The following is a 72,089-nucleotide window of genomic DNA, read 5'->3' as shown; positions in this document are numbered from 1 at the left end:
GTAATGAACTGAACCAGCTATGCCCAGAAGAAAGAACTCTGGGTGATGACTAAACCATTACATTGAACTTCCAATCCTATATTTATGCCCACCTGCATTTGATTTCCTTCACAAGCTAATTTACAATTTTCAGAGTCTGATTCTTTTGTACAGCAAAAATAATGGTTTGGTCATGTATACTTATTGTGTATCTAATTTATATTTTAATATATTTAACATCTACTGGTCATCCTGCCATCTGGGGGAGGGGGTGGGAGCTAAGAGGTGAAAAATTGGAGCAAGAGGTTTGGCAATTGTTAATGCTGTAAAGTTACCCATGCATATAACCTGTAAATAAAAGGCTATTAAATAAATTAAAAAAAAAAGAATACATCCTCATACAGTATCGTTGTTGAGGTATATATTGATTTCCTGGTTCTGCTCATTTCGCTCAGCATCAGTTCATGTAAGTCTCGCCAATCCTCTCTGTATTTGTCCTGCTGGTCATTTCTTACATAAGAATAATATTCCATAACATCCATATACCACAATTTACTCAACCATTCTCCAATTGATGGGCATCCATTAATTTTCCAGCTTCTGGCCACTACAAACAGGGCTGCCACAACCATTTTGGCACATACAGGTCCCTTTCCCTTTTTTAGTATCTCCTTGGGTATAAGCCCAGTAGAGAATACTGCTGGATCAAAGGGTATGCACACTTTGATAACTTTGGCATAGTTCCAAATTGCTCTCAGAATGGCTGGAATGTGTTCACAATTCACTAACAATGTATCAGTGTCCCTGTTTTCCTGCATCCCTTCAACATTCTATTATCTTTCCCTTCATTCTGGCCAATCTGACAGGTGTATATGGATCTCAAAGTTGTCTTAATTTGCATTTCTCTGATCAATAGTGATTTGGAACACTCTTTCATATGAGTGGTAATAGTTTTAATTTCATCATCTGAAATTGTCTTTCATATCCTTTGACCATTTATGAATTGGAGAATAACTGATTTCTTATAAATTAGAGTCAATTCTCTTATATTTTGGAAATGTCCCTTTATCAGAACCTTGACTGTAAAAATGTTTTCCCAGTTTTGTTTCCTTCTAATCTTGTCTGCATTAGTTTGTTTGTCAAAAACTTTCAATTTGATATAATCAAAATTTTCAATTTTTGTCAATATGATCTCTAGTTCTTCTTTGGTCATAAATTCCTTCCTCTTCCACAGGTCTGAGAGGTAAACTATATGCTCTTACAATTTATTTATGATCTCATTCTTTATGCCTAGATCATGAACCCATTTTGACCGTATCTTGGTTCGGTGTTAAGTATGGTAATGCCTAGTTTCTGCCATACTATTTCCAATTTTCCCGCAATTTTGTCAAATTGCATTCTTTCTCCAAAATGGGGTCTTTAGGTTTGTCAAACACTAGATAATTAAAGTTATTGGCTGTTTTGTCCTTTGAACCTAACCTATTCCATTGATCAACTAGTCTATTTCTTAGCCAATACCAGATAGTTTTAGTAACCGCTGCCTTATAATGTAATTTTAGATCTGGTACAGCTAGGCCACCTTCATTTGATTTTTTTTTTTTATTAATTCCCTTGAAATTCTTGACTTTTTGTTTTTCTATATGAACTTTGTTGTTATTTTTTCTAGGTCTATCAAATTAGTTTTGGGGAAGTCTGATTGGTATACTACTAAACAAATAGATTAGTTTAGGTAGTATTGTCATCTTTATTATATTTGCTCGCCCAATCCAAGAGCATTTAATATTTTTCCAGTTGGTTAGATCAGACTTAATTTGTGTGGAAAGTGTTTTGTAGTTTTGCTCATAAGTTTCTGATTTTCCCTTGGCAGATAGATTCCTAAATATTTTATACTATCAGTAGTTACTTTAAATGGGATTTCTCTTTGTAACTCTGACTGTTGGATTTTGTTAGTGATATATAAGTATGCTGATGACTTATGTGGGTTTATTTTATAACCAGCAACTTTGCTAAAATTGTGGATTATTTCTAATAACTTTTCAGTAGAATCTCTGGGGTTCTCTAAATATACCATCATATCATCAGCAAAGAGTGATAATTTGGTTTCCTCATTGACTATTCTTATTCCTTTAATCTCTTTCTCAGTTCTTATTGCCAAAGCTAGCATTTCTAATACAATATGAAATAGTAACGGTGATAGTGGGCAACCTTGTTTCACTCCTGATCTTATTGGGAATGGTTGCAGTTTGTCCATTACATATGATGCTTACTGCTGATTTTAAACAGATGCTACTGATTATTTTAAGGAAAAGTCCATTTGTTCCTATACTCTCAAGTGTTTTTAATAGGAATGGATGTTGGATTTTATCCAATGCTTTTTCTGCATCTATTGATATGATCGTATAGTTTTTGTTAAAATGGTTATTAATATGGCCAGTAATGCTGATAGTTTTCCTAATATTGAACCAGCCCTGCATTCCTGGTATAAATCCTACTTGATCATGGTGAATTATCCTGGGGATGATTTTCTGTAGTCTTTTTGCTAATATTTTATTAAAGATTTTAGCATCAATATTCATTAGGGAGATTGGTCTATAATTTTCTTTCTGTTTTCAACCTACCTGGTTTAGGTATCAGTACCATGTCTGTGTCATAAAAGGAATTTGGTAGGACTCCTTCATTCCCTACTTTTTCAAATAGTTTATAAAGCATTGGGACTAATTGTTCTTTGAATATTTGGTAGAATTCACATGTAAATCCATCTGGTCCTGGGGATTTTTTTTTAGGGAGTTGATTAATAGCTTGTTCTATTTCTTTTTCTGAAATGGAGCTATTTAAGCAATTTACTTCCTCCTCTGATAATCTGGGAAGCCTATATTTTTGGAGGTAATCATCCATGTCATTTACGTTATCAAATTTATTGGCGTAAAGTTGGGCAAAGTAACCCCTTTTTATTTCTTTAATTTCCTCTTCATTGGTGGAAAGTTCTCCCTTTTCATTTTTAAGACTACTAATTTGATTTTCCTCTCCTTTTTCTAATCAGATTTACCAAAGGTTTATCAATTTATTGGTTTTCATAAAACCAACTGTTAGTTTATTTATTAGTTCAATAGTTTTTAGTTTCAATATTATTAATTTCTCCTTTTAATTTTGAATTTCCAAGTTTGGAAATGATTGGGGGTTTTAATTTGTCTTTTCTAGCTTTTTTGTTGAAAGCCCAATTCATTGACCTTCTCTTTTCTATATTTTGTTCAATAAGCCTCTAAGGATTAAATTTCCCCTTATTACCACTTTGGCTGCATCCCACAAATTTTGGGATGTTCCACCGTTGTCATTATCCAGTGAAGTTAAATTGGTCTATAATTTGCTTTTAATCATTCTTTAAATAAGTTATTTAGTTTCCAATTACTTTTTGTTTATTTTCTTTTTGTTGAATTAGTTTTATTGCATTGTGATCGAAAAGCATTTACTATTTCTGCCTTCCTGCATTTTAATTTTGGGTCTTTTGCCCTAATATATGGTCAATTTTTAGGTTCCATGGGCTGGAAAGAAAGTATACCCTTTCTATCACCTTAGTTTTCTCCAGAGATCTATCATACCTAGTTTTTTCTAATATTCTATTTACCCTTTAATTTCTTTTCTTTTTGTTTTGTGATTTGATTTATCTAAATCTGAGGGTGCAAGATTGAGGCTCCTGCTATTAAGTTTTGCTTCTATTTCTTCTCATAACTCTCTTAACTTCTCCTTTGGAAGTTAGATGCTATACCATTGTGCTATATTTTAATAATATTGCTTCATTGTTATAGTACCTTTGAAAATATATTTCCTTCCTTATCTCTTTTAATTGATCAATTTTTGCTTTTACTTGATCTGAGATAAGGATGGCTACCTCTCTTTTTTGACTTCACCTGAAGCAAAAGATCCTGCCCAGCCTTTTACCTTTACTGTATGTATCTCCCTGTTTTAAATGTGTTTCCTGTAAACAACATATTGGGGTTCTGACTTTGATCCAGTCTGCATCTGCCTCCTCTCTGGGAGTTCATCCCATTCACAGTTTGGTTAAGATTACTAATTCTGTATTTCCGCCATCCTATTATCCCCAGATTATGCTTTTTTCTTTTTCTTGCCCTCCTTCCCACTTTCTTATTTTAAACTTTTTCCCCGGCCCCCACCCCTTTTTCTCCCTCCTCCCTTTAATCCCCTTCCCTTTTTTCCCTTCCCCTTTTCTTTTCCTTTTCCCCCCCCACTTTTTAGATGAGAAATTTCAAAAAAAGGGTTTTTTCCTCTTTCCCCCTTTTTGGGTTGCACTTTCCCCCCTCTATTCCCCTTATTTTCCTTTCCTCATTTAAATTTTTTTTTTTCCCCCCTTTTCAAAATTTTTCCATTTCTTTTCCCTTTTTTTTGCTATTCGTAAAATCAAATTTAAGTTTTTTTTAAAACAAAATTAATTCTCGTTTTTATTTTTCTCTTGGATCCTTTTTGGGGGTTTTTTTTGTTTAATCGGTTTTTTTGCTGGAATTCCGTTTTTAAAGCCCTTTTAAAAAAAGCCCAAAACTGGGTATTTATTTTGGTATTCCAAGTTCTTTTTCCGGGTTAAATTTTCGTTTAATTTAACAGATCTTGGTTTTTTTGGGAACTTTAATTTTTTTTTTCCCAACTTTAAATTTTCTTTAATTAAAATTCTTTAAAATTTCCTGGATTTTATTTTAGGGTCTTTTTCAAATTTGTGGATTCTTTCCCAAATTTTTCCTTCCGATTCTATTTTCGGGCGTTTTTTAATAATTTTTAAAATTTCACTCTTTTTTTTTTCCAAAATTTTTGTCCAATTCCGGTTTTCTTTTATTATTTTCCGGTTTTTTTTTAAGTTATTTCTTTTTTTTCCAATTTTATTTTTTTTTTTTTTTTTTTTTTTTTCAATTCATCTTTCTTTTATTCATTTTTGCTGATTTTCTTCATTACTTTTTTTCCCTTTTTTTGCCATTGAGTTTTTAAATGAGTCATTTTGCTCTATGGAATTTTTTTCCATTTCACTAATTTTTTTTTTTTTTTAGTGAGTTATTTTCTTTCTCCAATTCACAAATTCTGTTTCCCTGCACTTCTTGGGAGTTTTTTATCTTTTCCAGTTCACATTTCAGGGAGTTGTTTTCTTTTTCCACTTTGTCAAATTTTTCTTTTAGTGAGTTATATGTCTTTTCTGTACTCTCTTGCATAGCTTCTCTTTCCTTTCCCCATTTTTCTTCTAGTTCTCTTTTAAGGTTTTTAATAGTCTCTTCTAGGAGAGCCTTTTGTATTGGGGACCAACAATTGTCTGGAGACTGTCTGCTATTAGTCTCTTCAGGGTTGAAAAGCTGTTCTCTTTCTGAGTAGAAACTATCAATTGTCCTTTTGATTTTCTTACTCATTTTGTTAAAGCCTGTAGGGTCTGCCTTCAGGGCCAGGAGGTTACCAGCTTCCTCTGCAGAGCAGTGAGAGGTGTATGGACGGGTAGCTGTCCTGCTAGCTGGCTGCAAAAAGCAGCAAGGTACTGGAGTGCTCTGGGAAAGAGTTCCCCACCTGGAAGTAACTCAGGCCTGCAGGGCAGAGCTGGGAAAGTGCCCTGCAAAGAACCCCTGCTGTGTGAGATAATGACTGCCCTGGGGCTAGACGCTGAGCAGTGAGAGTTTCACTATCCCAAGCCAAATCCCGCCCTGGGGCTGTGGGTATTAGCAGTTGAGCAGTGAATGGATTTGCAGGGACCGGAAGTGTCTCTGCTCCAGGAAGCACAGTCCTGTTGGGGAAGTTCTATTGCCCCAGTCCAAGCCCCACACTGTGCTGATTAGAGGCTGCCCAGGCTGTGCCCTGCTACCGTGTGGGTTTGTAACTGCCCCCACAAAAGCCCCGAACTGCAGGATGTAGCTGCAGGGCTGTGTTTCAGTCTCCTGAGTCACTTCTGGGTTTGAGTAGCTACTGTTAGGTTCTGGCATTTTTTTAGAGTACCCTCTGTTCCAGGCTTTAATTTCTCTGCCAGTTTACTGCTTTGTAATCAAGGCAGAGCAGTTAACCTACAGCAGAGTGGTCTCTATAACTTTTCTAGCCACAGAGATCACCCCCGCCCCTGGTCTGCTCAGGATGCTAGCCTCTCCCTGGCTGGTCTGTTTCTGTCCCCTCAGGACAAACCTTTCCTGTTGATCTTCCAGACTGACTTCAGCAGGTAAGTTGTATGCTTCTGATCTTCATGAATTTAAGCAGTGAAGAGCTATTTCTGAGGCTGGATAAAATAGTTGGTTATGAGGGGAATAAGAGGAGCTTACAAAGTCGTGTGTGCCTTCTCCGCCATCTTGGCTCCACCTCTCAACAGCTATTGTTATACATTTTGAATCCTCCCTGATATTCTGCTAGGAATATAACAATCTCCCTCATGTTCTGCTAAGAATATAACAATATTCTGTTTTATTGTATTTAATTTTCATTTTCTGCCTTTCTTCTATTCTGCTTATCTTCTTATTTTATATGTAGTACAATAAATAAATTTAAAAAAATAAAAGAGTGAGCAAAAAAGAAAAAAGAACCTTAATTATAGAAAGGGGAGATCAAAATACAAACTCTGAAGAGGACAACAATGGAAGAATGCCTTCAGGTAAAGTCTCAAAGAGGGATATGAATAGGTCTCAACCACAAAAGGACTTCTTTGAAGAGCTTTGAAAATATTTTAAACATTAAGAGAGGTAGAAGAAAAATTAGGAAAAAAATGAAAGTTATGCAGGAGAATTATGAAAAAAGATTCATCAGTTGCAAAAGGAAGCACACAAATTGATTTAAGAAAATAATTCCTTAAAAATAGAGTTGGCCATATTGAGAAAAAAATCCATTGAAGAAAAATAAAGTCATTTAAAAGTAGAATTAGACAAATGGAAAGGGATTTACAAAAGTTAACTGAAGAAAATAATTCCTTAAAAATTAGAATTGGGCAAGTGTAAACTAATGATTCTACGAGAGATTAAGAATCAAACAAAATCAAAAGATTAAAAAAATAGAGTTATAAAATACCTCATTAGAGAAACAGCTGTCCTAGAAAATAGATCTAGGAAAGAAAATTTAAGAATTATTGTATGATGTGAAAGACATAATAAAAAAAAGAGCCTGGACAACATCATCTAAGAAATTATAAAGAAAAAGTGTCCTGATACTTAAAATCAGATGGTAAAACCGTAATTGAAAAAATCCACTGATGCCTCCTGAAAGAAATCTCAAAATAAAAGCTCCAAGAACTATTGTAGCCAAATTTCAGATATGAGGTCAAGGAGAAAACACTGTATTCAACCAGAAAGAAACAATTCAAATACCAAGGAGTCACAGTCAGTATTACATAGTACTTAGCAGCTTCTACATTAAAGGATAAGAAGGGTTGGAATATGATATCCCAGACATCAAAGGAATTTGGATTACAATCATACAAATTAAGCATAATATTTGAGGATTAAAGCTAATGAAAAGCCTGAAGCTGAACAGAAAATTTAATTTTCAAATACTACACTCACAAGAAGCACATAAAGATAAGTGAAAAAGGAAAAAAAAACCCACTAAATTATTCAATGAGATTAAACTGTTTACATTACTATAAGGACAATGATATATGTAATTCTTGAGAACTGTGTCTCTATTATGGTAGTTAGAAAGAGGTGTGGGTAAAGGTTGGCTTTGATGAGATGGTAAAAAAAATTTATTGGGAGAAGAGGAAAGAGGAAAGCAGAATAGGGAAATTATATCACATTAAGAGATACAAAAGACCTACTACAGTAGATGAAAAAAAGGCGAGATGAGCAATGTTTGAATATAGATCTTATCAATTTGACTCAGAGAGAAATTTATCTTTTTTATTTAAAGCTTTTATTTTAAAAACATATGCATATGTAGTTTTTAACATTGAACTTTGCAAAAACTTGCGTTGCAATTTTTTCCCTCCTTTCCCACCATTTCTTCCCTAGACAGCAAATAATATATGTTCTCCTATGCATGTTCCCACAATTAGCATGCTGTATAAGAAATATCAGATCAAAAAAAAAATGAGAAAGAAAACATAATATAAGCGAACAAAAGCAAAAAAGTGAAAATCCTATGTTGTGATCCAAACTCAGTCCCCACAGTTCTCTCTCTGGGTGCAGATGGCTCTCTCCATCACAAGACCATTGGAACTGGCCTGAATCACCTCAGTGTCAAAAAGATCCACATCCATCAGAATTGATCGTCATATAATCTTGTTGCTATATGCAATGTTTTGCTATATACTATATTCTCTTGGTTCTATTCACTTTGTTTAACAATAGTTCATTTAAATCTCTCCAAACGTCGCTGAAATCATCCTGCTGGTCATTAGAAATTTATATTACCTAAAGGGAAGTAGGAAGGGAAAAGGAAAAGAAAAGGGGAAGGAGGAGACTGATAGAAGGGAGGGCAAGGATATGAGGGGAAAGAGGAAAGAAAGTGGGGGAGTTGATGTAACAGAGAATAGACTGAGCAAATGTGGGTCAGAGGCAAAACATTGGTGATGAGGGATAGGGTAAAGGAGAGAGAAATGTACAGATGTGGAAAAACAGAGTGGAGGGAAATATGCAATTAATAATCATAACTGTGATCATGAACTGGATGAACCGTCCCATAAAATCGAGGTGAATAATAGTGTGGATTAAAAACCAGAATCCTAAAATATATTGTTTACAAGAAACATATTTGAAGCAGAGATTTATGCACAGGCTGTAGCAGACTCTATTATGCTTCTACTGAAGTAAAAAAAAAAACCAAACAGGATAGCAACCATGATCTCAGATGAAGGAAAAACAAAAAATAGATCTAATTAAAAAAAGATAAGAAAGGAAACAACATCTAGCTTAAAGGTACCATAAATAATGAATTAATATCAATACTAAACATATATGCACTACGAGATAATAACATCCAAATTCCTAGAGGAAAAGTTAAGTGAGTTCAGGAAGAAAGACAGTAAAACTATACTTGTGAGTGTCCACAACTTTTCCTTCTCAGAACTAGATAAATCTAACCACAAAATAAACAAAAATCAAGTAGGTGAATAGAGTTTTAGAAAAGTTAGGCATGATATATCTCTGGAAAAAACTGAATGGGGGTAGAAAGGAATATTTTTTTTTCAATGGCATATGGCATCTACACAAAAAATGACCATATACCAGGGCATGAAAACTTCACAATCACAAGAAATGTTAAATGTATCCTTTTCTGTAATGGGCTGAAGTTCGAGTTGATGCAATGAGGTCCCAAGCATGAGAGGCTAAATGGTAATTGGACCATACTCTATTATTATATATGCTTGGAGGAAGAATGCCACCCCCCCCCCCCACTCTTTGTGCAAGTCCTGACGTGTTGTATAGGAAATGACAATTTTGGTGGGTGGAGTCAGAGAGGCAGGAAGAGAGGCGGGGAGAGACTGCTGGCTGGCTTCTTGTTGTGGCTGCACACATTGCTATCCCTTCACCTCCAATCCCTCTTCACCTCTACTAAGAATAAAGATTGAAGATTTTCCTTTAACCTGAATTCCTGGCTCCGACTGATTTTAAAATATGCGGTCACCACAAAATTTATAAGAATACAAATTATTTCTTGATTAATAAATGTGCAAAGGATATGAAAATGCAGTTTCCAAATGAAATTAAAGTTATCTATAGTCATATAAAATGCTTGAAATCAGTATTGATTAGAGAATTGCAAATTAAAACAACTCTGAGGCTCCATCTCACAATTATCAGATTGGCTAATGTGACAGAAAAAGCAAATGATAAATATTACAGTAGGGAGGGAAAGATGTGGGAAAACTGGTACTAATGCATTGTTAGTAGAATTGTGAACTAATCAAACCATTTTGAAGAGCAATTTGAAATTGTGACCAAAGGACTACAAAATTGTACATACCCTCAATTCAGTAACATTATTCCTGGATATCCACAATAAGAAGATAATTAAAAAGGGAAAAGGACTCACATGTACAAAAAGATTTATAACAGCTTTTTTTGTAATGGCAAAGAATTGCTTGCTTATTTTTCCATTCTATTTCTTGAATAGTTCCAAATTGCTGAATAGAATAGTTGAATCAGTTCACAACTCCACCAACAATGTATCAGTGTCCCTCCCAGTTTTCCCACATCCCCTCCAACATTCATTATTATCTTTTCCTGTCATTTTAGCCGATCTAAGAGGTGTGAAGTGATACTTCAGAATTGTCTTAATTTGATCAATAGTGATTTATAGCATTTTTCATATGACAAGAAATGGTTTTAATTTCTTCATTTGAAAATTATCTGTTTATATCCTTTGCCATTTATCAGTTGGGGAATGGCTTGAATTCTCATAAATTTGAGTCAATTCTCTATATATTTTAGAAATGAGGCCTTTATCAGAACCCTTGAATGTGAAAATCCCTCCCCCCCCAAGTTTATTGCTTCCCTTCTACTCGTCTACATTGGTTTTGTTTGTACAAAATTTTTTAAACTTAATATAATCAAAATTATCCATTTTGCATTCCATAATATACTCTAGTTCTTCTTTGGCCACAAATTCCTTTCTTCTCCACGGATCTGAGAGTAGACACTCTTTGTTCTTCTAATTTGCTTATAGTATCATTCTTTATATCTAGATCATGAACCCATTTTGACTTTATCTTGGAATAGATTATTAGGTGTGGGTCGATATCTATTTTCTGTCATACTTCCAATTTTCCCTGCATTTTTTGTCAAATAGTGAGTTTTTATCCCAGAAACTGGGGTCCTTGGCTATATAAACCCCTGGATTACTATAATTATTGACTATTGTGTCTTGTGAACCTAACCTATTCCACTGATACCCTACTCTATTTCTTGGCTAGTACCAAATGGTTTTGATGATTGCTGTTTTACAATATATTTTTAGGTCTGGTACAGCTAGGCCACTCTTATTTGCATTTTTTCAAATACATCAAGTCTGATCACTCTTCCTTATGATATATTAAAAAAAAAACTTAAGGGCTTTCCTAGGCTAAACATCTTCTCTTTCTTCAGCCTATCTGTGTATATGACATAATCTCAAGACCTGTCAACATTCTGGTTGTCCTTCTCTGGATACTCTCCAGCTTATCAGTGTGTTTCATAGATCATGGCACCCAGAACTGTTCACAATATTCCACATGTGATCTGACTAGGGCAGAAATAGTTCAAGTAAGTGCTTATGATGTCCTAAACTAAGGCAGAGGTAGAATCTGTAAGATGTGACATCTTATTGAATAGAGGGAACATGGGAGAATGAGGAGGTAACTGGGTAACTGAAGTTATCTTGATGTCCAAGAGGAGAGAAGTATGTGTGGTAGAGAGTGCCAGATATGTTTTGGATATGTTAAAATTGAACTGTCTCTCTGTATTTTTAATACATCTATTTATGGACATGTCTTCCTATTAGAATGTAAGTTCCTTTTGGGCAGTGATAGATTTTTTTTTCTCCTTTTCCTTATAGCCCTTGCACTTAGTACATTGCCTAATACATTGTAAGTACTTAATAAATGCTTTTTGATTAACTGATATGCATATGTGGTAATCATTTTTATAGAGATGAATATTGGATTTATGAGAACTGATGTGACTTACAGAAAGCATTTAGAGAAAGAAGAGAAAATGGGGTCCAGGAAAGAGTTCTGGAATACAACCATATTTAGATGGTGATTCAAGAATGATAATCCTGCATATGAAGTTGAGGAGGCAGCCTGATAAGTAGAGTTAAAAGAAGTTAGTATCACAAAAGTCCAAAAAAGAGTTTCCAAGGGGAGAAAGTAGCTGGCGTCATTAGATACTGCAGAGTTCCAAAAAGATGAATGTTTGACAGGACTATACCTTTCTCAGCCATCTCTAAAATGGGTGTCTCAAAAGTCAGTGCAGCTTTAAATTATTAAAGTTTCAAATTGTACTAAGACTTTTAGAACACCTTGCTCCACCCAAATTTGGCTGACTTCCTTTTCCCTGATTATGCCCCAGTGCTTTGCTTCTGTGGCTTCTTCTCTATAACAAGTGTGAGAATTAGTAAAAGCAGAGCCATTCAAAGGGATGGATCTTGGATGTCAAAATGGCCCATAGAGCATAAGGTTCTGCTTGTAGCCAGGGCCTGCAACAGGTTCATTTTATGATTCTTGCAATGACAAACTCTTCCCTCTACACAGTGGTTTCATAGGACTGTTTCTTGTTCCTGAACTGCCCCTGTGATATCTAAGCTCTCAGTTCCCACTGCATGAAGAGCTTTGAATGCTAGGCTAAGGGATTAACACAGAGAATCATTAAATAGTTTTTAAACAGGGAAGTGAAATAGGCTTGCCATGTTGGATGAAATTTTTTGGACCTTAATCCCTACAAGGAGCACCTGATCGGTGCTGTATTTCCTGGCTAGTGGAATCTCACCTTTCATTTGTCCTGAATCACAGTCAAGAAAATGGCTGGAAGACCTTGGGACTGCTTTTTCATTCAATTCTGCCTTGAGTGAGTTATGGCCTTGAGTGAGTAACAGCCATGCAGTATCTCACTGCCTACATTCCTGCTTTGTCCAAGTCCTTGTCACCTAAACCAGAAAGACCTGAGGTTTTTTTTTTTTCCCTTTCATCTCTGGAACCTTGGCCTTTTTCTTAGTGACTATCTTATGGGACTCCCTATTTCAGACTGGCCACAAAGAGATGTAATCTCCCAAACTGCTCACTTACCAGATTTGGAAGTACAATCAAATTAATTCTGCTATTGTTTTTGGAATGGATATACCAAGCTACTTTCCCATGGCCATTATTGTACCTTGCTGGGCCACAGTATCCTTCCCTGGTCACCACTTGTATTTCTCTCTCTCTCTCTCTCTCTCTCTCTCTCTCTCTCTCTCTCTCTCTTTCTCTCTCTCTCTTTCTCTCTCTCTCTCTCTCTCTCATTCTCTCTTTATCTCTCTGTCTTTCTCCTCACTCTCACTCTTTTTCTCTTTCCCCCTTTTCTTCTGTCTTCTCTTCTCCTTTCCATTTGGAAAAATTAAGTGTTAGTCAGGCAACAGTTTATAGGGTAGTTTGGTGATGGATACATTAGAGGTAAGCAGAGTAGTGAGGTGCAATAGAAGGAATCTGGGGTTTGCAACCACGGGATCTGAGTCTGAACTCGGACTTTGCTAATACCTATAGAATATTCTTCAAGTCACTTCTTCACTTTAGATCTCATTTTTTTAAATCTATAAAATGAAGTGGTTCTAGTTCTAAATCAATATTTTATCATTTCTCCTTTATATTCTATTTTTCTGGGACTCCTCCCAGCTAAGACATTCCATGCTTTGTGGTCCTTCCCACTGCTACAGTTCATATTCTTTGTCCTGAGATCCTCTGAGCTCTGGCATACTATATTCTATGAGTTAAGATCTGACATTTAATGTTTTTTCAAGTGTTTTGATTTTTCTTCCAATTTGGACATTGCATGACTTGGCAGATCTAATTATAACCACATGCTCATGCAGTATTTGGGTACATCCCTCCCTGGCAACCATGATACCTTATGCCTACTTCAGATCTGGGGGCAGCTAGCTATACTTGGTGAGTAGGGAAGGTCAGAGAATGGAACCATATCACCCCCCAGTGGACATATTAAAATCTCAGGCCCATTTTGTTCCCATGGCATTTCAAGATCTCCCTCCAATCATTATTTGGGAAACATAGGCAAGATGGTAGAGAGGGAAAGGATTTTTAATCAATGATCTTTAGTCAGAGAATTCAACTGGTTCACACATCACCCAACACGACAGATATAAATGGAAAAGGCTGAGCCAAATCAGAACAAAAATTATGCCCAAATCTCTGGGTTCCCCCTAGAAGACCTGACTATTTTATGATACCCAGAACTGAGCTGAACTTAAATGTAACTGGACATTCCCCAAACTCTCCAACAGGTGATTCTATGCTTTCTGTTTAAAGATTTCCAGGAATGGTTATCTGCACACACATTTCAACTTCTTCTTTTGGACAAATCTTAATATTAGGAGGCTTTTCTTTATAATCTTCCTAAATGTACCTTTCAATGACTGATCCACTGCTCTTGTTTCTATACCCTATGGACAACAGATCAAATTATTTTCCACAACAATCCTGAGATACTGGAGAGGGATAACATATCTCATACAAGTATTCACTTGATCAGAGTTCTGTGAACTGATAGAAAAGACATAGCTTCTTGGGCTCCCATTGCTCTGATTTTTGTTCTTTGCCTTACTCCTGTTGTCTTCAATTTTACTGTAGAATTGAACATAAGTTTTTTCTACTATATTTAGTGGTCTGCCTGCCTTCCATTCTGAAGATATGTTTGACCACAATAGACTGCAGCAGGATTAGTTACTCCTTCATTTGAGACATATTATTTCTCTTAATGTAATCTAAGTTTGCCTCTCACAACTAAACTACTCAATTCAATCTCTGGGCTTCTCTCCCTTCCTGACCAATTGCCTTCCCAACCCTGAAAGATCTTCTCTCTGAGATTCTTTCCCCCCACTTTCCAGCTAATCTGATAAACATGCCATCTATGATTCTTCAAATAATTGATTTTTAAAAAAATGATTTATTGTAGTGGTGTATCAAGCTCACCATACATAAGGATCTCTGCAGCTTCATAGTAACTTAAAAAGGACATAATATCACCTATGTTCTATTGTGCTTTTATTTATTTTGTTAAATGTTCCAAAATGATATTTTAATTTGACCCTTGCTCTTATGTATTTGGCCCCTCTGACATATTGCATAGACAGAGATTTAGGGCATTTCACTTGAAACCTCCCTATTTCTCAGCACTGATTTCATTTGAGTTTATTCAACCCTTATTGAATTCAGCTAAATGTATTTTCTTCTAGCTCTCAACTCCTATTCTTGTCTATAAGTAAGGAATAAGAGACTTTGTCAAGTGTTCTGCTGAAATCCAAAAGTTCTATATCTGTGGCATTCCCATGATCTACCATTCTAGTAACCTTATCATAAAAACAGAAGAGTTAAGTATGTTGTTGTTCAGTCATTTCAGTCCTGTCCAATTCTTTGTGATACCTTTTAGGGATTTCTCGGTAAAGATACTGGAGTGGTATGCCATTTCCTTTTCCAGATCCTGCTAGGTGGGGAAACTGAGGCAAATAGGGTTAAATGATTTGTCCACAGTTACACAACTAGTAAGTGTCTGAGGCCAGATTTGAACTTAGGAAGATGAGCATTCCTGACTGCATGACCAGCCTTCTATCTACTGCATCACCTAGCTGCCCTGTTACATTTTAATAAGGAAAGACAACACATAAAAAGGAGCAGAAGAAGATAATCCTGGGAAGGAGAGGGAATTCACCTATGGGAGAAGCCAACTCCCAGCAGATGTCCTGGAGTTTGGCCACATTGGCCATGTATGGATAGAATGTGTGCTCTGACTTCATTACCAGTCAGATAGCAAGTAGCACTTTCTATCATTGGTCCTCTGGAATCATGATAGGTCATTGTATTGATTGAAGATCTGAAGTCTTTCAAAATTATTCATTTTTAATATGATATTCTAGTGGTAGCAATTGGGTGACATCATAGTGTACAGAACACTGGGTCTGGAGTCAGGAAAACCCGAGTCCAAATGTGATCTCAAAACCTTACTAGCTATGTGTGAACCTGGGCAAGTTGCTGAATTGATGTTGGTCTCAGTTTTCTCAAATGGAAAAAGGGCTTAATAATAGCATTTACCTCTAAAGGTTGTTATGAGAAAAGATGAAATGGTTTTTGTAAAAGCCATTTAGCACAGAATGTCTAAAAACATTTCTTTCCTTCTTCCCATTTCTTACTCATAACAGTATTCCATTATATTTACATACCATAATTTGTTCACCCATCCCCTAATTGATGGGTACCTCCTCAATTTCCATTTCTTTGCCACTCACAAATTGTGCCAAGATTTTAAATTAAGCTTATCAGTCTATAGTTTGAAATTTTAAGACTCCTCCTCCCCCACGCCTTGTTCTTTTTTAAACTTCAGGAAATTGGCCCACTACAAATATATTGTTTTTCACCCACTTTGAGATATCACTGACAGCACCTCAGCTACTCCATCTGTCAAGTTCTTTTACTAAAGTAGGGGTTACTTATATAGGCAGTGATATGCACTCAGTGAGGGGAGCTAGATCCTATTTTACCATTTCCTCCATGATCTTGGGTTTCCATGCTATTACCTTTTTTTTTTCCTACTCTCAGTTCTGAGATAATTTTTAATAGGAAAAGAGGAGCAAAATAACACCTGAGAAGACACAGCTCCTTTCCATTATCATTATCCCTTTCTCTCCAGCAGGAGCCTTGTTATTTCTTAGGTCTTTTTCTTGATCCTAGCTAGCTAAAAAACCAACAACTCCAAACTCCCAAAGCCCAAACCAACCACTTTTCTTTTTGGCTGTCTGTCACCCTTCCTCATAATCAGCTTATTCTGAATTTTAAGGATCCTAGTATTCTTCTTATTATAAAACTGTCACTTTTATATTCATCTCAAATAGTGCACTTCCTTCTGTCTTTTATACCTGTTTAGCCATGTGACCTTGTATAAAGCATTTTTACCTCTGTCTCAGCTCCCTCACATAAAGTAGAGATCATAATAGTCCCTACTTCTGAAAGTTGTTTTGAAGATCAAATGAAAAACTATTTGGAAAGTGCTTGGTACAATACCTCACAGATAATGGAGTTCATCATTGCTAGCTAGCATTATTATTATTATTATTAATATTATGTCTTTTAAAGTTTTAAAAAATTTGAATTATTCAATAAGTTTTTTAACCACTTACATTATTTTAAATACTATATATTTTATTTAATTACACAATCTTAAGCAGTCACATCATTCTCTTTAGACAACAATTTCCTTTTCTTCTTCATTAGAATAGATGGGGTTTGTCTTTAGAACTGGAGTCTTGAAGACTTTCCATCCATCTCCTTTACGGTAACTTCCCACACAGAATTTTAGGCCATAGAAATCTACATATTCTTTCTCTGAATCCTCTGAAATTTTTTGTTGTTGCTGAATCATTTTCATTGTGTCATACTCTTTGTAACACCATTTGGGATTTTCTTGTTAGAGATACTAGAGTGATTTACCATTCCCTTTTCAACTCATTTTATAAATGAGGAAACTGAGGCAAACAGGGGTATGTGACTTGATTAGAGTCACAGGGCCAGATTTGAACTCTGAGTCTACTGACATCTGCTATCCCTAAGACAAAAGTATGCATCAAATTATATTCATATTCTCTCTCCTCAGTCACAAACTCTATGATGGAGCTGTAACTTACTCCAAAGGTTCCTCTTTATTCTCCTTCAGTAATCGGTGTCTCCATATTTCAGTACCAGGCCTAGGATGGATATTCCTTTCATTGCTTCTTCCTCTGAGCTAGTCTGGTCATATTTGGTCCTTCTTCCCAGGAGAAGATGTGGAGAACTGGCTGGACAAAATGGCCAGAATCATTATAGACACTTTATGGATAAAATGTTAGTTGTAAGCCCTGAAGAAATTATGTCTACTTCTGTGTGTCCTTTTGCTGCTAATTTCTCATTCTGATTGTTAATATTTGTAATGATAGTTTTTGCATATTAGTAGATTTGCAAAATACCACTGAATATTTCATTGGTGGCAAGACACCAGACAGCAAGTACTTGTGGGCAGTTAGCTATCAATAAGTCCTGACCAAGCTGGTCAGCTTCTGGTTAAACTCCATGTCTGTTCTTACAACATGGCTGAATGAGGAGACAGGCCTGGATTTGGGAGGCTTCACAAGAAACTGGCATGTGCGTTTCATTATGGTCTTTGTTTTTGTTCTTAACTTAATTAATTAGTATAATTAGGAATTGTTAGAAAAAATTAATTAGTATAATTAGGAATGATTAGGAAATAAATAGGAAGCAAGTTCCTATTACCATGAACTGAATTTTTCTCTGCTTGAACTTAGAAATGGGGCTTTGGGAGAATGAAATAATTGTTAAAGGCAAATCAGTTATGTATCAGTTGTTCTGATGTGGGCTAAAAAGGAGCTCCTGGGGGTACTCAGAAAATCCAATGAAGGCCTCATTTGGCATTATAGTGTATGTCCATGCTATATTTGGATTTTGTTTCCTGAACTCTTTATTGTCTTCTGGCCACATTTCCTTTGATTCATGCATACCATTGTCTCATTTGTGTGTGTGTGTGTGTGTGTGTGTGTGTGTGTGTGTTTTTCCTTCATCGTCTCCATCACATTAGCTCCCTTTTGTGGCTGGATTTCCTCTGATCATTTTTTTTTTTAAATATGCAATGCAACTTTCTTGGGAGAAAGGGAGGAGAAATCATCTATTTCCTTTAATCATAGTGTCTTTATTGACAGAATGGTATAATGAAAAGATCAATGGATTTGGAGACAGATAAGCAGAATTTGAATCTCATTTCTGTGTACTATGTGTAATCTTGGGCAAATCATTGAATTTGTCTCATCTTCCAATTGTAAAATAGCCATGTAACATAAAATGAAAAGATTTGAATAAATGTTCTATGAGGTTTCTTCCAATTCTAAGGTACTAGGATCTTGTGATCGTTCCAAACTGTAAGCCATGGCTTTGAGAGATAATGTAATGCAATGTAAAGAGCCCTGGATTGGCAATCAGAAGAACTGTATCCTAATCCTGGTTCTCTCATTACTTGGATATAGGAGTCTGAGAAAGTCACTTTTCCTTTCTGACCCTTAGAATAGGCTGATATATTTATGGGCATTTTCTATTATGTAGAGGGTTGCAGTGAGCACTGAAAGACATAAAATACTGCAAATGTCTATATAATTATAAAGCCCTATAAAAATATAAGTAATTATAGTGATCCTAGCTCTTGTTCCTAATCGTCCCTCCAGATCTTCTTCATTTTCTTCCCCCTTCACCCCCTTCTTTAAATCAGAGCTATGATTTTATCATTATACAGAGCTTTTGGTGAGTAGCTCTCTTTACTACAGCAAGTAAAGCACTCTCTCATTTTATAATGGAGAATTGTCTGGAGGGGACTGAGAGTTGATGAGCCACAAAGATCAGGGGAAGGGCTTGAACCCACACTGCCAGTAGGGGTCAGGACAGGGCTTGAAATGACCCAGAGGCCAGCCTATTCGTGATGCCACAGTTGATTTTCTTAACACGAATTTCTTAAGAAATCATATAAACAGCAAGAGTCAGTCTCATCATTTATTAACGAATCAGGGTGACCAATCGTGGTGCTGCTCGAGGATATTTTGGTTCCTTAGCATCTCCCCTCTTTTTTAACCTGGATAGGAACATTTCTTTTCCTATAGAAGAAATAAACAGAACACTGTGAGTTACCATCATTACAAAAATCGAAACCTTGAGGCAGGAAAGAAAACTCTTCCTGGAAAGTCATTAGAACAAGGACAAAATAGGACATTAGAGTAGGGAGTAACCTTAAAACACAGAATGTAAAATTTGGAATGAACCTTAGATAAAGAGTATCATAATGTCATCTAATTCATAGATGATCATATTTTTTTTGGTCAGAAACTTCTTGTTTTGAACCAAAATTTGAGTCTTGGCATTTTCTGCTCATTGCTTCTTGTTTCTTCCTTTTGGAGCTAAGCAAAACAAAACATTCTTACTACCTCAACAATCCTTCCCATATTTAAAGTCAATGATTAATATCTCCTTCCCTAAGGTTTTCTCTTCACCTCTTTCATTTTCTGTGCCCTGACCAGAACCTAACCAGAGCTTTCAAACAGCATCTTAATTGGTTGATCTTTTTCCTCTGAATAAAATTAAGTGTAGCTGGGAATTACAATAGATAAGAGTGAGGAACCTGGGACTTGAAAGACCCTGAATTCAAGTCCAATCTCAGACACTCACTTATGACCTTACACAAGTCACTTAATCTGTTTGCCTCAGTTTTCTCATGTTCAAAATGAATAATCATAGCACCTTTCTCCCAAGGTTGTTGTATCATATGAGGTAATAATTGTAAAGTGTTTAGGACATTAAGTGACACATTGAAGGTGCTATGTAAATGTAAGCTACTATTAGTTTTAAGTGCCTCAGAGTCCCTCCATTCTTCCTGTTTTATCTTCTCCCAAAACTCTTAATTCCCATATGAATTAAATCCACTGCTCTGCTAGGAATCATGGATTCTTCAGTTTATTCATCTTAATTATTGCTTCTGCTGTATATTATCTACTCTATTTTTTACAAAAAGAAAAATGTTACATTTCAAACTTAACATTGAATATCAAGACAACCAAATTTGTTCAAGGACTATAAATTACTTACTTTTAATGCATAAAAAATCATCATATTTTCATGGCCCTGAATTTGGACAATCAGACTGTTGTGCCAAAGTTCCCTTTTTAATGTCATGACCCAGTTTCTCCAATTGTCCTATTTAGTTATCCTGCCTCAAGTTATAACCTTTCCCTCTTAATGTTTGATGAGGTCTACCTCAGTTGCTGTGCCCCCAAACCCCAGGCTATAATCATTCCTTCTTAAATGGTTGATGAAATGAAGGTTTTATAGCTTTAGGTTATAGACATTGCTTCTTAATGTTTGACAGGATAAAGGTTTATCCATTTTAGATGTCATTAGAATATCAGTAACCTCTTTCCATTGTGTCATCCTAGGGGCCTCCCCCACCATTAGGTTATCTTCACCTAGGTACCTCCCCCATTATATCACTGTTCTTGTAATACTATAAAAAAGCTTGTTGTCCCAGTACTCAGGGCTGGATTCTTTGAGATGATCTCTCACCCAGCCCTGGGACCAAGATCCATCTGGTCCCAGTATCTCTCTCCATTTAATAAACTTGAATTGATCTCTAACCTCTGTCTTGCTCAGTTTCTTCGGTATTACAAGACTAGTCAGGAAAAGTCTAGCAAAGAATTCTTAACTTGGAAGTCTGTGAACTTTTTTTTTTTTCACGTTTTGTTGACTATTTCCATTTTCTTTGTAATCCTATATTTCTTGTTTTATGCCTTTAAAAATGTGATTCTGGGAAAGTGCCACCAGACTGCCAAAGGGATCCATGACAAAAAAGAAATTAAGAATCCTTGATTTAAAACTTTATTCAGAGCTTCTCTAGAAGTTCTAGTCAATTGGAAAACATATGTTTAAGATATAGGTACATTTTAAACTCTGCATTCTAAGGGCATCTACAGCTCTGACATTTTATGTTCTCTGAGTTGTTGATTTTTACCTTGGAACCTGGTGGATTTCTAAAATTCAAGGTCATCTTATTTTTGTTTGTTCCTCCCTATTGCTGATAAAGATGTAAGTTTATTTTAACAACTTAGCCAGACCTTGGGAAAATTACCAAATGGTTCAAAATTCACCTTAGCAAGATATGTAAATATATTGAAATAATACACTTAGAACTTAGTTTAAGATACCAAGTCAGGCCCAGGAAATTGGAATTCTTCCTAATATTTCACATTGAGGAACACAAGTCTGGGATTAGCACAGTATATCAAAATTTCCCAGTCCCAAGAAGGAGAAGGCCTCTGACATGGGACAAAGCTAGGGTATGATTTTAGGATAATTTGGAAATGTGTCCTATGCAGGGAAAAAATTTAAATCTTAATCCTCAATCTCCTTCTTACCCTTCAGTTTCCATAGTTTCACTAGGCACAACCTCCCCTTTCATCAAATTGTTCCTTTGGTATGGAAGATCTTCCCCTTTCCTCAAGTTGGTCCAAAATATATTCATCCTTCAAGTCTCACTTTTTCCATCCCCTCTTCCTCCTTTACAACTCACTGTCATCTCCTTCCTTTGACATCCTTTCTTGCTATTGCCCTTCAGTCATTTCTGCATTGTCTTTCATGATCCCATTTGAAGTTTTCCTGGCAAATATACTGGTCTTTGAGAATGAAGGATGAATGACAGTTGGAGGGGTGTGTCATTTCCTTATAGATGATAAAACTGAAGCAAACAGGATTAAGTAACTTGAGCAGGGATATATAACTAGTAAATGTTCAAGGGAAGAATTGGTAGCCTTTAGAAAAGAGCAATAAACAACAAATCTGATTTGCATTATAGGTCTTTTGTTGCTGATCTGTGTGATCTTGGACAAGTAAATTATATTCCCTTGAATTTAGTTTCTTCTTTTTAAAAAAAACAGTAGTTAATCTGCATATTTCATAAAATCCCTTCCAGATCTGAAGATTCTTTTTAAAGAAACTTTTCAGATTTGACTTAATTCAATTCAATTGAACAAGCATTTATTATACTCTTCCTATGTGCTGCAGATAAAAAAGAACCCCAGAATAAAACAATCCTTGTCTTAAAGGAGTTTAATCTTTGAGTAAAAAACAAAATATATATTCAGTAAACCCAAAATAATTAGTTGAGGGAATAGGGAGAATGGTTCAACCACTCAGAGGATTGGGAAAAATCACTCACTTTGTGCAATAAGTGATAATTGAAAAAAAAGCCTTGATGGAACTAGGTGTCCAAGAAGCAGAGCTGTGGAGGGATGGCATTCTAGTCTTAGGGTATATCCCATGGAAAGTCATAAAAGGAGAAGATGAAGTTTCAGGTGAAAGGAACAACAAGTAAGTCAGTTCGGCTGAGAGTAAGAGTGCCTGCAGGAGATTAACTAATAATGAATCTATGAGTATACATCTTGTTTTTTTAGCCCTCCTGATTCTTTTATTATTTCAGGTGTATGTGTCTAGTGTCTCCAGTTAGAATGTTGAGAACCCTTGAGGAAAAAGAATATATCAAATCTTGGTCAGCCACTTAGAGAGGTCCTGATCTATATCTGTCCACTAGACCCAGACGGCTCTGGAGGAGAAATGAGACTGGTGACTTTGCACAGTCCCGTCTCACTTAAATCCAATTCACTTGCATATCATGGCATCATCTCCCTGATGTCTTGATCTTCTCTGAGAGGGCAACAACAGAGAGGAATCAGAGTTTAAATCCATGACTTAAACTCTGTGAAGACCAAGTTAGCACCCTGGATACTTTAGAATCAGCTAGAGTCAGAATAAGCAAAAGCCCTTGGTCTTGGGGGTAGAACTGAAGGGAATGGACCAGCAATCTCCACACCTTCTTTCTCCTCTTGTCCCCCAAAAGTGTAACTCTAACTTGTCTTACTCCACCCTCTAATCCCTCTTACAATTCTCTGTATACACCAACAGATCTAGTCAGCACAGAATAGTGGGGCTGGCCATTTTCCAAGCTTATGCTAATAGAGTATTGTCCAATAAGTAATTAGCCTTAAATGCTCTGTTGTGGAAGTGCATCTGCTCAGTTTCAGCTTGAAAGGAACACCAAGTAAGTCAGTTCAACTGAGAGTAAGAGTGCGTGCAGGAGATTAACTAATAATGAATCTATGAGTACACATCTTGTTTTTTTTTAGCCCTCCTGAACATAAATGGTAACATTTATTTAGCTATTGATGAAAGGATTATAGAACACAAAACTTTAGCTCTAGATAGGAATTCTAGAAAGAGTACTTAAAGACCATGTAGTCTACACCCTCCATTTGACAGAAGAAAGAACCTAAGTTTATAGAAGGGAAGTAACCAATCCAAAATCACAAAGTAAGTTAGGAGCTGAGTTTGTACTAGGTCCCATTTCCTGACTCTAAGACAAGGGTTGCTCCCCCTTCCCTGTCATGTTGTATATGTGGAAGTCTTATGAAACCTCCTCATTGTTCACTGCATTTTTCCTTGACATCATTGTAGTGGTAACCCAATTGATATATTTTCTTAGTGTCCATTGGACCCAGCTAATTGTGTGGAGTTTGTTCACGTCTGGACAGATATTAGTAATTAGAGGCATCATTGTATGGTAGAAAGAACACTGGATTAGGTGCTAGCAGACATGGGGTTGAATCCCATTTGTAAATTATTACCTGGGAGACCTTGGGCAAATCAGCACTTCCTCCCTCATGCTCCCTGTCACATGAAAGTTTTGGACTACAACCATTCTGGAGAGTATTTTGGAACTATGCTCAAAAAGTTATCAAACTGTGCATACCCTTTCATCCAGCAGTGTTACTACTGGGCTTATATCCCAAAGAGATACTAAAGAAGGGAAAGGGACCTGTATGTGCACGAATGTTTATTGCAGCCCTCTTTGTAGTGGCTAGAAATTGGAAACTGAGTGGATGCCCATCAGCTGGAGAATGGCTGAATAAATTGTGGTATATGAATATTATGGAATATTATTGTTCTGTAAGAAATGACCAACAGGATGATTTCAGAAAGGCCTGGAGAGACTTACACGAACTGATGCTGAGTAAAATGAGCAGGACCAGGAGATCATTATATACTTCAACAACAATACTATATGATGACCAGTTCTGATGGACCTGGCCATCCTCAGCAATGAGATCAACCAAATCATTTCCAATGGAGCAGTAATGAACTGAACCAGCTACACCCAGAGAAAGAACTCTGGGAGATTACTAAAAACCATTACATTGAATTCCCAATCCCTTATATTTATGCCCACCGGCATTTTTGATTTCCTTCACAAGCTAATTGTATAATATTTCAGAGTCTGATTCAAAAGAATCAGCAAAATAACAGCAAAATGTACAGCAAAATAACATTTTGGTCATGTATACTTATTGTGTATCTAATTTATGTTTTAATATATTTAACATCTACTGGTCGTCCTGCCATCTGGGGGAAGGGGTGGGGGATAAGAGGTGAAAAATTGGAACAAGAGGTGTGGCAATTGTTAATGCTGTAAAGTTACCCATACATATAACCTGTAAATAAAAGGCTATTAAATTAAAAAAAAAAGAAAAGAAAATTTTGGACTAAATCAAGGTTTTGTTTTGTCTTGTTTTTAAAATTGTGTGTGTGTGTGTGTGTGTGTATGTGTGTGTGTGTGTGTGTGTGTGTGTGTGAGAGAGAGAGAGAGAGAGAGAGAGAGAGAGAGAGAGAGAGAGAGACAGGAGAGAGTTTGATGAAGCCTATAGACTCCTTTTCATTTTGTTGCCTACTTTTATAATTGAATGAAATGAAAAATTTCTGAGGTTAGTGAAAATAAAGACATTTTTTCCCCATCCAAGCACATGGTCCTTACAAAGTTTTCTCAACTGATCCATTATTGGGGGACCAACCTGGAGACCCAAGGTTAAGAACTACTGTACTAGATAATTTTGAAGTTTCCCTCAAGTCCCCATGTCTAGGAAACAAACACATTGAGCTTTAAAAGGTTAAATCTAAAGAAAGTCACAGTAGTACTTACCTAATTTCTGAACACAGCAAACATTCATTGTTATAAGTATGTCCATCAGTGCCACAGACAGGATCATAGTGTCTGGGGCATCCAATTAATGGGTAATTGCATTTAGCCTAGAAGAGCAATAAAACAGTTTGATTCTCCTCCTCTATCACAGAAACCCAACTAGAGCTGGAAAATTTCCAAAAGGGGTCACAAAGAATTGGACATGCCTAAATTAGAAATAATCAATAGAGGGAAGGCACTAGAATTATGGGGGACTGGGAGAAGCTTCTTGTAGAAATGGGGTTTTAGCTGGAATAAGTATTTAATAGGGATTCTCGTCTATAATGTATCTGATAAAAATTCATCTAGCCTTGGCTTTACCTTTATTATGCTACAAGACTTCCATGACTTTAGTTTATGTTTCACTATGGACCTGTGATCTTGGACAAGTCACTTGTCAGAATGATAAAAGGTGTTACTACAAAGAACATTAAGCCGTAAATGCCATCTGAGATGGTAAATGGTGCTTCATAGTATTCTATGCCTTGAAGGATTGTGAAATATAGACCCAAGGCAATAGTGATTGATAGGGCTTGAATCATTTGCTTGCAGTTTCTCTCTATAAAACTGTGGGGGGCTCATGTGATGGAGACGCCTGATAAAACAATTTCTATTGATGGGGAGCTCTCTACTTCCCAAGGCAGACTATTTCATTTCAGTTTTATTTTATTTTATTGAGGCAATTGGGGTTAAGTGACTTGCCCAGCATCACAGGGTTAGGAAGTGTTAAGTGTCTGAGGCCATATTTGGACTAAGGTCCTCCTGAACTCAGAGTCAACACTCTTATCTACTGTGCCATCTAGCTTCCCCAATGATTTCATTTTAGGACAATTCTAATTATTAATTCCTCTCCTTAGATAGAAACCAAATATCCCTCTTTGTAGGTATCCTTCACTTATCTTACTTCTATTTTCTGGGGCTAAGCAAAACCAGATGAATCACTCTCTATATGACAACCATTCAGCAGTCACACGTCTTTTAAATCTACTCTTCCTCAGGCCAATTTTCATAATGTCTTTAAATTAACTTCCTATGGCATAATCTTCTGTCCCCTCATCAGTCTTCCTCATTCTTTCCTTGTTTGCTGCAGTTTGCAATGTCCTTCCTAATGTATGTTGCTCATAGTGGAATATAAGAAATGCTGTAGATGGGGTATGACCAGAGCAGAGTCTAGTGGACTATTACTTCTCTTTTTCTTGACATGATATCTCTCTTAATGTAACTTAGAATTGCATTTGTATAACTTTTGCCTTTAGTTCCCCATCTATAAATGAAGTTGAACTAAATGGATTCTCATGTCTTTTCCATTTAATATTCAAAAACTTCCTTTTTGCGCCTCACTTTCCTCTCCAGCAAAATGAAGGACATAACCCTACCTTTCACCTCATTGAAAGACTTTTGTGAGATTCAAATGAGAGTATATTGGAGAGGAGAAAGCACTATATAAATGGAGATTTTAAATGGAAGGTATCCAGCGATCAATCTGAAATTAGGTTGGTAGAGAGAAATCTAGCTTGTTACTCATAGTTGAAACAGAGAAATACATTCTGGGGAGTGCTCTGGGTTCCATAATTTGGGAGCTATTAGCTCTTTCAGAGAATCTTTCCTGTCTCATTTTGCTTAATTTTTGTTCTTTTTAATCAACAAGCAGATTTTAACAATCACAAAAGACACTGAAATGATCATTGTTAAGAGAAAGAAAACAATCACTAACGTTTGCTTCATTACAGACAATGTCATTGAGTTTTACAATAGCAGAACTAGAGAAATCTTAGAATAAAGTAGACCACTCAGAGCAGCAAGTGAATTTAGAACAAAGAACACAGCATGTTAGAGCTGCTTAGAACATAGAATGCAAAGTTGGAAGAGACCTCAGAACATAGCATATAGAATGTTAGAGCACAGAACACAGTGGATCAGAGGTGAAAGGGAAAATATAGAACATAGAATGTCAAGCACAGAACATAAAATGTCAGAGCTAGAAGAGGCCTCAGAACACAGAACACAGAATATATACTGAAATAGTAGATAGATCTGGAAGGGATCCTAGAACACAAGACATGGAATGTCAGAGCATAGACCACAAAATGTTGCAGGGATCTCAGAACACAGAATACAGGATGTTGGAACACAGAACAAGCAGACAGAGCTGGAATCAGTGATCCCTTCACCACGGCATAGGAAATGTACTTAAAAAAAGAAGAAATTCTTCTTACATCTCGTGCTCGTAAAGCAGTATGTGCAGTATCTAGGAAACAAATTATAAAAAAGTTAAGTTTGCCTTGTGTGTAGAACTGATACTTTGGGGGTGGGAAGGAGGAATAAGGGAGCCATAGTAGTCCAGATTAGTCCCAGCCTCTCCACCCACCCCTCTATACATATCTCTGCAGCCTCCCTGCTGCCATTGCAATGATCTTCCCACAAACCCCAGTCCCAGCAAATGTAGCAGAATTATACAAAGTCCAGTCTCCTAAACAAAGACAGGTATTTTTCTCTGCATTATTTCACTTGCAAATCTTTGGTTCTGGGAATTAAGACATCTGGAGCTTTTTCATTACTGTGCTAATCAATCACTATGTAACCTTGAACAAATCTCTGTTGTTGCATTTCACTTTCAGTTAAACTAGATAATCTAAGGGGTTCTCTTCTAGTTCTAACATTTGATGTTTAATGTTCAAAGGTCACTTTCAGATCCAACACTCAATGTTTTACATTTTATGTTTTGTGTCTTATGTTCTACATTCTATTTTCTTCTTCTTTTTTATTATAATAACTTTTTATTGACAGATATTTTCTTCTTTTAATTTAATCAAGGTTTAATGAGATTCTGTAACATTGGGGAAATTTACTGAGATTCTATAATATTGGGGAAATGAGTGGGGTAAAAAATAAGGTACGAGACCTTCCCATGAGAAAAGATACAAATACATATAAATATAATGCAATGCAAAATCTGATAAGTACTATGGGAAAAGCCATAGAGGAATATAGTTTTGGAACACATATTTTGACAGACTGATGTAGGAAAGCAGGGTATTTTAAGCAAAGGAGCAGTCATGGAAATGAGAGAATTACTGATGTGTTTAGGCAATCCCCACTCTCTCAAAGGTTACTAATAATCTCCTAATTGCTAAATTTAATGTTCTTTTCTCACTAACCATGTAGATTTCTTTCTGAAACTTCCAACATGCTAATCATTCCAACATCCCAGGCATTCTCTGTTTCTGGATTTCCAGGGTACTGCTCTCTCCTGGTTTTCCTCCTTGCTGGTTAGCACATCACAATCTGCTTTGCTGCCCTCTCATCCATGCCCTGACTGCTTTGTACAGGCTTATCCCAGACTTTGTTATGGACTCTCTTCTGTTCTTTTCCAACATTCCTGATTTTAATAACTTGTGCAATTCCTATAGATTCAATGTTGTTTCTTTGCAGATGACTCAGAAACCTATATTGTCAGCTTTCATGTCTTTCCTGAGTACTACTCCTACATCATACACTGTCCTCTGGATACTTCATCCTGGATGTCCCATAGGCATTTTCAATCTAAACATGTCCAAAACAAAAACTCATCACATTTTTCTATAAATCTACTCTTCTTCTTACTGTCTCTATTTCTATCTCTGGCATCACCATACCTTCGAGGAAGTTCGATTTACAATCTGAGAATCATCTTAGACTTTCTTTTTTAAACCATTAATTTAATCTATATAATTACAGAGTCTTCTTTTTTTGCCTGGTCATAAAAAATTCATAATTAAGCCAGTAGTTATAGCCTTAGGGAGTAAATGGAGCAAGTCTTTCCCACACAAAAATGTGAAGTGACATCACTTTTCACTGTCTCTTTTTTGGTTCATTTTCAGTTTTATTGATATAATGACCTCATCTGAATGTGCAATACAACATGTCACATATGTAGCATTCCATCCTTCACTTTTCTATTGAAAAATAAATGAATAGAAATTCAATTTTTTTTCTGATTCCCATAATTCAGAAAAAATTTTAAAATTGCAATAAATATGCATGGTCAAGCTAAACAAATCCCCTAAATTACTGTTCTCTCTCTCTCTCTCTCTCTCTCTCTCTCTCTGTATGTATATATATATATATATTACAGTAAATATATATATATGTATGTATGTATTCTATACCCTAACTCCATCAACTCTTTGTAACAGATAACATGTTTCATTATCTCAAGGGTTCATCTGCTTCTGACATTCTTTAAATCTATTTCCAAGTGAGTAAAATAAAAAATTCTAAAAGGCTGTTTTCCTCACATTTTTCTAGATGACTTATGGAATAAGTTACATATTAATCAGATTCATTGTGTGCTTTCATTCGTGGTCTCCTGCCATCAAATTTGAGAAAGATTACTGCATTTTGAGCTCAAGGAACTGGATTTCAGTCTCAACTCTGCCCATTATTATTTTGTGGGAGATTAGAAGAGTTATTTCTCTTCTATGGCAGTTTCCTAATTTATACAATAGTAATAATTATAGTTATGCTACCTGCCTTGAAAAGATGTTGTAAATAAAATGCTTTACAAATAAAAATTGACATAGAACTTAAAAGGACCTCAGAATCATCTAGACCAACCCACTGATTTTGCAAATGAGGAAACTGGGACCCAAGATTACATACAAAATAAATGGAAAATTTAAACTCTTATCCTCTTATTTAAATCAAAATTATTATTGTTGGCTGTCTTTGCTTAAAAGTTTCTTCTGTTGACTCATTAAGGCATGAAATAATTGAAGTTCTTAAAGTCTATGTAAGGAGAGCACATGCTTTGGAAAGTCCTTTTAAGCTAATAATCTTTCCTGCATAATCTTGGAAGATGTGTTTGTGGTCTAAGCAATCAATTTGTCTAATTGTGACATGCTTATTTCTAAAAAGATGATTCCTAGAGGATGCATATTTTAGCCATAGTAACTCTTGAAAAAGTGCAGTAAGGTGTTAGTTCATTGGTGGGGTTGGAGGTAGGAAGAAGAAAGAGGCAACAAATTTGCTCTGGAGGAAGGAGAATCCACATGAAAGACACCTAAGATCTCTGGAAATTTCAAAGTAACTATCTCCTGAATTGTGCTGACAGCTGTTTTTCATTGTAAAGGAATCACCTTTTCATTTGGCTTTATCATGTTTTTTAGGGGTTTGAGAAGGATTTCCAAAAAAGGTAGTTTACCTAGAAGACAAATAACCCTAATTCCAGAACACATTAGGAGTAATCCAGAACCCTTGTCATTCCCTATCCACCAGAAGTAGGATTTGAACACTTTAAAGGCAGAATATTTGGTGAAAAAGATAAGAAACTCCAGCCATGTCTCTGGCTTCAGCATTATAATCTGGGATCACTGTCTCCTCTGTTGTATACTTGAGCTTGCACAAAATGGGTATAACAACCTTTGTTCTATAAAATTTGAAGGGGTTGTGATATGGGCCACAACTTAGATAATAGGTCCAAAAGTGCCAGAAAAAGTATAAAGCACTGAATGAATATAAAGTATGCTTATCACTTAAGAAGAATTTATTCTGCTGTACTTTTTTCAAGTGTGCATCACTTGAAAGGCAGATTAAAATAGTTGAATAGAACTAAAATTAAGAAAGCTATGGTTGAAGTTTGGCTCTGAAACTGATTAGTCAGTTGGTCTTTAGCAGATCACTTTCCCTTTTTCTAAGACTCAGTTTCCTCTTGGGAAAAATAACTGTTTCATAGGATTGTTCAATCAACCAATCAATACTTATTAAATGCCTATTATATGATAGGAATAGTTTCAAGTACTGCAGATATAAAGACAAGCTGTTTCTGTTCTCAAAGAACTTATGTTCAGGTGGGAGATACAACTTAATCATAAAGAAGTATACAAATGACTTATAACAGAAACTATGTATCCTTGCATGGGAAAGAGCTATTTGGTGGAGAGATTCAGCAGAAGATGACTAAGTCTTGAAGGAATCCAGAGATTCCAAGAAATAGAGAGTGAGAGAGAGAGACAACATGTCAGACATAGTGAACAGCCAGTTCAAAGAGATGAAAAAGAGAAAGGTAGTGTCTGATGTGAGAAAAAGCAAATAGTCAAATATGCCTGGATTGTGCAGTGTGTGGAGGAGAGTGATGTAGAGACTGGAGGAGCAAGGAGGGATCAACATGAGAAGAGTTGTGAATAGCAAGCAAAAGAGTTTTATATTTGATTATAAAGATAGCAGAAAGCCACTGGATCTTTAAAAACTACTTGTATAAGAGAGTGACATGATTAGTTAGAGCTGTGCTTTAGGGAAATCAGGGGTAGATGGTATGGGATGGACAGGGGAGATGGCAGAGTAAAGACCAGTAAGAGGACCAAATATTGCAATAATTAAGATGGAAAAGGAATAAGGGTCCAAATGAAGGTGGTCAATGTATAAGTGGAAAGTAGAGTAAGAGTAGAGAAAATAGTTTCATTAAGTGATTAGGTCAGAAGTCAGATGAAGAGGGTTTAACAGAGTGAGAGAAAAGTGAAAGTAGCAACTGGAAATAGCTTTTTCAAGGAGTTTGGCTGAGAAAGAGAAGAAAAAAGAGAATAACAATAAGTGAGAATGTGGTAGAGTTTTTTTTTTTCTTTTAAGAGTATAGAGATTTTTAGTTGTCTTTCTAGGCAGAGAATCCCATATTTTGAAAACTGAAAGGAGCTCAGCTGACATTCAGTCCAACTCATACAATAATGCCTGTATTAACATACATAATAAATAGTCATCCAGCTATTGCTTGAAGACCTACAAAGAGGGAAACCAACCACATTCTGGGGTAGGTCATTCCATAATTGAACAGCTCTCACTGTCAGGAAATTTTTTCTTTTATCAAGCTTAAATTTGCCTCTTTTAAATTTTCAGTTATTACTCTTGATTGTGCTGTAAAGTTTGGAGATAAAGATCAAATAGCCATGATGATTCTAAGAAACTTCTTTGTTGAATATTAAAATACTAAAGTTGGACTTCTAATCAATCTTAGAATTATGAGAAGGAATCTGAAAGCCAGGCCATAAAAGGATTAAAGAAACTGACAATGTTTATCCTGGAGAAGAAAAGATATTTTAGCAACACAATCAAAGGATCTTTACCTTGGAAGAGGCCTCAGGAGCCGTCCTATCCAATGAACACCTACATGAGAATAATCCCCAGAAAATACCTAACAATGTCCATCCCATAACATCTTCAATGAGTGGGTGAAATGTTTAGGGCAGTTTACTAATTGCTAGTAAATGAATTTGGCAGGATATCAATGGATGGAAAGGGCCACTTCCAGCAGCAGCCAATATTTGACTATTACATAACTAAATCTTAGGGGATTTCCCCCAATGTCAAGTATTTGCCTTTTTTTGTAACTTCTACCCACTGTTCCTAAGTCTGCCTTCTTGGACCAAGCAGGAGAAGTCTATTCCTTTTACCTGATAACCTTTTGAATACTAGAAGACAGTTATCATGTCCCTTCTAAGTCTTTTCATCCTCACTTCAATTCAATAATTCTCATATGTAATAACACAGAGGCCCTTCACTATCATGGTTTACCTTCTTTGTACTTTTCCCAGATTATTAATTGTTTCTCCTTAAATGTGGCATCTAGTACTGCCTGACCAGGACAAAGTATAATGGAATTATAATCTTTGTAGATTGAACAAATTCTTTTTTGAATAAAGCCTAAGGAATCATTAACTTTTTTTTTTAATACCAAATAGTTAAAGCCATATTGAGTTACTCCCTAGCAGTACCTTTACATCTTTTAAAGATGTCCTATAGTAGGCTAGTCAAACTTTCATCTTGTACTTTTGAGACTGATTTTTTGAACCTAAGTGCAAGATTTTCCTTATATAACTGTCTTTCTCTTGGTATGGATAGTATTTTTCACTATAAGTCCTTCAGAGTAGTCTTGGATCATTGTATTGCTGAGAATATCAAAGTCATTCATCGCTTATTGTCCCACAACTTTGGTATTACTATATATACATTACATTTCACTTCTCTTGACCTCATGGAGAACTTGCCAGGTTTTTCTGATAGCATCCTATTCATCATTTCTTATAGAGCAATAATATTTCTTCATAATCTCATATCACAATTCATCCAGTCATTCCCCAACTGATGAGCATCCCTTCGATTTCCAGTTCTTTTTTCTGAGAAACAATCTGCTATAAATATTTTCATACATATAGATTCTTTTCCTTTTAAAAAAATTTTCTTTTGGGATTCAAGGCATGTCCTGTTCTTGATGAAACTCTGTTAGTTCTTTGAAATCATATGCAGTCATGTCAATAGAAAAGTAAACTTGTTTGATTTGGCCCCAGACAGGAAAAAGGGGTAGGAAAAGAGTCAAAGGGTAACTGTTTGTGCTGGTTATAAAAGCTTTCTAATAAGGGAATCTGTCAAAAAAAAATTGGAATGGATGAACCTGGAAAGCAGTGAATTTCTTGCCATAGACATTTTTCAAGCAGAGGTTGGGTAATTCCTCCTGGGATATCCACAGAAGGGACTCTTGGTCTGGGGGGAGGGGAGGGTGGACTCAATATCCTCTGAAGTCCTAACTGATTCTGAGATTCTATGTTTCTATGAATTTGTTCTAGGGTAGGGTTTAGACTAGTGATTCCATCTGTGTAGGGAGTTCTCACTAAGTATACTCCTTCAAAGCATACATACCCTTAACTGCTCTGAAACATGCTATGCTAGAGAATAACCTTACATTCTAATAGTCAAGAAGATCTAGATTCAAATCTTGCTTCAGATACTTATTCCCTGGGTAAGTTATATAATCTCCTTACGACTCATTTTTCTCATCTATAAAAATGAGGAAAATAGGACTTGATGATTTCTAACATCTTGTGATCCTGTGCTTCTATTAACATCCTTTTAAAGCATTCTGTTAGAATCCATGTTAGAAGCTGACAATTAAGATGGCATTTCAGTAAGTATGGAAGCCCTTTCCACACAACAATCTCATGAGATAAGTAGATCAAAGATTATTATTCCCAAATTATAGATCAAGAAATTGAGTCTTAGAGGGATGAATTAATTTGCCCATTGTCTCAAAGCTAATACTCAGAGGTAAGATTCCAAGACAGGTATCCAGATATTAAGTTGAGAGCTCTTTTCATTTCATCTCAGCTAATTATTGATTCTGTCCTGAAACAACACAAGTAACAGATTGTGGATGCAAGAGTATTAGTTTGGAGATGAAGAGATCTGAGTCTAGATCCCGATCCAGTCACTACCTGTGTGACTAAGCATTCATTTAATGCCACTTTTCTCAGTATAAAAATAAATGACCAACTGTGTAAAGGACTAAATTTGTAGGGTTGTTAGGATCAAATAAATCATGAAAATAATAATTACAATAATGTAGCTAACATTTATGTAGTATTTTAAGGTTTTCAAAGTTCTTTACATGTTTATCTCATTATATTTACATGACATTCTTGGGAGTTGGGTGACATTATTATCTCTCTTTTGCTGATGAAAAAATTTGTTGAGACATTAAGTGACTTAAGTAAGTTCACAGAGCTAAAGAGGTAGGATTTGAATTCAGGTCGTCTTGAATCCAAAAGTACCACCTACTTGTCTTGGTGTTTTTCTGTCTGTCTGCCTGTCTCTGTCTCTCTGTCTTTGTCTCACTTTCTTGTTCCATAAACATGTCAATATTCTCATCCAATTTCCCATCTAGCATTGGAATCTTGTTTATGATACCCCTTTCAGTGTCCTTTCTAAGTCCTCAGAGGTGCAGTCTGTATTATGGGTTCTATATCCAGAAGATTGAGGTTTAGAGTTGGGGTCTCCTACTCACTAATTGTATGGCTAGTTTCCTTATTTGATATCTATTTTCTACTCTGTAAAAGAAGGCTAATAAAACTCCCATTCCCTCCCACAGTTTGTGGAGAAAGCTTTTAGTATCTGAAACTCCTTTCATGCAACTGTTTCACCAGTGTTTAGTTTGTATACATTAACTTTTAAAAACTCCCATTAGGGTGCAGCTAGAGTCAAACTGGGCTCTGGATGAAGGGCTGTCTGTAGGCTACTGGCCCCACTGTGAGAGTGATGTGCCCAAGGAGAAACTTACCCAAGAAGCAGCACAGAACCAGGGAAAGCAGCAGGGCTGTGCCAAGAAGTCTCATGATCATATCACTTTACCCTCTAGCTGAAGCTGAAACTGAAAGATTTCAAGACAGGGCAGCTGTCCTGAGTTCTCAGGAGCCTGAGAGGCTGACTTATATAGGGACCATGGGCACCATCTGTTGAATGACATCATACTCTGGGGGTTGATCTCCTGCCACAGCCAGCCTTAACCTGATGCCCTCCTTCTTGTCTCCTTGTTTATAGATGGACATTGGCGTTGCCGGTCAATTTCACCTGTTCTGCCCCTCCCCATCTAACCTCCAACTTTCATTCTGGCTTTGTGTACCCAGGGCAGTGGTGAGTGACTTATCCCTCCTTCCCTCACTGCCATGGTCTAGTGAATAAAAATGTTTATGTCCTCACTCTCAGCCGCTAACCTTTCCCTCCTTCAGCCTTGTATATCCCCTTCTCCCAGCCTCTCCCTTGTGTTTGTGCTCCTGCTCTTTCCTCTTGGGTTTGATCTCTACTCAGTTTTCCTTCTTCATGTGTTTGTGTGTGTTCTTAGAATCTCACCTGTGTAGGCTTCCATCCTTTGTGTGTATGTATCTAAATGTTTTCTATTTTTTCAAGAGATCCTCATGGAGCATGGCCTTCAATTTTCCCAGCATCTTGAATGTCTTACTTTGGATATACTTCAACTTGTCAAAATCTGCTTACAACGTGTTGACCCACCAGACCAAGGAACAGCAGTGCTATTATCATTCTCATTCTGGAGCCCAGAGTTCCATTAATACTACTTAAGGATATAATGGTACTTTTGATGTGAAGAGAATCTGGGAATTCAAGTTGCCATCAGACTATGGCTTATTTCCCTAAATTCCAAGAATCTGATGTCTGTTTACTTCCCTAAATTGAAGTTATCTGAAATTGGAGAAAGATTAGAGAATAGTAGTGATATGGAAGCAGGATGGTCATCTGGCAATGTTCACTTCCTGTGACCAAGGTCTGAATGGTAAGGAAAAAGAAGGAATCTGGAAAAGCTGTTTGCCCTGGCCCTCCTACCTACATCTTGTGCCTTGGAAAGGAGGCCTCGAACAATAGAGATTCATTTTTTTCCACCCCCAACTTAATAAATTAGATCATAATAGGTAATCTTTATAAGAAAGTTATCAGCTTTCCATTGAAGGAAGGGAGGAAGGAAACAAGGAAAGAAGGAAAGAAAGAAAGAAGAAAGGAAGGAAGGAAGGAAAGAAAGAGGGAAAGAAGAAGGTAAGGAGGGAGAGAGGGAAGGAAGGAAGAATACAAGTACTGAGTTAGTGCCTGCTAAAGTGGGTACTATGCTAAGTGCTTTACAAATATTATTGAATTTGATTCTCACAACAACCTCAAGAGGAAAGTGCCATTATTTTATATTTTGTGAAACTGGATTAAGCAGGAATGAAGTTATTTCAGTCTCATAGTTGCTAAGTGTCTCAGGATGGATTTGAATTCAGGTCTTCCTGACTCTAGACCCAACTCTCTATCTTCTTTACCACTAATAGAGAACTGCTGCTACATAGATGAAAAGTCTTTTAGCATAAAATGTCAGACCCATACACTCTAAATTAGAGATAACATAATGTTATAGATGGAATACTATTCCATTCAGCTGCCAAAATCATTTCCCTGAAACTCAGGTCTGATTATTTCACTCTCCTACTCAATAAACTTTAGTAGTTCCCTATCACTTTCAGGATCAAAGAGAAATGTTCTATTTTGTACCCCAAACCTTTCATAACTGCATTCCTGTCTACATTTCAAGACTTTTTACTGTCTGATGCATATTCTGTCAGTGACATTGGTCTCTTGGCTCTTCCACAAACAAGATCCTCCATCATTTGGTGCTGGACATTTTCTTTGGCTGTCTCCCATGCCCAGAATACTCTCTTATTGCTCTCCATCATCGGGGCTTTCCTAATTTTCTTCAAAACCCAACTTTATAGGAAGCCTTTCCTAATCCTTCTTAATTCTACTGCCTTCCTGCTTTTAATTATTTCTTTTTTTATCCTGTGTATTGTTTATTTATATATATTTATTTCCTAATCATTTCCTCTATTAGATTGTAAGTTTCTTGAAGGAAAGAACTCTCTTTCCTTTTTTTTTTTTTTTTTGTATCCCTGGTGTTTAGCACAATGCCTGGTGAAGAGCTTAAAAATTGCTTATGAACTAATTGTAAGTGACTTTAGAGCCTATAATGTTAGAACTGGAAGGGATTTTTACTACATAGAACCCAAGATTAAAAAACTGGAAGTAAACTTGAGAACATCTAGTCAAAAGCACAGTTAAAGGGAAAGAAAGTTTGTTTGTTTGTGAGTTAAGACCAATAAGTTGTCTTGGTCAATAAGAGTTAGATAGGCAACTAGCCTTTATGTAAATCACTTCTTTTTCCATTTGTAAAATGGAGAGTTTGAATATTATTATATAGAATCTGACTATGGAAACTCTCACAATATAGGAATCTTTTTAGGAACTGTGATTGAAGTCTCTTGGGGACTTTGGCCTTCTGGCTGTCATTTCCAGACTGGGTTAAGAGAGCTGCTGAAGTCATCTTCAGGGTAAGCCTTTAGAGCAGGACTTCAGGGCAAATGGGGAAGGTGTTTGTCTGCTTCTTATTATTGAAATTAACCATATCTGTATTTATGGCAGTGATTCCCTAAGTATGGTCTAGAGAATCCTGGGGATCTCTGAAACCCTTTTAGAGGGTCTACAAGTTCAAAAATAGTTTTTATTTCCAATATGGTAAATGTATATAAATATACTCTAGATAAACAAAAACTCTTTGGAGAGATCCTCAATAATTTTTAATAGGATAAAGATACTGAAAACAAAAGTTTGAGAACCACTGATCTGTGGAATCAGTCTATCTTTTTCCTAACTCCTGAGCAGCTTGTATGTGCTTCCTCTATGAGAACACTTGAACTCATGATATTACAATGGAATGAGGGCTGAGGTTCTTTCTGAGAATCAACAAAGTCTCCAGCAATCTTTATATTTCCATGATATGTGGCATTTTATAGCTGCTACTGAAAGAAGACAAAGTATAGAACCAATAACCCCAGAAATACTAGTGTAGGTGATTTAAACAGGTTAACCTTCATACTCACAAGTCTTCTTACTCTCTTAGAATTTGATTTTACATTCCCCAATTCTCTCCTCCTTTTTTTTTTTTTTTTTTTTTGCATGGAGGAAAGACAAGGAAAAAGATTAATGAGATTAATTCATTTCCCATTTCCAGTTTGGGGCATTGTAGTCCCCAAATCCATTTGGTTTCCTTCTCTTTGGCTCTCAGGAGTTTAATTTAGATAACAAGTTCTGAGTTTAACCATAAGCTCTTCAACCTCTAGTTGGAAAAATATTCCTAATATTTGGGCAGGTTGAGTTCTAGGTGGCTCAGGTAGAGAGAGCAGTAAAGCTGGAGTCAGGAAGACCTGAATTCAAATCTAGCCTCAGACACTTCCTAGCTGTGTGACCTTGGACAAATCACTTAACCTTGTTTGTCTCAGTTTTCTCATATGTAAAATGAGTTGAAGGAAATAGCAAACTACTTCAGTGTCTTTGCCAAGGAAACAGGTCAGGGATTGCAAAGAATCAGACAGGATTGCAAAATGACTGAATAACAAATTAATTTATGACTCTTTATGGTTGAAACAAAATTCAATCTACTGGAAACATTTGAGCAATAAACATCAGATTATGTTAGCATGTCTGTGGATAGATAGGCATTGGAAGGAGAAGTTAGGAAAAGAACTGACTTTTTCCTGGGATTTGCCTGATTTCTCTATGATATCTATAGCCTCAGGGATCTTTCTTGGATCTCCTTTCTCTACCACATTTCAATCTTCCCTTTTCCCCATGCTTGTTTTAGAAATCTAGTCCTTTAGAATCTCTTCTTCCCCATTCTAAGAAACCTCCAATTTATAAGAAAGGGATGATTTTGAGGATCCAGGTTGGTTAATTCTGATTGTTTCAATCAATCATATGAAGCCTCACTTGTAGCAAATGCACATACCAGAGTCAAAAGGCATGATTTTGACTCCATCTTTATAAAGGCAACATAGATCTAGAAGTGGAAAGACTCTCAGAGATAATCTAATTTTTTATATATTATGTAATATTTTATTTTCAAAATTCTTTGAAAGTATAAACCTAGTTGAGTTTGTTTTAATTGAAGTTATAGAGCACATAGCTCTCAAGTATGGTACTGTCCTTAGATTATCCCATATCAAGTACCATAGACAAGTTAACAATGGATTACAATCTAGAATTAAGCTCTTCAAATAATAACAAGGGAAATGATAGTAGAGAAAAAATGATCTAAATCATCCTTAATGTATAAGAAGGCCTACTGTTAAGATAAATGACTGAGTTAAATTGGAGAAATGACCTTTTATACAAAACACAGTATTCTGCTGGAATATCAAGTCTCCAAGTGGATTCATTCATTCAATGATTGAATAACTCCAGTGCACTGTGATCAAGAAGCAATCATAAGATTTTGATGGTCCATGGGTTCCTGGCATATAGAATCACAGCTGCCAGGAACTAGAGCCCATTTAACCTTGAGATCCTTTCCTAGGTAAAAAGGGTGATAGTGTTCTACTTCATCCTATTGAGGTACCATGTTCATCTTGGGTTTCACCCATATGGCACAGATGGGTGTCCTTTTCTTGTTCTTGCTCCTCTCCTAATCATATTCCTTTCCTCTGCATCCCAAAGCTTCCTGTTTCTGGGGCAATTGAGCCCAGCTATTCTAAAACACTGCTCAGGGTCTCAAGCTGAAGCCTGAAATTAATTGAATTCAATCTAACCTTTGTTAACTTTAAGTGAGAAAATCTATAGCTTCTCTTCCTTAAATGTTCCATTAGATTCTATATTTATGTGTAGGGGAGTTAATTAGGGAGCTCTCCCTTCTCTCTAAACTTGACAATGTTCTGGTTAAGTGGGTCTTTGCTTTTCTGTATGAAGCATATTGCCCATTTGTTCACTTCCCTGGGAGGAATTGGTTAGTTTGAGATGGAATGTGTATCAGAGCTACTCGTTTATGCTGTGTCTATTAAAATGAGGATCAGGAAGTAGGATTTATACCAGGAATGCAGGGCTGGTTCAATATTAGGAAAACTATTAGTATAATTGGCCATATTAATAACCAAATTAACAAAAACCCTATGATCATCTCAATAGATGCAGAAAAAGCATTTGATAAAATCCAACATCCATTCCTATTAAAAACATTTGAAAGTATAGGAATAAATGGACTTTTCCTTAAAATAATCAGTAGCATCTATTTAAAACCATCAGTAGCATCATATGTAAGGGGACAAACTGCAACTATTCCCAATAAGATCAGGAGTGAAACAAGGTTGCCCATTTTCATCATTACTATTCAATATTGTATTAGAAATGCTACCTTTGGCAATAAGAATTGAGAAAGCAATTAAAGGAATTAGAGTAGTCAATGAGGAAACCAAATTATCAGTCTTTGCTGATAATATGATGGTATATGTAGAGAACCCCAGAGATTCTACTAAAAAGTTATTAGAAATAATCCACAACTTTAACAAAGTTGCAGCATGCAAAATAAACCCACCTAAGTTATCAGCATTCTTATATATCACTAACAAAATCCAACAGTTAGAGTTACAAAGAGAAATTCTATTTAAAGTAACTACTGATAGTATAAAATATTTAGGAATCTATCTGCCAAAGGAAAATCAGAAACTTTATGAACAAAACTATAAAACACTTTCTACACAAATTAAGTCTGATCTAATCAATTGGAAAAATATTAAATGCTCTTGGATAGGGCGATCAAATATAATAAAAATGACAACACTACCTAAACTAATCTGTTTAGCTCTATACTGAACAGACTCCCCCAAACTATTTTAATGACCTAGAAAAAATAACAAAGTTCATATGGAAAAACAAAAGGTCAAGAATTTCAAGGGAATTAATGAAAAAAAATCAAATGAAGGTGGCGTAGCTGTATCAGATCTACAATTATATTATAAAGCAGCAGTTACCAAAACCATTTGGTATTAGCTAAGAAATAGATTACCTGATTGGTGGAGTAGGTTAGTTTCAAAGGACAAAACAATCAATAACCTCAATACTCTAGTGTTTGGCAAACCCAAAGACCCCAGCTTTTGGGATGAGAACTCACTGTTTGACAAAAATTGCTGGGAAAATTGGAAACTAGAATAGAAGAAAGTAGGCATTGACCCACAATTAACACCATACATCAACATAAAGTCAAAATGGGTTCATAACCTAGGCATAAAGAATGAGATTATAAATAAATTGGAAGAACACAGGATAGTTTACCTCTCTGCCCTGTGGAAGAGGAAGGAATTTATGACCAAAGAAGAACTAGAGATCATTCTGATAAAAAAAAAATAGAAAATTTCGATCATATTAAATTGAAAAGGTTTTGTACAAACAAAACTAATGCAGACAAGATTAGAAGGGAAGCAATAAACTTTTTTACAATCAAAGGTTCTGATAAAGGCCTCATTTCCAAAATATATAGAGAATTGACTCTAATTCATAAGAAATCAAGCCATTCTTCAATAGATAAATAGCCAAAAGATATGAACAGACAATTCTCAGATGAAGAAATTGAAACTATTTCTAGCCATATGAAAAGATGCTCCAAGTCATTATTAATCAGAGAAATGCAAATTAAGACAACTCTGAGATACCACTACACACCTGTGAGACTGGCTAGAATGAATGATAGGGAAAGATAATGTGGAATGTTTGAGGGTTTGTGGGAAAACTGGGACACTAATACATTGTTGGTGGAATTGTGAATACATCCAGCAATTCTGGAGAGCAATTTGAAACTATGCTCAAAGAGTTATCAAACTGTGCATACCCTTTGACCCAGCAAGGTTACTACTGGGCTTATATCCCAAAGAGATCTTAAAGAAGGGAAAGGGTCCTGTATGTGCAAGAATATTTGTGGCAGTCCTCTTTGTAGTGACCAGAAACTGGAAACTGAGTAGATGCCCATCAATTGGAGAATGGCTGAATAAATTGTGGTATATGAATATGGAATATTATTGTTTGGTAAGAAATGACCAACAGGATGATTTCAGAAAGGCCTGGAGAGACTTACATGGACTGATGCTGAGTGAAATGAGCAGAACCAGGAGATCATTATATGCTTCAACAATAATATATGATGATCAATTCTGATGGACCTGGCCATCTTCAGCAATGAGATGAACCAAATCAGTTCTAATGGAGCAGTAATGAACTGAACCAGCTACATCCAGTGAAAAAACTCTGGGAGATGACTAAGAACAATTACATTGAATTCCCAATCCCTATATTTTTGCCTGCCTGCATTTTTGATTTCCTTCACAGGCTAATTGTACAATATTTCAGAGTCCGATTCTTTTTGTACAGTGAAATAATAGTTTGGACATATATACTTATTTTGTATTTAATTTATACTTTAATATATTTAACGTGTATTGGTCATCCTGCCATCTAGGGGAGGGGATGGGGGGAAGAAGGCGAAAAATTGGAACAAAAGGTTTGGCAATTGTCAATGCTGTAAAATTACCCATGCATGTAACTTGTAAATAAAAAGCTATTAAAATAAAAAAAAATGGGCATCAGGCACAAAGTTACCTCTTTTACAAATAAATTTTAAGACTGTTGAGTATTCGTCGTAGGAATTGGATAATTTAACTTCTCCCTCCTTCTCATTTTCCCTTCTCTACCTTAGTATCTCCTACTTTTACCTCTTACTACCACTGTTATTTGTCTTGGGACAGAGGCATATAATAATTGATATTATGTCTTTTTTAAGTGGGTAAATAGAGGTGGGAAGGAGAGAAAATAAATGCTTGTGACAAAAAAAACCCAAGAAAAATAAGAGAACCAATGGCCCATCTCAGCAGGAGAAAGAGCAGCTGGGGTGCTGTTCACTAGACTATTCTTATTTTCCTTAGAATCCCTTGAAAAAGGATGGATGATTGTAAGACTGATTCTCCTTTTGTTATTCTTTTTTTTTTTTAAACAGGGCACCTCCTTGTTCAACCACCTGCAAAAAAAGAGAGATTCAGCTCCATCACCCTGTTGTCCAAAGGATATCACAAGGAGTTCTGAGATCACAGGGACCTGGGTTTTATGAGGAGTCACTCCAGTGGGCTTACATCTTTCTCACTTAGGCTTTGCCTCCATCTTGGAGAACAATTCTAGTGAAATCTATAAAACAAAGTTTGGGTATGGCTTCTGTCCAAAATTAAATAAGAGGATCTCTTCTAGAAAAGATACTCAATCTAATATATATATATATATATATATATATATATATATATGTATACATACATGTATGCATGTATGTATACATATCTATATCATGTGTAGAACAGTAATTTATTTTTGTCTAGCATAGAAACTACACAAGGTTCCAAGGACTCAAAGGCATATGTGGAAAAAGTTACTCAGGTAGCCCATTGTCCTCTTCATTCTGGAGGGCAAAAACTATTTTTGTGAAGCTGCTGAATGGATATTTTGTATTAATCTTAGCTATATGCTGTTTGAGAAATTCACGAGATCCTGATCTCCTAGCCAACCTGGACATAGCTGTTTTAGTCCTTCAGCTACAAGTTGATTCTGGCAGTGATCATTTTTTTTGAAAAGCGTGTTAAGAAAATTCTCCTCTTTCTGATCAGTTGAAATTCAAAGTCTGCCCTCAGGGACTTTTCACCCATGAAATAACTACTCAGGTCAGAAATATCAGTTTCTAAAACTTACTGGCTACTGATATGTGCTTAAGGAAAGAAACCCTTAAGTTAAAAAAAGACAGTAAGGAATTCAAAATGCAGTCTCAGGCCTGCCAGATAAGCAAGCCTGCACAGAGATGTGCTTTTGCTGCAAACCATCATTGCCTCTGGGAGACAATGGGAGATGTCAACAACAAATGAAGAACAGTTTTCTCTCAGAATCAGTCCACTCTCTTGATTCTTAATTTACATTAATCTTTGAGGCAACCCTAGTCATTATAGACCAAATATGAATTCCTTGTGTCATCTTAGGAAGTTGCATGCATCTTAGTAAAGATTCAGAGTATCATGCCCAACTTATCAGAAGGTGTGCCAGTCCAGTATGTCAAACTGAAAGTGAATGATCAAAGAACCACAGAGGCTATGCACTGATGGTTTACAAAATAATAAACCAAAGAGCTGCAGAGGTAATTATATCAACTGTAAACTCTGACTGAAAAACCATAGAGGCTGCTTTTTATACCAGCTCTTAAGTCTGAAATATAAAGTAAAATAAGCCAAAATAAAAACAAAGAACTCATAAAGGGTGTAGGCAAGAAGTCTTCTTTATTCCAGAGAAGGAAGAAAACTAGAAATGCTTCACCTAGAAAGAGACCCAAGATAGTGAGGATAAATTTTGATGTGTGACTTCACAAAGTGCCAGGCACTGAGGGGTAATGGCAACAATGGGGAAAGTTTGCCTAGTAAAAATAAATTCCTATTCATAGCCAGATTTCATGCCCATGATGTGGTTCCTGTAGGTGCTTGGCTAAGCTCAAGGATCATATTGGGTGGCTAGAGCCCAGATTTGTGATTTAGCTGCCAGCAGAATTCCTCCAGAGGTGAGTGCAATAGATTGTTCATGTACAATGGCTTACTTGGTCTTAGCTCTAGAAAACAGGGTGGCTCTTAATTGTAAAAAGAGAAAAGTAAAAAGGAAATGGTGACTTTGGCCTGGGGATCCTGACAAATGAATCAAGTTTTTCTGATCATCTCTCATATACTTAAAAGGAACTTACCTGATTATAATTTATTGATTTCAAGACAATTAAAAATGTTGGACAATGTATGTAGAATTAAAAGGAAACCTAGACCATCAAGACCAACTCTCTCATTTACACATGAAGAAATTGAGGCACAGAAAGCTTTTTATTTTCAAAACACTTCAACACTCACCCTTGAAAAACCTTGTGTTCCAATTTTTTTCTCCTTCTCTTTCCCTTATCCCCTCCCCTAGTTGGCAAGTAATCCAATAGATTTTAACCATGTACAATTGTTCTAAACATATTTCCTCAATTACCTTGCTGCACAAGAAAAATCAGATAAAAAAGGAAAAACAATGTGAAAGAAAACAAAATGCAAGCAAACAACAACATAAAAAATGAAAATAATATGTTGTGATCCATACTCAGTTCCCACAGTCCTGAAGTCAGGACAACCTGAGTTCAAATCTGGTCTCAGACACTTAACACTTTCTAGCTGTGTGACCCTGGACAAGTCACTTACCCCCAATTGCCTCAGCAAAAAAAACAAAAACAAAAACAAAAACAAACAAACAAAAAACCCTAATAGCATGGAAAGGATATTCAGTAAAGATACTGTACTGGTTCAGTAGGGCACCGTTTCCTTGACTTTGACTTTGTCATCATGCCAGATCAGAAATATATGTCAATTTTGTGTTGGAGTCCAGCTCCTACAGGGAATTAAGGGTGTGGATACATACTGGGGCCAGGTGGAGAAGTTCGTATTATGAACTCTTCGAAGTTTATTGATCCGAGAGACATATATATATATATATATATATATATCTCAAATGCTCATAGACTTGATACAAAGTACACCCTTTGAAGTTCCTACAGTTTCCTCTAACAAAATCTACTGAGATATAAATGATTAAGCTCTGAATCTTGGTTAATTAGGCAGAGATGCAAATAGTTGAGATAGACATCAGGGTAAAGTTTATCTTACCATTGTCTGAAGTATCTTTCTCCCAAATTCCTTTAGTCTCTATTATGGACTGTTTTTCCTGTCCTAAATTCAAAGGTTTGTTTTTAATCCAAAGAGTAGTGTCTGCATTTTGCTTCAGTCACCAGATTATTAATTTATTATACTGACAAGCAGTCTCTGATATTTCAATAAGAAAATGGAGTTTTGATGAGCTACGTTACTGTAAGATTCAAGACCTGAAATGGATTCTTACCTCTTGGCTCTCTACATTCATGCCCTAGATTTTATACTCAGGAGATCAGGGACTATGACAGAGACTATGTCAATAATCTGAAAATTAGTCTCCAAGATCAATTAAATCTTGATGATGGTTTTAATATCTTTTAAGGAAAAAAAGCAGGACTAGCCTACATGGGGTTGATATTGCTCCTATGAAACCATGACACATGTTAGGTCTGATTACTTGGCCAGGAGGGGAAGTACTTTGCCCAGCACCAGACTACTTTGGGACCGCAAAACTGAGAGTTTGCAAGTCCCCAGACTGAGCTACTTCTATAACATTAGAGAAGCACAATACTCAATACCCCAAAGGAAATAACATCAGGATGGGACCAGAACTTCCTTCCAAAAGCCTAGTCCTAACAACAATTCTAAAGTGAGAAAGTAAGCTGAAAAATGAAGCAACAATAAAAGAATCTCATTGTAAAAAGCTATTATGATCACAGGAATAGTCAAGCCCATCAGAAAACCCAAACCCCACAAACCCATCAGAAAAGAATGATTCTAAAATATATATAAGCAAAGCCTCAAACCAAAATACAGTTTTGATACAAATTCAACTGGAATTTCTAGAACAAATGAAACAAAGATTTTTAAAGTGTGTGTTTTTAAATAGATGAAAGAACTATAGAAGAAGGAATTGCAAAGGTACTTAGAAAAATAAATTGTCCTGGAAATAAGATTAAGAAGAGATAATTTAAGAGTTATTGGAAACAATAACAACAAAAAGAGTCTAGTTATCATATTTCAAAAAAAAATACCACCATGAAGTAGAGAGCTTAGAATACAATATTCCAGAATATAAAGGATACAAGCTTATAAACAAGAATAACTTACCAGCAAGTATGATCCTACAGAGGAAAAATAGATCTTTAATGAAATAGAAGACTATCACACATTCCTGAAAAAAAACTAGAAATATATCGATACTTTGAAGTTCCAATATAGAAAGAGAAATATAAAAAGATAAATACAACTGAACTAATCATGAATGTGATAAAGGAGTAAATAAGCATAAACTACTTTCACTATCATAGGCAAAGATAATATATGTGTTTTCTTCAAACTCTATCATTAACATGGGTCATAACAAAAGGTTAAGAATTTGAAGAGAATTAATGAAAAAATACAAATGAAGGTGGCCTAGTTGTACCAGTCCTAAAACTATATTATAAAGCAGCAGTAATCAAAACTATTTGTTACTGAGTCATCTAGGTGGTGCAGTGGTTAAGGCACCAGCCCTGAAGTCAGGAGAACCTGAATTCAAATCTGGCCTCAGACCCTTAACACTTCCTACCTATGTGACCCTAGCCAAGTCACTTAACCTAATTGCTTCAGCAAAATCAAACCAAACTAAACCAAAAAACATTTGGGAGTGGCTAAGAAATCACTGATCAGTAGAATAGGTTAAGTTCACAAGATACAATAGTCAATAACTATAGTAATCTAGTGTTTGATAAACCCAATGACCCCAGTTTCTGGGATAAGAACTACTTTTTAAAAAATTGCTGGGAAAATTGGAAATTAGTATGGGAGAAACTAGGCATTAACTAAAACCTAACACCATATAAGGTTACCAAAGGTCCAAAACCTTTAGCAAGGAAGAAACTCCCTATACCAAAATAAGGTTGAAATAAATTCATGATTTAGACATAAAGAGTGATATTATAAACAAATTAGAAGAGTAATCTACCCCTCAGATCTGTGGAGAAGGAAGGAATTTGTGGCCAAAGAAGAACTAGAGAACATTATAAAATGCAAAATGTGTAATGAGTAATCAAAATCAAAATTTTGATTATATTAATTTAAACATTTTTTGCTTAACAAATCATTGCAACCAAGATTTGAAAGGAAGCAGAAAACTGGGAAAAAATTTTTACATCCAAAGGTTCTGATAAAGGCTCATTTCTAAAATATAAAAAAAAAAATGGACTCAAATTTATAAGAATACAAGCCATTCTCCAGTTGGTAAATGATCAAAGGATAAGAACAATTTTCAGATGAAGAAATTAAAATCATTTCTAGTCATGAAAAATGCTCTAAACCATTATTGATCAGAGAAATGCAAATTAAGACTACTCTGAATTACTCCTTCACATCTCTCAGATTGGCTAACATGACAGGAAAAGATAATGATGAGGTTGGAAGTGATGTGGGAAAACCAGGATACTAAAATATTGTTGGTAGAATTTTCAATGGATCCATCCGTTCTGGAGAGCAATATGGAACTATGTCCCAAAGGCTATCAAACTGTACACATCCTTTTATTTAGCAGTGTCTCTACTGGATCTATATTCTAAAGAGATTTCAAAAAAGGAAAAGGGCCTACATGTGTAAAAAATGTTTGTAGTAGCTCTTTTTGTAGTGGCAAGGAACTGGAAAGTGAGTGGATGCCCATTAGAGAGTGACTGAATATTTTATAGCGTATGAATATAATGTAACATTATTGTTCTATAAGAAATAAAAGCCTAAAGAGTCTTGCATGAGCTGATGCTGAGTGAAGTGAGAGGAACCAAAAGAACATTGTACACAGCAATAACAAAATTATGTGATGAACAACTGTGATGGATGTAACTCTTTTTAATAATGAAATGTTTCAGGCCAGTTCTGACACTCTTGAAATGGAGAGAACTATTTGCACCCAGAAGGACTGAATGTGGATTATAACATAGCATTTTCACCTTTTTGTTATTGTTTACTTGGATTTTGTTTTCTTTTTCATTTTTTCCTTTTTTGATCTGATTTTTCTTGTGCAGCATAATTGTGGAAATATATATATATATATATGTTACATACATATATAAGAATTGCACATTTTAAACATATATTGGATTACTTGTCTAAGGGAGGGGGTAGAGGGAAGGGCGGGATAAAAAAATCTGGAACACAAGGTTTTTCATGGATGAATTTGAAAACTATCTTTGCATATATTTTGAAAATATAAAAGCTATTATTAAAAACATGAGTCATAGAGGGAATCTAATTAGATAGAAGGCTGCTATTAATTTGAGATACTGTTGTAGCTTGATTTCCTTAAAAATGGAAAGATAAAGGGAAATAAATATACTAGGGGAGGGAGAGAAAGGAAGATTTAGGGGGAAATAATTTTGCGGTGTAAATAGAAAGCTATATAAACAAAATAGAAGTAGGGGAGCAGCTGATACTTGAAACTCACTCTTCTACGAACTGATCAAAAGAGAAAATACATACACATATACAGCTAGCTAAAGAAATATTTCCACTCAACAGGGAAATAGGAAGATAAGCAGTGGGAAGGAGAAGGGGAATCAGAGGAAGGCAGTAAAGAGAAGGATTAGTCCTAAGGAAGTATGTGATAAGAATGATCAGAGTTCTTTTTGCTTTTTTGCTAATTTTTTTTTTTTAAATTGAGGTCTGCTTTTAGGGCAAAGGGGAGATTGTCCAAGCTTCTTGTATAGGTGACAGTGGCTCTGCTGGGTCAGTGCTAACTTCTGGTGCTGGATGGGCATGACCAGGTCCTGTGATATTTTGGAGTTTAGGAACTCACTATTTTCCTTTTGTATTTGCATTGGATGGTTTACAGCTAATCTGCTGCTGTACTGGCTTGCAACCAAGACAGAGTAGCCAACACTGTTGTATATTCCTCTTGGTACATTCTCTAGTGCATGGACCCTCACCCTCCTGGGTCTGTGCACTGCCTGCACTCTGCCCACTTCATTCTGTGCCTGATTGAAACAGATCTTTTCTGGATATCTTCCAAGTTATCTTCTGCTGGAAATTTGTTACACTCCAAATATTTGTGAGTTCTATCATTCCAAAATCAGCTCAGAGGCTGGATTTGTTATTAATTTGAGGGATATGGGTAGAGCTCAGAAAAAGATGCATCTCTTCTCTGCCATCTTGGCTCCATCTCTGTTTGTATGGTTTACTGGAAAGAATACTGAACATCAGGAGACCCAGTTTTCCATTTTAAAGCAATTAGGTTCATTTTAGTTTTACTAGTACTACATTTAAATGTTAAACAAATATATTTCCCCCTTCAAAATTTAGGTATCTCCTTTGTGACAATGGACATTGCCATATATGACTTCTAAGGATCCTTTAAATTCTGGCCCCTTTCTATTGTAGAAATATATAAATTAAGACAGTTTTTCCATATTTTCATACGACTTGTCTGAGGTGATACAGAGGTTCATCAGCAGAATTGTGGCTCAAATCTAGGTTTCTTAACTCCAAGAGCAGTGCTTTTCTATTGGCCTCATCCTTCCAGTTTATTTACATTGTATTCATATATATTTTTTCTTTTGTACATGTCTACTATTGAATTTTTCTTTGTTTGATTGTACATATTTTTGTAATAACAGCTTTGTTTATATTTTTCAATAAAGTTTGGAGGGAGGGAAAGCAAATTTATGCTAAGTAAAATACAATTTAATTTTAAAAAGTAGTTGTGGTGGTGGTAATAATAATGGACACATAGAACTTTACATTTCATAAAGTACTTTGTATGCATTATTTGATTTAAGCCTCACAGCAACAATATGTAGTAGATATATTTTTGAAAATTATACTTAGGTTGGAGAAATTGAGGGTAAGAGGAGTTAAGTGATGTGCTAGACCACTCCAGTTCTAGCATCCTATCTATTTTCTACATCACATAATTTTCTCAGAACCAGGATAAAAAGCCCTTGTCTTCCTGACTCAAGCCAGTATTCTATCCAAGGTTCCTTGGGAATGAAAAGGATGGGTGCAAAAGCTGAACATCCAGAATCCAACTAGTTGACCAAATTCTGACATCTCTAACCCCAAAACATATTAATTCAGGTCCTTATCCTTTTGTCTGGCTATTATTATTGTAAAAATCCTTCTGATTGATCTTTTAGTCTCCCCTCAGTTGAAGAATCCTGAAATGATTGTAATGGCAGCTGAAAAAAGTCATTCTTAAGGACCTGTAATCCTCCCTTTCAGAAACCTTCAGTGGTTCTATACTTTTATGATAAAATGCCAAATCAGTCCGATAATTAATGATCTCCACAATTATATTCCAAATTCTCTTTATTATTTTATTTAATATTCCTTCCTTTTCACTCTACATTGCAACCAAACCATACTATCCTATCTCATTGCTCCTGAAACATATTAATTCATCTCTTGTCTCACTGAATTCAATCCAACAATTCCACATTCCTGGAGGACACTTCCCCTTTATCTTCTACCTCTCAAAATGGTACAAGTTAGTGCTTTCTACTGCCATTTGATTTCCTTAAAAGCAGGTATTTATTATTTTTGTCTTTGTGTGTAGCACAAAGTCTTGAATATAATAGTAATAATAAAATTTTGTTGAATTAAAAAAACCTTAAAAATGTATGTGGCTTACTGGAAAGAGGACTAAACTATGAGTTAGGACACCTGGTTTTGCCTTCCAAATCTACTAGATGTGTATGTTGGATAAATCTTTTGACTTCCAAAATCCACTTTCCTCCTTTGTGACATGAAAGGCTTGCCATATACCACTTTTAAGGATTTTCCCAATTCTGTTAGTCCAAGACCCTCTTGTGTTGTAAAAATTTAAAAATCTATGACACTCATAGTTTCTCTGTACTAGGATGTCATGACTTGTCTACGCTCACACAGAGAGTCAGTGGCAGAACTATGGATCAGATTCAGGTGTCTTAACTCCCAGACTAGGTGTCTTGAACCTGCCTCATCATTCCAGTTTTGTTTAGTTAAAGGAAAGAAATACTTCCTGAATCCTATGGATAATTCATCATTGATTACTTTTGGACTTCTGTTGGATGGAATTAGGACCGGGAGGAGGAGGAATAGCTAGGGGAGATGTCAAGCCTTCAACATATCTCTTTCTCCCACCTCTGATGGCTAATGTCAGGTGAAGTACTTTAGTTATTTCTCAGATAAGTTCGTAGAATTTTCCTCTCTGAAACTTTCTTCTCTATAGCTCTGCTTACAAATGGAAGCCAGAACCACTCACAAGCCCCCTCTACCCTCCTATTGACACCTGATTTCATAGGCATGAAAATGCCTCAGGCGTTGTAGTATATGGCTCAGGCAATGTAGTATACTGCTAAGAGTATTTCATCATTGGTGTGGTAATCAGGAATCCCTTTTATGCTACTTACAATCTGTATAACCCTGAGGGACCAATTAGGATAATAAGGTTGGACCTCAGAGAACATTAAGTCCATTCTTCTTACTTAAAGATGAAAGTGAAAGTCAGAGTAGTTAAGTGATTTGTGTAAAACAATATAGAAGGTAGTGAAGTGGGAAACTGAATCTCATTCCTGACTCCCAATTTCCATCACCCTTTCTACCACACTGTTTCCCAACATATCTTTTGGGGCATGTTATAAATAAATTTGAGTAAATGACTGCTGAGATATCTTCTAGTTCTTGAATTCTATTATTGAGTTACATTCTAATTGGACCTCAATTTCCTCATCTGCAAAAATTAAGATTTTGTATTAGATCACCTACAACTTTTGCGTTTCTAGATCTATGATTTTATATAGTATTATCGAAGTATTATCTTAAGAGAGTCACTTGATCTCTTAGGGCCTCAGTCTCTTCATTTATAAAATGAGGAGGTATGTGGATAGTTTCTAAAATATTTCTTATGATCCTCATGAAAAGACTTCTGAGCTATAAAGGGCATTGGATCAACTTAGGCCTTTGTTCCCTAATAAAAAAATAAAATATTAAATCATTTTTTCTCAGTACATTAGTCAGAAGTTCTTTATCTAATCTGCTTGAGAAACTCATACAGTCTTTCTTTAACTATGGATTCTAAAACAATGTCCTTGATCAACATTTTCCCTCATCATTCTTAATGAAAACTAATAAGCAGGTGGGTGGTACAGTGGATAGAGCACTGAGCTTGGCATCAGGAAGGCTCATTTTGATGAGTTCAAATCTGACTTCAGACATTTACTAGGTATGTGACTCTGGGCAAGTCACTCTTGTATATTTGCCAAGAAAAATCTAAAATGGGATCATGGAGAGTCAAACAAGACTGAAATGACAGAATAACAACAAAAATTGAAGGATAGTTCAAGCTACGAAGGACTCCAACTTTAAGTGATTAGGGTATCAAAACTAAGTGAAGAAATCTTTGATTAATTCAAGCATTTTTTGAGTTCAACTTTTACCAGCATGAAAAGATAATATGTAGAGTAATTATTAAAGAAAGATTGAATAGTTTTAGGAAAACGTATCTCCAGGGTGGACAGACATTTTAAATTATAATTGTTTTGCTTGATAAAATTTTCTTAATCTTGACAAAGGAATATTCTCTGTTTCTAAATACTCAAATTTATAAAGATTTTTCTAGGGAAAGAAAAGTTTTCCTTCCTTCCCTCCCTCCTTCCTTCCTTCCTTCCTTCCTTCCTTCCTTCCTTCCTTCCTTCCTTCCTTCCTTCCTCCTTTCCTCCCTTCCTCCCTTTCTCCTTCCCTCTCTCCCTTCCTTCCTTGTTTTCCTATCTTAGCAAAATTGAAAGTTCAATAGCCCTTCATTAGTTTGATCCAATTTCTGATTGGCACAGGGTTTTTGACCTACTTTATTTCCAGTCTGGGCCAATTCAACCTATTCTAGGTGTCCTTTCCGGAGGTTTAACATATTGGTGCTGGACTTAATGTACATACTCAATTAACTTTAATTCTTTGTCTACTCAGGGCTCTGGAGGTCTAGTGACCCATCAGCCTTCTGGGGAATAGAGATTGCCATGTCCAAATAAATCCAGTGTTTTTCCTTTTGGTCAGATTGCTAGCCAACAATGAAGATCCTACCCTGAGATTTCCCTTTTTGCTAGTGATCTTACTGGGAGGTTTGTATTCAGAGGAGTTGAGAACTGCTCCTATCTCAGTTTTGTTTTGGTATATTTGTAGGACCAGCTGTGCTGTTCTTCCTGTTTGGCTGGGTGCCCTTCTGGAAATGATGATTCACTCAGATCCAGGAAGAGTACACAGAAGCATCAGCCTTAAGAAAATGAAAATATTAATTAGGCAAAAAAGAAAGATGTACTGGGGATATGTGTATGGCAGAGAAAAGTACAGCCCCTTTGAAGGGAAGTATCATGTGTTAGAGGAAGGATAACTCAGCAAGTAACATGTCATTTTATGAAGAGGATTATATATATATATATATATATATATATATATATATATATATATGAAAGAAAATTGGATTGATTCTTAGAACTCCTGGGTTCTAGTTTTGACTTTGCCATGTAACCTTGTTCAGTTCACACCTCTAAGGAAATTGAGCTAGGTCAAGGATTCTGAACTTTAAATTTGTGAACTTTTAACAAAATTGATAATTGTATTTCAATGTAATTGGTGTAGTCCTACAGATTATTTTTCACATTTAAGAAGATTATTTTGAGAAGGGATCATAGGTTTCATCAGCTTGCCAAACAGATAAAAGGTTAAGAATCCCTACTCAGATTCACTCTGCTAAGGTGGTGCCCATACAGGGGATAGCGGATAATAGGTTGGTAATTACGGTGGCACCTCAGAATGATATCTGACCTCAGGGAAGTACATAGCCTACAAATGTTGTTGCTATGACAGTGAGAAGTAGGATTACACCAATGTTTCATGTTTCTTTGTAAAGGTAGGATCCGTAGTAGATTCCTCGACCTATGTGTAGAAAGATGCATATGAAAAATATTGATTTTTCTCTAAGCTTCTTTCTAGGTTTAAATTATTTTATAGATTTGGCATTTCCCCCATTTTCTACATAGTATTATATTTCTGTTACTCTGTGTTCCATTTTTACAAGTTCTCCATTATTTTTAACATAATGTTTCCTGGTTGTCACACCCTGAAGAAAATGACTAAAGAGTCATAGAAGTTATGCAACTGCAAATAACTCTGAAAAGTACCAAAGAGTGACAGAAATAATATCCCATTTCTTAACTCTGAAAAACCAAACCAAATAAAAAAAAATCAAAGAATTAACAGTGGTTATAAGTAAAATGCATTCTTTATTGTATTGTTGGAGGGAAACTAGACAGGCATGCCAGGTCTACTCTGAGACTCAGGAGATCCACTGCAGTGACTCTGATACTTGATATTCATATAATCCTTGAGATATACAAGTATATATGCAGACACACACACAAACATATACTAGTGACTACGACCTGATCTATAGTCATGGCAAGGAAATATAACAACATCAGTGAGGCAGTCTGATTCCTAACAGGGCTGGGTGATGTGAAATGAATGTGGTCCAGACAAAAGGTGCTGATTTAAGCTTAGGGACAACCCAGGGCTGGTAGGAAACAATTCTGGGATTTTCTTGCAGCAGAGCTCATCCAGAGGGTGGAGGGCAAAGGATCCTTGTTATGCCAAGCTCAGAGCAGTTTTCTTGTTAGGCTTTTGCTATAGAAAACAAGGTATCTCCTAACAGTAAAAAAACAAGAGTGAAAAGAGAGGGGTTGTCTTTGCAGGGGCATCCTGACAGGATTGTTGTCCAGCTCTGTAATTCTATGTACTGTATTATAGTCTCAACACCAGCCAAACTCTGACTTTCCAAGATCCTTGTTAGAGGTACTTATATAGTTGATGTTCTATTTTTTTATTTTATAAATTCTCTTTTTATGGAAAGGGGAAATGGGTAACAAATAGAAAATGAACAACTGTTTAAAAATATGGTATTTAAGTTTGGAATTTGGATTTCTGGATCCCTTCTTTAAAATATATGTCTAGTTTTGAGAAATTTCTAGGGGCCCTGTGCAATTACCTTTTCTACTTAAAGATCCCTTTGCTATTGATTCATATTTGGCCTTTGGTATATAGTTGGCCTGTAATACCATTCTCATTAGAAAAAAGGAACTCATTCTTGGGTGAAAATGATGAGAATTTTAGGGGGAAATGATCTTATGTAAGGGTCTCATTAAGAGCCTTATCAAGTTGATATGGTTACAAGAATATGAATCATTATTTGGGACTTTAACTGTAGCTCTCTATGCAGGGCATATTGCTCAGTCATTTAATCATGTTGGACTCTTTGTGATCCAGTGATACTATCCAGGGAATTATTTTGGCAAAAGTACTGGATTTGACTTGCCATTTCCTTCTTCAATGGAAGCAAATGGGTTGAGTGACATGTCCATGGTCACATAGCTAGTAAGTTTCTGAGGCCAGATTTGAACTCAAGTGTTCCTGACTCCAGGCCCAGTGCTTTGCCCCATATAGGATATTTACATGTCCATTAACATCTGGTTGAGAGGAATGAAGACTGAGACAGAGTGCTCCATTATTAAAAGGAGTCTTGAAGCACATGTGCAGCTTGAGGGACTTACTGAAAACTGAGCAAAATGGAAAATGATAGAGCTGAGTGTAATTCTATTTATGGAAGGAAAGGAGAAAGGGTGAGAAGCTTGTATATTGTACCAGTTGAAATCCTAGAGGCCACTAATGTTTATAATTTGTATGTCCTCTCAACCACGTGGTCCACGAAGTGGCAGGGATAGTAGCAGAATCTTCCACCTCTAATCCTTAGAATGGATGACCCCAAATAGCTGGTAAAGAAATAGGGATTTTTCTAGACAGGTGATTTTTCTAGACAGACATTCTAGATAACTGAATTCCTGGAGAGGTCAGAGATCCAGCATTTTTCCAGGACTTAGGAGTAAGATGATGCTTCTATAGTAAAGGAGGAATACCAAACAGTATCAAGGTTGTGTGAATGTCTCAAGGAGGCTGGACTTCAAGTAGAGGTGGAGATAGGGGATGTGTGAAGGTGTGTATATATAAGTATATATAAATCCCTGTGGTCTAGGGGAAAAGGAAGATTAAATGGATCAGTAAAAACCTTTAAGTCCTCTGAATTTTTTTTTACTTTCTTTTTTGTTTAGTATTTTATTTTCCCCCAATTACATATAAAAACAATTTTTAATATTTGTTTTTAAAACTTTGAGTTCCAAATTCTCTCTCTTCCTCTCTCCCTCTGCTCCTCATTGAGAAGGCAAGTAATTTGACACAGGCTATAGACATGTAGTCATGCAAAACATATTTCCATATTAGTCATGTTTTGAAAGGTAACACATATCAAAAATAAAAGAAACCAACATCAACAACTCAAGAAAGAAAGAAGGCAGAAAAGGCACACCTCAATTTGTATTCAGACATCAATTATTTGCCTGGGGATGGATTGCATTTTTCATCATAAGTTCCTCTAAGTAGTCCTGGATCACTGCATTGCCAAGTTATTCACAGTTGTTCATTCCACAATATTGCTTTATTTTGTAGCAAATCTCTCCAGATTCTCCTGAAAGCATCCTGCTCATCATTTCCTACAGCACAACAAATATGCTATCACAATCACATAGCAGATGGAACATAAAGCATATCATACAGCACAATCTATTCAGCCATAACCCAACTAATGGATAACTCCTCAACTCTGTCACTAGAAAAGGATTGGTTAAACACCTTTGTACATGTACATCCTTTTCCTCTTTGTTTTTTTTCCTTTCTCTTTTTGGATATAGAACTAGTAGTGGTATTGCTAAGTCAAAAGATATAGTACTTTGGGTATAGTTCCAAATTGCTCTAACAAATGGTTGAATTAGCTTACAACTCTACCACTAATGCATTAATGTTCCATTTTCCCAACATCCCTTCCAACATTGGTCATTTTTCTTTTCTATCCTATTAGCCAATCTAATAGGAATGAGGTAGTATCTCAGAATTGTTTTAATATGTATTTCTCCAATCAATAAGATTGACAACATTTTTATATGGCTATAGACAGCTTTGATTCCATCCTCTGAAAACTGTCCTTATTTTTTAAATCTTTTATCAATTGGGAAATGGCTCTTGTTTTATTAAATTTGGTTCAATATGTTTGAGAAAAGAGGCTACTTCAAATCTCCTCCCCACAATTACCATTCCCTTTACTTATCCTCTCCCACCTTGTTTTTTCTAGAGTAAGACAGATTTCTATGCCCAACTAACTATGTATGTAATTTCCACTTTGAGCCAGTTCTGATGAGAGTAAGGTTTACTCGCTCCTACCCAACCTGAGCTTATACCCTCTCTTTTCCTCTCCTATAAAAATTCTTTTTTGACTCTTTTATGTGAGATAATTTACTTCATTCTACCCCTCTCTTTCCCCTTTTCCCAGAGTACTCCTCTTTTCTCATCCCTTAATTTTACTGTTTTAGATATAATCCCTTTATATTTAACTTACACCCATCTCTCTATCTTTATGTACTCCTTCTGTCTTAATAATAAGAAATTATGAATTACAAGTATCATTTTCCCATGTATGAATAACCAGTTTTAACTTTATTATGTCATTTATGATTTCCCTTTCTTGTTTACTTTTTTTTCATCCTTCTCTTGAATCTTGTAGTTGCAAGTCAAATTTTCTGTTCACCTCTGGTCTTTTCACCAAGAATGCTTGAAAGTCCTTTATTTCACAGAATATTCATTTCCCCCTGAAGGATTATACTCAGTTTTTGTGGGTAGGTGATTGTTGTTTGTTGTTTTTTTAAAATAATAATCATTTTTTAATTTTTTGAAATATATGCAAAGATAGTTTTCAACTTGCAAAACTTTGTATTCCATTTTTTTTTCTCCCAACCTCCCATGGACAGCAAGCAATCCAGTATAAATTAAACATGTGAAATTTTTCTAAACATGTTTCCACATGTATCATGCTGCACAAGAAAAATCAGATCAAAAGGGGGAAAATGCGAATTAAAAAAATAAGCAAACAACAACAAAAAAGATGAAACTACTGGGCTATGATCCATGGTCTCCATAGTCATCTCTCTGGATGTGAATGGCTCTTTCCATCACAAGTCTGTTATTGTTTTGAAAGTAAATCTTGGTTGTAATCTTAAACTCCTTTGTTCTTCAGAATGTCACATTCCAAACCCTCTAATATTTTAATGTAGAAGCTATTAAATCTTGTGTTATCCTAAATTTGACTCCATGATACTTGAATTGTTTCTTTCTGACTTCTTGCAATATTTTCTCTTTGACTTGGGAGCTCTGGAATTTGAATATAATATTGCTTGGAGTTTTTATTTTTGGTATCTCTTTCTGGAAGTGATCAGTGGATTCTTTCAATTTTTATTTTAGTTTCAGGTTTTATAATCTCAAGAAAGTTTTCCCTTTTTAATTTTTTTTTTGAAAAATGATGTGTATCTTTTTTTTTTTTTAACATAGCTTTTAGGTAGTTCAATAATTTTTAAATAAACTCTCCTGGATCTGTTTTCCAGGTCAGTTGCTTATTCAATAAGATATTTTACACTGTCTCCTGTTTTTCCATTTTTTTTACTTCATTTTATTATTTCTTGATTTTTCATAAAGTCACTAGCTTCCATTTGTTCAATTTCTATTTTTAAGGAAATATTTTTAGGGTGGGGTCAAGATAACAGTGAGAAGCCAGGAAGTTCCCTGAACTCTCCCTATTTTTCCTTTGTAAACAACATTAAATGAAACCTCTAAATGGATTCTGGAGTAAAACAAAAAGATGGAGTAAAGCAATTTTCCAGCATAAAACAATTTAGAAGGACTTCCGGAGAAGTCTGTTTCATCTGGGTAAAAGGGGAGTGCAGGAAATCTGTCAGGAGGTCCTTAGCTGTAGCACAAATAAGCAACTGAGGGCCCTTAGTCCCCGTGCAGCAGGTCAGTAGCATAGCAGGTCACCTTTGAGGTCTCCAGCTCCAGTACAGAAGACAAATTGCCAGTTTTGGAACCCTTGCACAACAGGTGAGACTAAGTTAGGCTGCCTCAGCACTGTAGGCCCCAGTTTCGAATAGCAGTGACCAGGCACTTGTCATCAAGCACAAGCAGCCTGGGATAGTGATCTCTGTGTCCTAGTAGCAAATCTCGACTTTAAAAATAAACAAGGGGAAGGAGATTCTGGGAAGATGGCAGAGTAAGTTGGTAAATTTCAGGTTCTCTAAATTTCTACCCAAACAGAACAAATTTGTCCTGTTTTGTTCTGGGTCTTCTTGGTTTTTCACCAGTCTATGTTCACTCTGATGCACAACTTGTTCCTTAAAGCAGATCAAGAAAAGAAAATGTAAGAATAATTGGACTACCTAAAAACTGTGATGAATAAAAGAGCTTTGACACAACAATGCAAGAAATAATACAAGAAAATTGTCCTGGAGTGATAGATAGATCATGAGGGGAAAATAGAAAGAGAAAAAAAAAATCCACTTATCACCATGTCAAGGAGATCCTTTGTGTAAAACACATAGGAATATTATTGCCAAATTGTGAAACCCCAAGATCAAAGAGAAAATTTTGCAAGAGACAAACAAACAAACAAACAAACAAAACAATTCAAATATTCTGGAGCAACAATTAGAATTATACAGGACTTATCAGTATACACAATAAAATATCATAGGTCCTGGAATCATATATACTAGCAATCAAAAGAACTAGGCCTGTGGCCAAAAATATCCAGCAAAATTATACATAATATTAAATGAAAAAATGAACATTCAATGAACTTGCAGACTTTTAGGACTTTCTCTCAACCAAAACGGAACTTAATAGAAATGTAACATATAATAGCAAATATCAAAGATTAATTACAATGAACTTAACATGGATAAATTGCTTATGTTTTTCCATGGAAATGTATACAATATGTTTAAGATTGGCATTAGTTATTGGATAGCTCAAAAGAAAGATTGAAGCAGAGTTGAATATGATCTGACTCTAAAAAACAAAAGTGCTTAGGATAAGATAAAAATAATAATTATGTTATACAAATGAGGTGCAGAGGAAGAATAGATACAAAAAGCATTAGAGGGAGGAGGAAGGCTCATAATTCTGAAAACATATTCACATCAGGAATGTTTTAAATAGGCAACACTACACACGTATCATGAAGGGTATAGATCTCTCCAAAATCTATAAAGAAATAAAGGAAGAGGTAAGGGGAAGGAAAGGATAGAGGGGAAAAAACAAAGTAGGGATCCATTGATGGGGGAAGTTGAGTAATAGCAAGGCAAGTTAAGGAGCAGAATTAAAGGAGAAAAATTAGTAAGGATAGGAAAGAAGAGACATAAAATAATAACACTACATCAAAAATTAAAAATAGAATTTATCAGAAAAGTAGAACTAGTAATCATCTATCTTAGACAAAACCATACTTAAAGATTCAATCAAGATAAAATTCTATATTATATGTCAGTCATTGTTTTAGATGCATGTTTACATGAGGGTAAATATGTGTGTGTCTGAGTATATGTAGGCATGTATGCATGTAACTCTATGTATGTGTGTGTATATATGTGTGTGTAGGTCTGTGTGTAGGTGTGAATGCATATTATTTATATATGCATACACATATGTGTGTATGTATATATCTGTCTACCTATCTATATGTGTGTATTAATATATCTGTGCTTAATTGTAGTCTGGCATAGGTGGGGGGAGATGAAAGGGGAAAAAAGAATAAAGTAAAAATGTGCACAATAGAGAACAAAAGAACAATATTACAAGAAAGCAAAGAAAAGATGAACATTCATGAATATAATTTCTTCTACTATTATATATGGAAATGAAAATTTATTGTTATGTATTTTGAATCCCATTTAATGTTCTGTTAGGAATATAACAATGTTCTGTTTTGTTTTGTTTAATTTTCATTTTCTGCCTTTATTCTATTTTGTTTATCTTCTTATTTTATATCTAGTTTAATAAATAAAAAATAAAACAAAATCAAAGAGTGAGCAAAAAAGAAAAAAAAGGAACCTTAATTATAGAAGGGGAAGATCAAAATATAAACTCTGACTAGGACAACAATGGAAGAATGCCTTCAGGTAAAGCCTCAAAGAGGAATATTAATAGGTCTCAAGTGCAAAAAGACTTCTTTGAAGAGCTTTGAAAATATTTTCAACATTAAGAGAAGTAGAAGAAAAATTAGGGAAAAATTAAAGTTATGCAGGAGAATTATGAAAAAAAATTCAATAGTTGGAAAAGGAAGCACACAAATTGATTGAAGGAAATAATTCCTTAAAAATAGAGTTGACCATATTGAGAAAAAAATCCATTGAAGAAAAATAAACTCATTTAAAAGTAGATTTAGACAAATGGAAAGAGATTTACAAAAGCTAACTGAAGAAAATAATTCCTTAAAATTAGAATTGGGCAAGTAGAAACTAATGATTCTATGCGGTATTAAGAATCAAACAAAATCAAAAATAGAGGTGTAAGATACCTCATTAGAAAAACAGCTGTCCTAGAAAATAGATCTAGGAATGAAAACTTAAGAATTATTGTTTGACCTGAAAGCCATGATCAAAAAAAGAGCCTGGACAACATCATTCAAGAAATTATCAAGAAAAAGTGTCCTGATATCCTAGAATCAGAAGGTAAAACAGTAATTGAAAAAATCCATTGATCACCTCCTGAAAGAATGCTCAAAATAAAAGCTCCAAGAAATATTGTAGGCAAATTCCAAATATCAAGTTAAGGAGAAAATACTGTAGTCAATTAGAAAGAAACAATTCAAATACCAAGGAGTCACAGTCAGTATTACACAGTACTTAGCAGCTTCTGATGATAACAGATTTGGAGTATGATATCCCAGACAACAAAGGAACTTGGATTACAATCATACAAATTAAGCATAATATTTTAGGATAAAAGCTAATGAAAAGCCTAAAGCTAAACAGAAAATTTAATTTTCAAATACTATGCTCACAAGAAGCACATAAAGATAAATGAAAAGGAAAAAAACCCACCAAATTATTCAATAAGATTAAACTGTTTACATTACTATGATATATGTAATTCTTGAGAACTGTATCTCTATTGTGGCAGTTAGAAGGAGTATACATAGACAGAAAGTGTGGGTAAAGGTTGGCTTTGATGTGATGGTAAAAAAATTTTATTGGGAGAAGAGGAAAGAGGAAAGCAGAATAAGGAAATTATATCACATTAAGAGGTACAAAAGACCTATTACAGTAGATGAAAAAAAGGGGAGATGAGCAATGTTTGAATATAGATCTTATCAATTTGACTCAGAGAGAAATTTATCTTTTTTTATTTAAAGCCTGTATTTTTTTAAATAACTTTTTATTGCCAGAACCCATGCCAGGGTAATTTTTTTACAACATTATCCCTTGCACTCACTTCTGATCCGATTTTTCCCCTCTCTCCCTTCACCTCCTCCCCCAGATGGCAAGCAGTCCTATACATGTTTTTTTTTTTTTTTTTTTTTTATTTAATAGCCTTTAATTTACAGGATATATATACATGGGTAACTTTACAGCATTAACAATTGCCAAACCTCTTGTTCCAATTTTTCACCTCTTACCCCCCCCCCCACCCCCTCCCCTAAATGGCAGGATGACCAGTAGATGTTAAATATATTAAAATATAACTTAGATACACAATAAGTATACATGACCACAACATTATTTTGCTGTACAAAAAGAATCAGACTCTGAATTATTGTACAATTAGCTTGTGAAGGAAATCAAAGATGCAGGTGTGCATAAATATAGGGACTGGGAATTCAATGTAGTGGTTTTAGTCATCTCCAGAGTTCTTTTTCTGGGTATAGCTAGTTCAGTTCATTACTGCTCCATTAGAAATGATTTGGTTGATCTCGTTGCTGAGGATGGCCTGATCCATCAGGACTGGTCATCATCTAGTATTGTTGTTGAAGTATATAATGATCTCCTGGTCCTGCTCATTTCACTTAGCATCAGTTCGTGTAAGTCTCTCCAGGCCTTTCTGAAATCATCCTGTTGGTCATTTCTTACAGAACAGTAATATTCCATAATTTTCATATACCACAATTTATTCAGCCATTCTCCAACTGATGGACATCCATTCAGTTTCCAGTTTCTAGCCACTACAAAAAGGGCTGCCACAAACATTCGTGCACATACAGGTCCCTTTCCCTTCTTTATAATCTCTTTGGGATATAATCCCAGTAGTAACACTGCTGGATCAAAGGGTATGCACAGTTTGATAACTTTTTGAGCATAGTTCCAAACTACTCTCCAAAATGGTTGGATTCGTTCACAACTCCACCAACAAAGTCCTATACATGTTAAAGAGGTTACAGTATATCTTAGATACAATATATGTGTGCAGAACTGAACAGTTCTCTTGTTGCTCAGGGAGAATTGGATTCAGAAGGTAGCAATAACCCGTGAGGAAAAAAAAAATGTAATGCATTTTTTGTAATGCAATGAAAAGCATTAAAAAAATGCAAGCAGTTTACATTCATTTCCCAGTGTTCTTTCTTTGGGTATAGCTGCTTCTGTCCATCCTTGATCAATAGAAATTGAGTTAGATCTTCTCTTAGTCAAAGAAATCCACTTCCATCAGAATACATCCTCATACAGTATCGTTGTTGAGGTACATAATGATCTCCTGGTTCTGCCCATTTCACTCAGCATCAGTTCATGTAAGTCTCGTCAATCCTCTCTGTATTCATCCTGTTGGTCATTTCTTACAGAACAATAATATTCCATAACATTTATATGCCACAATTTACTCAACCATTCTCCAACTGATGGACATCCATTCAGTTTCCAGTTTCTAGCCACTACAAAAAGGGCTGCCACAAACATTCGTGCACATACAGGTCCCTTTCCCTTCTTTATAATCTCTTTGGGATATAATCCCAGTAGTAACACTGCTGGATCAAAGGGTATGCACAGTTTGATAACTTTTTGGGTATAGTTCCAAATTGCTCTCCAGAATGACTGGATATGTTCACAATTCCACTAACAATGTACCTGTTTTCCCACATCCCCTCCAACATTCCGCTTTATCTTTCCCTCTCATTCTACCTATCTGACAGGTGTGTAGTGGTATCTCAGAGTTGTCTTAATTTGCATTTCTCTGATTAATAATGATTTGGAGCATATTTTCATATGGCTAGTCTCTGATTAATAATGATTTGGAGCATATTTTCATATGGCTAGAAACAGTTTAATTTCTTCATTTGAGAATTGTCTGTTCATATCCTTTGACCATTTATAAATGGCTTGATTTCTTATAAATTAGAGTCAATTCTCTATATATTTTGGAAATGTAGCCTTTATCAGAACCTTTGACTGTAAAAATGTTTTCTCAGTTTATTGTTTCCCTTCTTATCTTGCCTGCATTAGTTTTGTTTGTACAAAAACTTTTCAATTTGATATAATCAACATTTTCTATTTTGTAGTCAATAGTGATCTTTAGTTCTTCTTTGGTCATAAATTCCTTCCTCTTCCACAGGTCTGAGAGGTAAACTATGCTAGGCTCTTCCAATTTATTTATAATCTCATTCTTTATGCCTAGATCATGAACCCATTTTGACCTTATCTTGGTATATGGTGTTAAGTGTGGGTCAATGCCTAGTTTCTGCCATACTAATTTCCAATTTTCCCAGCAATTTTTGTCAAATAATGCATTCTTATCCCAAAAGCTGGGGTCTTTGGGTTTGTCAAAAGTTATTGGCTGTTTTGTTCTTTGAACTAACCTATTCCATTGATCAACTAGTCTATTTCTTAGCCAATACCAGGTGATTTTAATAACCACTGCTTTATAATATAATTTTAGATCTCTTCCAGATCTAAATGAAGGCTAGGCCAACTTCATTTGATTTTTTTTTCATTAATTCCCTTGAAATTCTTGACCTTTTATTTTTCCATATGAACTTTGTTGTTATTTTTTCTAGGTCATCAAAATAGTTTTTTGGGAGTCTGATTGGTATAGTGCTAAATAAATAGATTAGTTTAGGTAGTATTGTCATCTTTATTATATTTGCTTGCCCAATCCAAGAGCATTTACTATTTTTCCAACTGGTTAGATCAGACTTAATTTGTGTGGAAAGTGTTTTTTAGTTTTGCTCATAAAGTTTCTGATTTTCCCTTGGCAGATAGATTCCTAAATATTTTATACAATTAGTAGTAACTTTAAGTGGAATTTGTCTTTGTAACTCTGACTGTTGGATTTTGTTAGTGATATATAAGAATGCTGATGACTTATGTGGATTTATTTTATAACCTGCAACTTTGCTAAAGTTGTGGATTATTTTAATAACTTTTTAGTAGAATCTCTGGGGTTCTCTAAGTATACCATCATATCATCAGCAAAGAGTGATAATTTGGTTTCCTCATTGCCTATTCTTATTCCTTTAATCTCTTTCTCAACTCTTATTGCCAAATCTGGCATTTCTAATACAATATTAAATAGTAACAGTGATAGTGGGCAACCTTGTTTCACTCCTGATCTTATTGGAAGTGGTTGCAGTTTGTACCCATTATATATGATGCTTACCGCTGGTTTTAAATAGATGCTACTGATTATTTTAAGGAAAAGCCCATTTATTCCTATACTCTCAAGTGTTTTTAATAGGAATGGATGTTGGATTTTATCAAATGCTTTTTCTGCATCTATTGAGATGATCATATGGTTTTTGTTACTTTGGTTGTTAATATGGCCAATTATACTGATAGTTTTTGTAATATTGAACCAGCCCTGCATAAAGCTTGTATTTTCAAAACATATGCATATATAGTTTTTAGCATTAGACTTTGCAAAAACTAGTCTTCAAAATTTTTTACCTCCTTTCCCACCACTCCTTCCCTAGACAGCAAATAATATATGTTCTTCTATGCATGTTCCTACAATTATCATGCTGCATAAGAAATATCAGATCAAAAAAAAAATGAGAAAGAAAACAAAATGCAAGCGAACAAAAGCAAAAAAGTGAAAATACTATGTTGTGATCCACACTCTCTCTCTGGATGCACATGGCTCTCTCCATCACAAGACCATTGGAACCGGCCTGAATCACCTTACTGTAGAAAAGAGCCACATCCATTAGAATTGTTCATCATTTAATCTTCTTATTGCTATGTACAATGTTCTCTTGGTTCTATTCACTTCATTTAACATCAGTTCATGTAAGTCTCTCCAAATCTCTCTGAAATCATCCTGCTAGTCATTAGAAATTTATCTTACCCAAAGGGAAGTAGGAAGGGAAAAGGAAAAGAAAAGGAGAAGGTGGAGACTGATAGAAGGGAGGGCAGGGATATGAGGGGAAAGAGCAAAGAAAATGGGGGAGATAGATATAAGGGAGAATAGATTGAGCAAATGTGGGTCAGAAGCAAAACATTGGTGATGAGAGATAGGGTAAAGGTGAGAGAAATGTACACATGTGGAAAAACAGGGTGGAGGGAAATACATAATCATATCTGTGATTATGAACTGGATGAACCCTCCCATAAAATCGAGGTGAATAATAATGTGGATTAAAAACCAGAATCCTAAAATATATTGTTTATAAGAAATATATTTGAAGCAGAGATTTACACATAGGCTACAGCAAACTATATTATGCTTCTATTGAAGTAAAAAACAAACAAACAAACAAACAGGGGATAGCAATCATGATTTCAGATGAAGGAAAAACAAAAAATAGGTCTAATTAAAAAAATAAGAAAGGAAACACATCTAGCTTAAAGGTACCATAAATAATGAATCAATCTCAATACTAAACATATATACACTAAGAGATAATAACATCCACAATCCTAAAGGAAAAGTTAAGTGAGTTCAGGAAGAAAGACAGCAAAACTATATCTGTGGGGGTCCTCAACTTTTCCTTCTCAGAACTAGATAAATCTAACCACAAAATAAAAAAAAATAAGTAGGTGAATAGAGTTTAGAAAAGTTAGGCATGATATATCTCTGGAGAAAATTGAATGGGGATAGAAAGGAATATACTTTTTTTCAATGGCATATGGCACCTACACAAAAAATGACCATATATCAGGGCATGAAAACTTCACAATCAAATGTAGAAAGGCAGAAATGTTAAATGTATCCTTTTCAGATTATGATGAAATAAAAATTATGTGTAATTAAGGATCATGGAAAGAGAAACTAAAAGTTAATCAGAAATAATCTAACCTTAAAGATTGGGTGGGTTCAATGATAAATCATAGAAATAATTGATAATTTAATCAAAGAGAAAGACAATAGTGAGATGAAAATATCACAACTTATGGGATGCACCCATAGCAGTTCTGAGAGGAAATTTTATATCTCTAAATACTTACCTGAATGAAATAGAGAAAGAGGAGATCAATGAATTGGGCATGAAACTAAAAAACTAGAAAAAGAATAAATTGAAAGTCCCCAATTAAATGCCAAATTAGAAATTCTGAAAATTAAAGGAAAGATTAATAGAATTAAAAGTAAGAAAACTATTGAAATAATAAATACAACTAAGAGTTGGTTTTATGAAAACATCAATGAAATAGATAAACCTTTGCTTAATTTGATTAGAAAAAGAAAAGTTACCAGTAATAAAAATGAAAAAGCTGAATTTGCCATCAATAAAGAGAAATTAAAGCAATAATTACGAGCTATTTGTATGCCAATAAATCTAGCAATCTAAGTAAAATGGATGAGTTTTAAAATTCTATAAAATGGAGAATAAGGAATAGTTTACTTGTCAGATCTTTGGAGAAAGGAGGAATTTATGATGAAAGAAGAAATAGAAACATTATGAAATAAACAATATAAATTACATTAAATTACTTACATGAACAAAACCAATGCAATCAACATTAGAAGGAGAGCAGTAAGCTGGCAAACAATCTTTACAGCCAGTATTTCTAATAAGGCTCCTTTATATAATACTGAGAAAATAAAGTCAAATTTATAAGAATACAAATCATTTGTCAATTAATAAATATGCAAAGGATATGAACAAGCAGTTTTCAAATGAAATTAAAGCTATCTATAGTCATTTAAATGCTCAAAATCAGTATTGATTAGGGAATTGCAAATTAAAACAACTCTGAGGCTCCATCTCGCAATTATAGAAAATGATAAATATTGCAGGGGGAGGGGGAATGTGGAAAAACTGAGGTACTGATGCATTATTAGTTGGGTTGTGGATTGATCAAACCACTCTGAAGAGCAATTTGAAACTGTGACCAAAGGACTATAAAATTATGCATACCCCCAATTCAGCAACATTATTACTGGGTATCTACTACAAAGAGATAATTAAAAAGGTAAAAGGATCCACATGTACAAAAATATTTATAACAGCTCTTTTTGTGGCAGCAAAGCATTGCTTGGTTATTTTTCCATTCTATTTCTTGACTTTTTGTTAAAGTAGGACTCTGACTCTAGGATGGAGGGCACATTGTCTCAAGCTTCAAGGACTTTCATGATACTGATTTTAGAGATATTTCTAATTATAAATTTTCAATTCTTCCTAAGTGGTATGATTCAAGGAAAGATGCACTTAATATATTCTTGGCCTATACTATGGTCTGGGAGTGACCACAAGCATTCTTTCTTGCCCTATAACTGTGACCAGGATCCCTGTTCCACTCCAGTCTCATGCTCTGGCATGTACTTGGTTCTTTTGTCTTGGGACTGCCACCCAGGACTGTGATTCTGATCCAAGTATGGACAAAACAACAGAATCTTGCCTCGGTCTTAGAAAGAGAATGCTATAATATTGTTTTGACCAGTCATTTGACTCCCACTTATCCAGCTGTGGTCTGAGAGGTGTGGAAGCCATTACTGCTGTTGTTGCTGATTCAGTGATTCCTAAATCCTTTTCCTGGTTTGCTGGGGCTATGCTGGTGCTCCCTGTGTTGAACTAAGCTCCAGTCTCACCCAGGTGCAACAGATTTTTCCTGCCAACCTTCTAAGTACTCTTTGGTTGGAAAATAATTTTATGCTATCGTATTGTAGGTTCTCCTGCTCCAGGTATTGTTTTATGGCATTATTTAAAGGTATCTAGAGGACTTTTTGGGAGAGCTCAGGCAGACTCTGGGTTAAAATATCAACTGTAATTTTGCATTGAAAGTCCTTCCTATTATGGCTCCAGTATATTTTTCCATATTCATTTCATATACTCCTCTTACACATTTTCTTTTCCAGCCATATTGACATAACTTGATGTATTCCTCATTTAGCATTCTGAGTGTGTATGTATGCATATGTGTTCTTTCACTAGTCCTTGAATACTCAGAACATACACTTCCTCTTGCCTCAAAATTTTTTCCAGCTCAACTCAGATGCTGCTATCGAAGGATAAACTTTTTTTTTTTGCTACCCTAGTTATTGTTTTCTTCTTCCTACACTATGTTGTAATTATCATTTGTATAAATCAGTGGTTCTTGAAGGTATTTTATCCCTAGTATAGTATCCTTTGTTGTGAGGAATGGGACACATTAGGGTACAATTAGGAGATGTACCCTCAGTCAGTCCCTATTCTCATGTGACTGTTAGAGTAGGTTTCCATAAAATTATCTACAATGCTGTGCCCAGCACATACTTTGAGAACCACAGATTAAAATGTGTCTGTCAAAAAGAATCCATCCACCTAATAGAGGTGATTAGAGAATTGCTCTTTGAGAGTGAGGAATGGTTTTCTTCTTTTTTGGGGTGGTGGATATTCCTGGCACAAAGCATAATACTTTATGTCTAGTAGGCACTTACTACATGCTTTTTGAGTTGAATTCCAGTTTACCCAGTGATTGTTTGTATATGAGTGATTATTACTTTCACATTTGAAAGATCTATGGGTTTAGCTACAGATTCTCTGTCTTTGGATACAGCCAGCCTATCCATAAATAATAGATTAATAAACAGCTGAAGTAAACAAAAATTACAACTTCCTTCTTCCTCCCTTGTCCAACTTTCCCACCCCTACTCCCTATACCACCATTCCCTATTTTCTGGTAATGAGTATCTCCTCACTTAACTAAGATGGTTCTTGGATCACAGATGCCCAGTATATCATTGGGCTCATTCTTGAAGTCTCTGCTACTTGATAAGACAACCAGAGCCTGCCCTCTGCTGGACTTTGAACGGTAAAATCAGTTCCACACCATCTTGAGGAAGATTTCAGTATAAGAATTATTTTTATTTTTAACTCCATTGAAAAATTATTTTTTAATTCCATCTCTTTTGGACATCCTCATTTTTTATGAGCTTTTGGAATCTTTGGACAGAATACCAGAAGCTAAGTTGTGGTTAAGGAGATAAAAGAAATCTACATAGTGAGGGACTTTCCTTACTCCAGAGTTTCTTTATCCATAACATGATCCAGAGAGTCTCAGAGCAGTAAGAGACTTCAGGTCTCTTTCATGCAGCTTATATATCAGAACTAGAATTCCCTTTACACTATTTCTGACAAGCTATTTCTATGTCTCTTAGATTTCAGAAGAATTCTCTTTCTGTAATCTGTTATCTTCTAGGGAATTAATCTGATTATAATTTCTTGACTTAAAAAATAGGCTGCAGTGATGACAGTGAGTAGGTCACTTTTGTCCTGATTATAGCAGATGCCACTAAATACTTGAAGTCCAGTTGGGGACTGGCTAACCATGATTAGATGGTCAGCAGGTAAATGCTGAGTGACTTTTTATTCTGGAAGAGGAGTAAACCAATGGAGACAGAATCTTCACAAATACACCATTCTTAGGTAAACAGATCCCAAGTACCTTTAAATATACCTATCAGAAATAAGCCAAACAAAGAGCATGCAATTCCTTTGATGTCCAGTTGTCACACCTAAGGATCTATCAGTCTCTCTAGCTTTTCTGTTTATGAATCCTTCTTTCCTCTGAGGAAAGGGATCTGTTGTTATTGATGAGGTCAGGAGGCAATTCCTAATTTGAAATAATCATGTGACAAATTCACAATGGCCATTCTCTTTGCCAAAAGGTAGGTTTATTTAGGGAGAAGAGGTTAC

General features: G+C 35.4%; 1 protein-coding gene across 1 annotated transcript; it reads right to left on the bottom strand.

Annotated features, from left to right (window-relative positions):
- Nucleotides 1–19,178: 19,178 nt before the first annotated feature.
- On the bottom strand, nucleotides 19,179–35,469 carry SPINK1 (serine peptidase inhibitor Kazal type 1). The gene is made up of 4 exons (XM_031953713.1): nucleotides 35,329–35,469; nucleotides 27,467–27,498; nucleotides 25,212–25,318; nucleotides 19,179–19,293 (listed from the first exon to the last, which is right to left on the bottom strand). The coding sequence occupies exons 1-4, from the start codon at nucleotides 35,387–35,389 to the stop codon at nucleotides 19,248–19,250; spliced, it is 246 nt and encodes an 81-aa protein (XP_031809573.1). The 5' UTR covers nucleotides 35,390–35,469; the 3' UTR covers nucleotides 19,179–19,247.
- Nucleotides 35,470–72,089: the final 36,620 nt, after the last annotated feature.

This window comes from Sarcophilus harrisii, chromosome 2 (assembly GCF_902635505.1).
Source record: "Sarcophilus harrisii chromosome 2, mSarHar1.11, whole genome shotgun sequence".
NCBI classification, from domain to species: Eukaryota; Metazoa; Chordata; class Mammalia; order Dasyuromorphia; family Dasyuridae; genus Sarcophilus; species Sarcophilus harrisii.
The sequence above is the reverse complement of the archived record's forward strand: the minus strand, read 5'-3'. Positions and strand labels throughout refer to the sequence as shown.

Coding starts and splice junctions, on each gene's coding strand:
- SPINK1 (XM_031953713.1), bottom strand. CDS start 35,389: ATGATCATGAGACTTCTTGGCACAGCCCTGCTGCTTTCCCTGGTTCTG. Junction 25,319..27,466: donor CTGCTTTACGAGCACGAGAT/GTAAGAAGAATT, acceptor TTGCTCTTCTAG/GCTAAATGCAATTACCCATT. Junction 19,294..25,211: donor TTGCTGTGTTCAGAAATTAG/GTAAGTACTACT, acceptor TTTCTTCTATAG/GAAAAGAAATGTTCCTATCC.